The 72,089-nt window shown below is 42.4% G+C and overlaps 1 protein-coding gene across 3 annotated transcripts; it reads right to left on the minus strand.

Moving 5' to 3' along the window:
* Positions 1-11,738: 11,738 nt before the first annotated feature.
* On the minus strand, positions 11,739-59,113 carry efemp1 (EGF containing fibulin extracellular matrix protein 1). 3 transcript variants are annotated; one of them, XM_072669974.1, is made up of 10 exons: positions 58,949-59,113; positions 58,600-58,645; positions 53,437-53,793; positions 24,695-24,817; positions 23,326-23,445; positions 21,851-21,970; positions 19,506-19,625; positions 17,659-17,782; positions 17,224-17,416; positions 11,739-15,610 (listed from the first exon to the last, which is right to left on the minus strand). In XM_072669974.1, exons 1-10 carry the CDS (start codon positions 59,054-59,056, stop codon positions 15,449-15,451), a joined length of 1,473 nt encoding a protein of 490 aa, XP_072526075.1. In that variant the 5' UTR covers positions 59,057-59,113; the 3' UTR covers positions 11,739-15,448. The 3 variants fall into 3 exon arrangements, with proteins under 3 accessions (XP_072526075.1, XP_072526076.1, XP_072526078.1); XM_072669975.1 differs by lacking the exon at positions 24,695-24,817; XM_072669977.1 differs by lacking the exons at positions 23,326-23,445; positions 24,695-24,817.
* Between the last annotated feature and the right edge of the window lie 12,976 nt (positions 59,114-72,089).

Raw genomic sequence — 72,089 nt, forward strand, 5'->3', positions numbered from 1 at the left:
AGCTGTAAGAACGTCTGCTGAATGTACATGTGAGTGGAACAGTGAATTCCTTTTAGTGATATCTAGAACCATTTAAAGGTTAATTTCTTTAAAAAGAACAATCTAATAATCCAGGTTAAGGTAAAGGCAATGGGACCACGGAACCCCAGACCTTGTTGAAAAACAATAAAGAACAGCTATTTAAAGAGCTAGGGTTAGTGTAGTTCTGCAGTTTTACTGTTATCTCATTTGTCTGTGTAAAACTGTGAACCCAAAGAACCATCTGCCTGCTTAAATGGTTCTTCTCTATGATTTATTTATTTATTTTAATTATTAGTTTAGAACCTTTTTCTGTATCAAAACATTAATAAACATAAAACATGAATAGTTAAGCTATTATATAAAAAGTACTAAAGTATTAATACTCCTACTACTGCTTATAATGAAGTTTATTAAAATAAAAATGTATATTAGGTCTCCTTTTTGCACAAAAACCTTGTATCGCCAAAACAGCAGCTTTACAGGAGAAAGAAAACAGCTTCTTAACTTTTAATGGAAGTTAATGATAAAGATTTCAATATTCCAAGTCATTTCGGAGCATTTCTATTGGTCCATTCATCATCTGTACACTTTTGGTATATGACAACACTGAGCACCAGATGGCAGAGTTTGCCTTCATTTGACCAGGCAAGAACGTTCCCAGGACTACAAAAGTGGTCAATTGCAGAAGGAATTATCTGCAGGAATTAAATAACTTAAATTAAATATTTTATCATATTTAACATTATATTTCAAAATATGCAGAAAACTGTGCTAATTAACTTTTGCTGCAGTGTTAGAATGAGTTATGTTGGGTAATTTGTGGAATAGCTGAGTGGGAAGAGTGTAAAAGAGAGAGAGAGAGAGAGAGCTGTTGGATCTGTGGTATGGTTACAGTGAAGGAGACGTTAAAAGTTAAAGTATTAATATCCGTGCTCAGATCCCTTTTAGCCTTGACCGTTAGCCTTCACTGCCCAGCATGTAACAGTGTGAGAGGGAACAAAAAAAACAGTATCATGGTGAAACAGCCCTGAAGCTTGGCAAGAAGATGAGCATTGCTGGAATTCTGCATCTGATCTGTATGGATCACTCCTGGACAAGGCTCATAGCAGCCATTCTGCAGAACTGTTCCTGTACATGCCTTGACCTTTTTATTCCCCCATTTCTCCTTATTATTCATTAAGAATTTTCCAGCCTTTTTGTATGGATTATGATCACAGTGTTGTACTGAAAAACTCTTGAGTTATAAAATAACAGAATTCTGGGAGGAGGATCATGTCTACCGTGCTATTAATGCCCATGTCTATCTTCTGTGTCCGTGATGAAGTAGAAGTGTGAATGTAGACTGGATAGACTCCTTGTCACTCCAAGTAGTCATGGACTAACACAGTAATGAAATGGCTGAGAAGGTCACTCCAGCGATTCCTCCAAGTGGAACTGTGAGGGAAAGTTGACGAGGATTAAAAGCGGTATTGAAATTGAGGGGAGAACATTGGCCCTGTGAGCTTGGGCTGTGGGGAACATGGGGCCTGGCAAATAGGGCCTAGGGATTTGTGGGCCTTTGGGGACATGGGGGTCTGGCAATAGGGCCCAGGGAACGTGGGTCTTTGGGGACATAGGGGTCTGGACAATAGAGCCCAGGGAACGTAGGCCTTTGGGTACATAGGGGCCTGACAAATAGGTTCTAGGGAATGTGGGCCTTTGGGAACATCTGGGTCTGGACAATAGGGCCCAGACAACATTGGTCTTTGGGGACATGGGGGTCTGGACAATAGGGCCCAGGGATTTATGGGCCTTTGGGAACATAAGGATCTGGACAATAGAACCCAGGGAGCTTGGGCCTTTGGGGACATGGGGGCCTGGCAAATAGGGCCTAGGGATTTGTGGGCCTTTGGGAACATAGGGGTCTGGCAAATAGGGCCCAGGGAACGTGGGTCTTTGGGGACATAGGGGTCTGGACAATAGGGCCCAGGGAACGTAGGCCTTTGGGAACATAGGGGCCTGACAAATAGGTTCTAGGGAATGTGGGCCTTTTGGAACATCTGGGTCTGGACAATAGGGCCCAGACAACATTGGTCTTTGGGGACATGGGGGTCTGGACAATAGGGCCTAGGGAACGTAGGCCTTTGGGAACATAGGGGCCTGACAAATAGAGCCTAGGGAATGTGGGCCTTTGGGGACATGGAGTTCTGGACAATAGGGCTCAGGGAACGTAGGCCTTTGGGAACATAAGAACCTGGCAAATAGAGCCAAGTGAGCGTGGGCCTTTGGGGACATGGGGGTCTGGAAAATACAGCCCAGGGAATGTGGGCTTTTGAGAACATAGGAACATAATGCACTGGAAAACAGCAGCCTACATGGGAATACAGGCAGCTGGGAATATGGGACCCTGAGAAAACGGGACCCTGGAAAACAGGGCTAGCATTGAAATCTTTGGACCGTAAACACAAACACGTCTTGATTGTATAGGTACATTTGGCGTCAGTGGTGGGGTATAAAAGGTGGGGTAAAAGAGGGAGGATTCGAATTCAGTTTCATTAAATACCTGAAATGAGCTGGAGGTGAAATGGGAGGAGAACAAACCACAGACACACCAAAGTGTGTATTTAGAAGCTTGCATAAAGGTGCAATACAAGCCACAGATTACCCGCAATTATGTTTAAACGTGTATACACACACACACACACACACACACACACAAAATTTATGACTGTTGTAAATGTAATTGGATGTGAAGTCGCATCCCAAAGTGTTTTTAGAGTCACAAAGTGGCAGGAATGTGTTGTTGGCAGTGTCATTCCCAGCGTCCAGTCACTCATACGAGTGGTGGGAATCGTGGAGAGACGACCCTCTGCTGTTCCGAAGGACATCCGACCAAGAAATCTACCGACCCACCGTCTAAATGCAGCTTTCCACGAGCCCCAGTGTGCTCTAGTCTGGTGTCGGCACTGAGACCACTGCAGAAAAGGACTTCCAAGCCCGTCTCAAATAACACTAAGTATACTGGGGTGGCCCTTGCCAGCTTTGTGGTGAGGACTTCCCACGATTAGCTCACTGCGTTACGGCCGGTCTTAATCAGAAACATACAGAGCTGCCACGCTGCATAAAGCACGCTTTCCTTTCTTGTTTGAACTGGCCATTCACCATTTCAACCACTGTCCAGCCCCTGGCGAGTAGAGCGGCCTCGTACTTTCACTGGCAGTGGGTGTGGAAGGCTTGCGAATTGTAAGACTTCTTGTAAAACAGAATGGGAGGCAGGGTGATGCTGCTTAATAGGCGATGATTTTCTCATGTTTGCTCTTCGTGACAGAATTACTGCCTTGGAACGGCTCTGTGCGGTTGAACCACGCTGTAACTCACGGATGTTGGTCGGGGAACAGGCCTGGTGTTCTGCGTCTTGTCATCACACTGAGTTTAAGGACTCAATGTAAGGATTCAGCTCTGGCCTGTATACGCAGGGTTGTAAACTAGGGTAGTAATTGAGCATTATTAATCATTATTTTTTACAGATTTTACAGATTACAACATAAACCTTGAGCCTAGCGCCAACTGTTTGTAAACTACAAAGGAGTGCAAAGCAGGCTGGGTAATTGGAACAGGCAGAGGGGTTCATTTGAGATTGCCAACATCAAATAAGTTGATACATATGTCACATATATTTCAATAAGTGCCAAAAGTATGTGGACATCTCCACATTCCACCTACAGGAGCTTTTATGACCTCTCATTCTAAACCCATAGGCTGTATTAGTATGGAGCTGGTCCCTGTTTGCTCTAAGCTCTACCAGAACCTCCCGTTCTTTCACTAATGTGTGGAAGAAAGGCAGACTGCAGGGCTAGAGGCTGGAGTTTATACACCTGTGGCTGAATGGGACTGAATCAGACACCTGAATTCAATGATTAAATTAAGGTGTGTCCTAATACATTTATCCAAATAGTGTATATTTGCATATCGATATATTTCCGATTTCTGATTGGTGCACAGTGCTTTTAGATGTTCATATCATAACATTTCCACACCTGATTAGTGCACCCTTTAAGACTCACCCACTTAAATGAGATCAGATGTGATCAGACTGATTGGGTCTCATGCAAACAGCAGTCCAGGCTGAAGCACACCTTTTATGAGTGGGTGGAGCTAAACTGTGGGTTGATTGTGTTGGTTCTAGTGAAATCACTAAGCAAATCATTAGTAATAGGAGGCTTTAACACCTTATTTTCCATATATTGACTGAAGTAGAGAGTGAACTGCACTTTGAAGACTTAGTATTGTATCAGTATCGATATCGGCCAATACTCAGCTTTCAGTATTGAAAAAAAAAGTGCCATCTCCAATGAACCCCCCCACAGGTCCTGTTTAGTGCCAGTGGTTGAATAGGAGCTTCAGCGAAGCGCACTTTACAAGGCAGAGCTTGCTTCCTCTGTTTGCTCCAACAAGTCAATAAAACCCGCTGGTATGCCGAACATCTCTGGAAGGCGAGATACGCGAAGGGCGGGGGTGGAATTTAATCAGGGATAAAGTGATCCCGCTTTTACAGCGCCAGCCCTACATGCCCAAAAAACACACCCCTGACTAAAGTAAATAATCGATGACGGGGGAAGTGCTCTGGAGATGGTGTTGCCAGTCTGTCCATCACTCTCTCCAGCTCCCCTCCAGGGCTCAGGGCTTTGAGAGAGTGGAAAATGTGAAGAAGTGCTGCATCGCTCTCGAAATCCAGGCCAGATGTGGGGGGAAAAATGGGGGTTATTAGGATCATCCTTTGTGGGGAAGGGCACATTCGCGTGATGTTTGGACGTTTGGATAAAAGAAAAGCTGCCTGTCATTGGATTTCAATGAAGCGCAAACCGAATGAACATTCCCATTTTTTCAGTTTAATGCGTGTCACGTTAAGCGTTTCATAAATATGATGCATTACAGGGTTCAAACATAAATCTCTACTCAGTTGGTATTTGTTAGGGCGCCATGCAAGAGCTCCATGATCTCCAAGATCTCCAAGCTCTCACGGCTACTGCTGTTGTTTTGATGTTTTCTCACAGGGCCCCAGAAGTAGTCCGAGATTCCAGATTTTCGGTCAAAACAGACGTTCAATAAAAGCTGTTGATATTTCTGAGAAGATGATCTAGAAGACACTCCACTACATTAGACAAAAAGAAGGTTAAAGGACAAATCAGGAGTTTTCAAAACTAGATTTCAGAAAATGAGACTTTCAGAAACCTTGCAGGACCGTGCAGACCCCCAACACTGCACTGCAACAAGCTCTACTCTCACTTCAAATCTGAAAACAGCCACCGATATTTGTGTCCATCCTCCCACTGTGAGAAGACAATGCTGTGAGTCTGAAAGGATGTGGAGATGGTCAAGAAGGTCTTATTGAGAAAGTCAAGCTTCAGAAAGTGCTACTGCTCTCGGAACTACTCTCAGACTGATGGCCCCAGAATCCAGACCTCAACATCATTGAATGTGTTTGGGAGGACTTGGACAGAGAACAGTAGTAAATGCTCTGATTTCTAAGGCAGAACTTTGGAGGTGTATAAAGATCTCCTGCAGATATCTGGAAGTGAGTCTCTAGAACAAAATGGAAGCTGTAAAGGAGGTAAAGGTGGAGCTGTGAACATTCAGACAGCTGATTGTAGAGTTGGTTGTTGAGGCTTATTTAAAAAACTATTATCATTAACACTTAATTTCAACTCAAAAATCTAAAATCTAAATCAAAACCTAAACCAAATCCTTAAAACCTCAATCCAAAATCTAAACTTAACTCTTAATTTAAATCCAAAACCTAAACTTAACTAAGGTATGTTAAACCTATCCCTAATCCCAACTTCAACCCAAATTCTAAACTCAATCTTAACTCAAACCTAATTTTAACTTTGAAATAAAAACAAACTGAAGTCAAAATCTCAATTCAACTCAAACTCTCAAACTAAGATGAAGCTTGACTTCAACCCTAAATCTAAATTTAGCACTAATCTTAATTTCAATCCCAAATCAAAATGTAACCTGGAAATCATCTGAAATCCAAAATTTCAACCTAAGCCTAATATTAACTTTAAACTTCAGCTCAAAACCTAAACCTTAATCTTAGCTTAATCTTATTTCAATCTGAATCTGACCCTAAACCTAACCTTTCCTTCAACCCAAACCGTTTTGACTGAAATTGTAATGAAACATAAAGTCCGCTCACATTTGTAAATTCTTAAAGATGTAAGTTGGCCTTCCATGCACTGCATGATATTCCTTTTCTATCTACACTGTTTTATCAGACCATCTCAAATGCAAAGGACTTGCCATTAAAACCAAAAATGACTAATTGCAGTTTTGTTTCCAGTTGGTTTCCAGTGCCAGGCAGGAAGTGTTCATTATCTGGTTGATGTACAACCTCCTTATTTTACGTACAGTGGTGCCAGTCATGCTACCAACACACCATAGCGTCAGCCGACAGGGGAGTTCATGCTGGCACAACAGTAGCTTGATAAATAGGCCTTTTTCCTCAGTGTGAGTAGGTGTGTTTGTGTGTGTGCCACTTTCGAAAGCAACCTTTGCCAAAAGTAACGAGTGACCTCATCTAAATTTTTTCCGGTCTCAAATACCATCCAGTACGGCTACAGTTTCTCACCTCTTCCCCTGGTATTCTGTTTCTCTAAACAACCTCTGTCCTGGCCTCACTCGCATGTTCTATGTTCATTCATGAGCTCGGATATACTGTTGGAGTGATGTTCTTTCGGATTCCAGTTGGAAATGTCCAGTTATGTTAGGATCTTTTAGCATTAAATGTTTAGATATACACTGTCATGCATACACTGGGTCTAGCACTAATGTTAGGTAAGTGTAGTTACTGAAGAATACTTACTGTCTACTTTTAATAGACATCTGCAATTATAATCTAGATATACATCATTTTTAGCGCTGAATGGTTTCAACCCAAAGCTTTTGTTGGGTCATTTTTACAGTTCTTTTAGTTTTTGTACTGTAAACTCGAAATCCAATCTTATCTTCAACCTTAACCTCAACCCAAACCACTAATCTGAACTTCAATCCAAAATCTAAACTTAACTCTAATTTCAACTTAAACTTAAACTGAATTGTAGATTCACATCTTAACCCTAAACTCAATTTAAATCTAAAATCTAAGACTAAAACTAATGATAACCTTAACGTAAAATCTGAGCTAGGTCTAAACCTATCCCTAATCCCAACTTTAACCCAAAACCTAAACCAAATCTTCAAAACTTCAATTCAAAAACTAAATGTAACTCTGATCTTCAATCCAAAGTCTAAATCTAGGACTAATCTGAAAATCAGGAGGTAGGTGTAAACTTTACCCTAATCCATCTTTAGCCCAAAATCTAAACCCAGTTTTAACTTAAACCAAACTGAAGGATAATCTCAATTCAACCCGAACTCTAAATCTAAGATGAAGCTTGACTTCAACCCTAAATCTAAATTGATCACTAATCTTAATTTCAACCCAAAAATCTTAATCAAAACCTAAACCAAATCCTATGTGTGTATGTTTAAACCTATCCCTAATCCCAAATTCAACCCAAAATCTAAACTCAATTTTAACTCAAACCTAATTTTAACTTCTAAATAAAACCAAACTGAAGACAAAATCTCAGTTCAACCCAAACTCTAAATCTAAGATAAATCTTAACTTCAACCCTAAATCTAAATTTAGCACTAATCTTAATTTCAATCCAAGATCAAAATTCAACCTGGAAATCATCTGAAATCCAAAATTTAAACATAAGCCTAATATTAACTTTAAACTTCAGCTCAAAACCTAAACCTTAATCTTAGCTTAATCTTATTTCAAGATCTGAATCTGACCCTAAACCTAACCTTGCTTTCAACCCAAAACTTAAACCCAACCTGTCTGGTTACATAAAGCCGTAATCCGGACAGTGCATTGGTCTTACAGGGTCTTCAGGGCCTTCAGAGTCTTCTAGGTTCTAGTAATTGATGTCATGGAAATTCTTAGTGTACTTTTTCCATTATATTAAAATATGTTTTATGGTTTTGGACACTCAGCATCTTTTACACAAACAATCCTACTATCAACACCCAGATCATGTTTCCAATCTCAGCATGTGGTCTTTGGGAATGGAGATGGATGGAGGGTGGCGGAGCTGGAATGAACTAAATGCACCCCAGTTCTGTAGGTATGCCAGCTGTTGCAGGTAGAAGCTGACTCCACTGTGTATTTCCCCTGGGCATAACACTGAAGTGTGCTTCCAGTATATCATTCATTCTTTCGGTTAGCCCAGCCCTTCCCTCCTGGCCCACTATTTATGGCCTGGTGGATCTGTCATGACCTAACTCAGACAAACAGAGCTGGGCAGGGGGTGATTCAGAAGGATGAACTCTTCCCCTCTCCTACGACCCAGCGTAGAAGCATCCCAGTCTCAGGAGCACCAAATAATGCTTGGCAAGCAGAAGCAGAGAGTGGAGTTAAGAGGGTAGTGACTGATCATGTTTCACACAACGCAACAGAGAGACGGTCGACACACCCTGCATGATTGAGTGGGATCTGGCTCGGTTCCTCTGTGGGAGCTGCACCCAGCAGAGATCAGCTCCTCCCGATCTTTCTCTGTTTGCCATGAGCATGAGCTAAGTCTGAGCAGACCCAGCGGGTGTCCATGAGTAAGACACTTATGATGACATGGAATAGGGAGATATTTCTCACCCGAAATCTGGCAGGAGCCTGGGTCACATTAACAAGGCAAGTTCCTGTTGACTGGTAGGAGGCCAAGTGTCTACTCACAACAGGTGTGGCCTCACAGCTTTTAAGTAGTGGACGGTATGAGGTAGTGAGCTCTTTGAGGGACTCCAGGTAGAACATTTATGATTCTGGCATTTGGCAGACACTGTTCTCCAGAGCGACTTACAATTGAAGAAGCTAGCAAAGCCAGGGTCGGAATCCTGGTGAAGTTGTTTGAAGACTGACTGGGACCTCCTGATTAAACAGGTGTGCTTCAGCCTGTTTGCAGATAACGCTGGACACTCCTGCTCAACACTGTGAACTAAAGTGGTTTCTCAAAACCAGAGGTGAGTTGCCCTACTGTCCAAACCCTTGCTCTGTTATCCCTGCAGTGGACTGGTGGTCTGTCCTGGGAGTATTCCTGCCTTGTGTTCAGAGAGTCTTGGTCAAGCAAGGTTGAGGTTGTAATCTTGGTAGAGTTCCATGTAGGGCCTTTGCAGATAACGTTGGACACTCCTGCTCCTGCTCAACACTGTGAACTAAACTTCTCCCCAGAACCAGAGCTGAGTTACCCTACTGTCCAAACCCTTGCTCTGTTATCCCTGCGATGGACTGGTGGCCTGAGTATTTCAGTGATTCCAGGTAGGCTCTGGATCCACCATGACCCTGAGCAAGATGTTTGGAAGGATGGCTGGATGCTCTGCTACTTTCTTCTATAGCCACACCTGGGCTCTTCAGGACTCGAGCTAAGAAGTCACTTTTGCTCAACCTTCTGCACAGTGGTATACACTACCACTAGTAATGGTTGATATGAGGTAGTGAGCTCCTTGAGGGACTCCAGGTAGAACATTTATGATTCTGGCATTTGGCAGACACTGTTATCCAGAGCAACCTGCATTTGAATCTCGTTATATAAGAAGAGGACCACAACGTTGAGAGTCATGGTCAGGCAAGGTTGAGGTTGTAATCCTGGTAGAGTTTGATGTACGGCCTTTGCAGATAACGATGGACACTCCTGCTCAACACTGTGAACTAAACTTCTCCCCAGAACCAGAGCTGAGTTGCCATACTGTCCAAACCTTTGCTGTGTTATCCCTGCAGTGGACTGGTGGTCTGTCCTGGGAGTATTCCTGCCCTATTTCAGTGATTCCAGGTAGGCTCTGGACCCACCATGACCCTGAGCAAGATGGTTGGAAGGATGGCTGGATGCTCTTCTACTTTCTTCTATAGCCACACCTGGGCTCTTCAGGACTCGAGCTAAGAATGATGATATGAGGTAGTGAGCTCTTTGAGGGACTCCAGGTAGAACATTTATGATTCTGGTATTTGGCAGACACTGTTATCCAGAGCGACCTGCATTTGAATCTCGTTATATAAGAAGGTGACCACAGCGTTGAGAGTCTTGGTCAAGCAAAGACTTTCATGAAATTGTGAGGCTTCTAAAGCCATGCAATTCCCCCAAACCTTGTCCTTTGAATGCAGATGTTTTTTGCTTGTTTTCCCCCAAGATTTATCGAGGATCCAGTCATTGAAATGTGACAACCTTTGACATTATGAATTTCCCCCTATATTATAGGTTCACGTGTTACAAAGTATCCATGAAGCCACCATGAGGTCGATCTGGATCCATTAAATCATCCCCTCAGAAACCAGTTAAGCTAGACAGAGTAAAATACTGAACAACACTGCTATACAACACCTGAATCCTTAGAAGCTACAAAATAACTCACAGAAAGTTTATGAAGAAAGTCCAACTTTGACTGAACTTGATTCTACATGCAACTTTTTGACCATCCTGAAAGAAATCTGTGAAGTAGCTTTTCTGTTCCTCCCTGGAGTTTAGCTTTAATTTTGCCTGTAGATGATTATAATTTGGCTGCCCGAGCCTAAACATGTCAGAGCATGTACAGTCTTCTGCAGGCCATAAGCTGCTCGAGCATGTTGGCAACCTGGTTGTGACAGAAATCTTTGTCTGAGATTCAGTTTTAGAATTTGAAGCTCAGCTTTGAGCACAGTTCCAGCAATGAGTTGAGAAATCCAACGATACATGAATATATGCAAATAATAAAGGAATAATAATCAACCTTAACTTTCATACATGTCCATTTATACAAATCTCTGTTTTCTGCTGTACAGATTCAGAACTGTTGACAGTGGTTTTTAATGGAATTAGAGATTTGAAGTGTTTTATGACTCTGTAAGATACCTGAGGCATGGTTTTCTGATCATTTTGAGAAGATTGTGGCCTAAAATGAGTTTTTATTCAGTTATTCAAGACAGAAAGCTACATATAGGGCGCAAGACAAAGTAGTCCTAAAGGGTTTACCACTATTTAACCATTGTTAACATCACTAAAAATAACTCACAACACATGTCTAGTTCGATATTCACTTTGGAGAGTAAATAAAATGGTTACACAGTAAATTGACAAAAGTATTGGGACACCTGCTCATTCATGGTTTCTTCTAAAATCAAGGGTATTACAAAAAAGATCATCCTGCTTTTGTTTGACTGACTGTCTTTGCTGTCCAGGGAAGAAGACTTTTTACTAGATTTCATAGGAGTGTTGCTGTGAGAATTTGATTGCATTCAGCAACAAGAGCAGCGCTTGTGAGGTCAGGATGTTGGATGATTCCCACCCCACCTCATCCTAAAAGTATTGGATGGAGCACCAACCATTATCCAGAGAACACAGTTCTTCCACTGCTCCACAGCTCAATGCTGGAGGGCTTTATACCCCTCTACTAGCCCACACCTGGCATTAGGCAGCATGGTGCCACTAGGTTCATGTAGTTTATCTGCTCCAGAGAGTCCTATTCTATTGGCAGTACTTCTCTATGGGGACTGGACAAGCTGTGTGTGTGTGTACATTTGTGTACATGTGTGTACATCTGTATCAGCAATGGGTGCAACTAAAAGTAGCTGAGTTTCACTTTAAACAGCACTGTAAAGAAACCGTATGACATGTAAAATTACAATCATTTAATATAATTAGAAAAAAAAACAAAAAAAAAAAACATTTCATTGATCTTAAATATAATCTTTATTTTCTTTACAACAACCTTCTCCTGCTTCAGAGTACAAAACATTTAGGATTATGTAGGAAACAAGTTTTAAATAAGTGAGCATCTCAAGATCTTCAACTGCATAGAGCTTTTTAAACTGAATGGCACTGAGAATATACACATGTGCAGCTATTGCAGTTATTACTGTATTCATATATAAGGCACTGATTAGACTGTGGAACTACATGTAGTCTACAGTAGTTCGATTAAACAGAATGTGTCTGTTGTGTCCAGCTTAGGACTGAAGACCAGTAGCTATGATGAAGTGTGAAGTGAAAGGAGAACTTGCAGAGCTACTTGCTGTATGTTATTTCCACTTCATCAGAGCTGTACATATATAGCGAGTTGTAACACAGCTGTAAAACAATAGCGGTCTTGCTTTAGCGTGGGAGATGGCTGCACTAGGCCGAATTCATCAATAGAAATGTTGTGAGTACATGCAGTGACGCTTGGCAGTGTTTCACGTCTTGGACTGGGAACACAAGCAGTGGTTCTTCCAGGGAACCCCCACTGGAACCAATATCAAATGCTTTCCACTGCATTAGCCCATTCAGTCCATTTGTGTGAAATACTCATAAGCTCTGCCAGGCTGTGGCACTGCCATCATTTCCTGGCTGGTTTTTGTTCTTGGGCCCCGTTACCACTGAGAGTAGTTACAGAGCGGCGCTCAGATGAATAGGAAACTAATCTGGGTTTATTAAAGTGGCATCATCCAACCACATAAACAGCTCCGTCGAACCCTTTCATCACGCCATGGCGAAAGAGCACTTCTGTAGATTTGAAAATACCTCAGAAAACATGACTTCACCTTATTAATCCCGATGCCTGACAACGCCCTGGTCCGTACTGAAGCGGAAAGTCGCTGAAATAGATAGGGGGCGCTAAGGAGGTGTTTCAGGTGAATACAGTGCAGCTAATGGGTAAATCCTATAGAATATCTGCAAATCTAATTCTCCATTAATTAAGAGAGTCACTGAGAGGGACATGATTAGAAAAACAGTGCAGGTGAATAGAACCAGAATGGCTTATCGGGCCCCATCATCGCTATCTTACACCCCACTTACAGTCCATGTACTCCTTCCTGTGAATATATCTTCACTGATGGGTGTGGTGGTCTCGAAATGAGGGGTGTTCAGGTCAGTTTCTGCAGTATTGCTGTGTACTTTGGCAACGGAAAACACAGGAGGAGCTCCACTGACTGAAAACAGCCTAGTCAGACGTTCGTCAACAGTCAGAGGTTCGTTGCTATCTCGGCAGTGAATTGTCAACACAGGTGCGTGCAGCCTGACGCTCGTACACCCCCCCACGCTTTACACCAATGAAATAGCAACCCGCCAAGGTCAGACAGACCGCACCTGGCTCTTAAAGGGATGGCGAGAGACGCACTGATTGGTTTATTACTGCATGTTACGCCCAAAACAAACACACCCATGATTAATTAAGAGACTTAGTACATGACTTTTCCGCTTTTTTGGCCAGAGCAAGGCTAACTTTTCCCGTAGTTACCATAGCAAAGACACACCGACACACCCTAAATCAAGCTGCATGATTGACGGCTAGCCAAAAGATCACAGAATGGGACCGCGCACTGTCCCATTCTGGCTAATTAGGGTTATAAATAAGTTTATGGTGTCAAATATTGATTGATATTGATTCAGAAAACTAGACTTAAAACTACAGTAGTACAAATTCTTTGAAAATTAGCCTAAACCTGGATAAAACCTACCTGTAGTGGTTTTGTTAACATTTCATGGTTGTTTTATAATAGTTTAGAGAAGAATTTGGCCTAAAATGTATTTTTAGACATATACAGGACATAAAGTTACACATAAGGTGTAAAATAGTACCTAAGGAATTCCAATAGTTTCATATTTACCACTATTTTACCATCATCACCATTCCATATAACCATCAGAAGTGGTCATATCTGTGTTGTAGTCATGGCAACCGCAGTCTGGTTCCATTCACCACCACTGTTTTACCTTCACTGAACCATTTCACGGCAAACCTTTCTGAATGACTCTATTTACATCCGATTGACTGAATTATGCAGAACTTGGTGGAATCAGCCTTCAACAGGAGATGTGCATGGATTTCCTATTCATTCATTTCCTGCTTACTAATACCTCAAAGCTGGTGGTGTAACGACTAGGTGGGCAGGAGGGGCCCTAGGGGCCTGCATCTTTATTGGGACCCTTGTGTAGAGACTGCCACATTAGTACACAGAGAGACTCAATGACCTACCTCTGCACTACATGACAGCCCTGACGTCTGCTTTTCTCCCTCTTATTCATAAAGCATCTCATCCAAGGCAACAAACAGATTCTTCACAACCTGCAACATGACATATATATATATTTACCACCTTAAAGGATCTAATTAACACAAAATTTTAATAGTTTATTAAAATATGTTTTTAATCAACATATGTACGTCACACTGTGAGGGATTATTTGGTCAAATATGATGATGCACAAATATTGAATATTGTCTAATCTAATCTGGGAGATGCTAATGGGTGGAGGAGTATTCCACTGGAACAACACCTTATTTAAGACAACCGCAAATAATTAAAATATTTAAGATTGTATGGGGGTGTTTATTTTGTGCACTGAGGCCCATAAGATCCTACACCCTTAAAATATGATCTTCAAGGGTTATTCTTAACCCCTTAGACGATTCAGCTCACATCTGTTCACACTGTTGTAGTTATTAACATCAGTTTCATAGGTCCTATAATAGAACCTTGTGGGACGCCACAAAATATGCTAATATGCTCCAATAGTTTCATCTGAATAAGAAATAGGGCTAAAAAGGCTAACTAAAGGCAATGGATCTATACAAGACCATTAGAAGGATTAAGTAATCATGTATGCTTAAAATTGTTACGAGGCAAACAATGTAAAACCCTCTAAAGAACCTTCTAAAATGGTTCTAGACACACAAAAAAGGGTCCACTACTGCTTTGAGTCAAATAACCCGTTTTCAGTACTATATAGAGGTTTTTTTAAAGGAGTATAGTTACGCCACTGCTGAAAAGCATCTGAAAGCAGGAGATGTGTATGCCATGGTGCCAATATTTGAATAAGAGTCAACCAGTGCTTTGGTCTGTATGTTGTATGTCTATGACACTGTGAGTAGCCCAAATGAGTATTATGGTTATTTTCAGTTCTAAAGCCCAAAAATCATCTGTCAATGTAAAATAAGATGCTATTACCTATTAAGGACTCAACTGCAACATCAGTCCCTGTCCCCTCCCAATACTCTCATGTCCCACATTCTTGTACAGTGAGATTCATAACTGTCCTTCTTCAGATCTTACACTCTATCCTGTCCTGGACCTCTCAAACACTCAAACACACACTTCCACCATTAAGACTATGGAAGTAAACAAGTTTGTAAGACTTTTGTTTTGGTTCTACATGGTTCTACATTGGATGTGAGCCCCTTCCAGAACGTTTTAGATGTTCCAAAAGCAGCCTTTTTGGGAAGGTTCAACTATAGCTGTCTCTGGATTTCATCATGAATATACAGCAAAGACTCTCAATTCGCACCCGATCAAGCACTTAATGTGTCGCCATTGCTGCACTGGGGAGCTAGAACGTAGCGTACTGGATATGTTTAAAATGTGTAAAGCAGCTGTGATGGGGGGAGTTGGGGGGCATTAGAAGGCGTAGGGTCCTACGACGATGGTGAGCCGTAATAACGAGCTGGTGCGATAGTTTGTGGTGGTGTGCTGAGTGATCATCTCAAGGTCCACGATTATCTCCAGAGGGCCAGAGAGGGACTTGGTCATCACCAACATCGCACTGACGTTACTGGAGCGCTGCAAGAGGCAATGTGGTCAAGTTAAAGGGAGAACTGAATCAATCAGTGCTGAAGTGATTAACTATGAATGCTGTTCCCTTTGCAGTAGTTAAGTTATAGATACAGAGGGGCTCTTTATAAACATTTGTAATAATACCAACAAAAACATACAGAAACAATAAAAGCAACGAATAAAAAAAATAAATACCATTAAAATGTTAATTATCTTATTGCATCTAAATCAAAAGAATAAAAAAATACCCCCCATCTTTATATCCCCCCCCCCTAACATTAGCAATGCTCTCTACACTAGGAGGCTATGGACTCCTCCGGTAGCTCCGGTATGTTAAGCCAGCCACCACATATTTTCTAACTGCCAACAATGCTGCATCGCTGGGCAGTCGACACGTTTGCCAGGTCCCCAGCTCCACCCCACCAGCTAATAGACTCCTATGCTGGCCAGCATGGCCGGAGAGAGCACGGACGATTGTGCTCTATCCGACTCTGGCTGCTGATGGCAAAGACCATGAGCCCCCACTCACAAATTACAAGGGCAAATATCTAAAATTTGCAATGTGCTGTTGCTTGTATCTGTCACTTAAATAAAACTTTTAACGTTAATGTTATTATTTTAACGTTATTTTTAACTTAACTTAATTATTTGTTGTTCTTTATATAACTTTTAACTTATAACGACTTTTAACGTCGACTCCTTTCATTCCACTGTCTGTTGCTTACTAATGCCGCTCACAATGCATTGAGCTACAATGTTTATGACAAATCAGGAGTGCATTGTGGGAAATCCACTTGATATGATTCGAACACTCAGAGAAAAATGACTGACATGCTTAATAGTGTCCTAATTACTAGCCATTTCAGTCAGAGCCATTACGTGTAGGCCTAAAGGGTGGTTCTTGGAGCCTGTGGATCCAAATGGGCTACAGATCAGGCAAAACCAAGGAAAGCAGACAGGAAAGGAAGCTTCAGTAAACTATTACAACATAGCTGAGGACTCCATCGGAAGTATGTTATTTTTACTAAAATGCTGATATGATGAAATTCAACTCAATTTTGTGTAATGCTTTAGTAGCTTGGATTTATTAACCCCCCCCCCTCTTCACACCTAATTTACTCTAATGAAGTTCTGACTGCATAAACTATGGATTTGGGATTTTATGGACTTTTTGTATTGATTAATGTATTGATTGTTTGTTTGTTTGTATTTATGTACAATATTAGTGTCTTTTTAGGAAACCAACCTGCCGCCCAGATCGACAGCTTTACGTCACAGGAGGTTTTTCAGGAGTCTATACCTTGTACAGTAGTTTATATGTAAAAATGACCTTTCCACATTGCTGACTGCAGTAGTTTTAGACTTAAACTGTTAAAAGTAGAAGATCCTTGAGGAACTTTTAGGGGTTCTTCAGTTTGAAACTGTGGAGGGACCACTTAATATGCTTTGAGGAACCTTCAAGAAAATTATTTTAAAAGAAAAGGTTCCTTAAGAGGTTCCTCCACAGTTTCAAACTGAAGAACCCATAAAGGTTCCTCAGGTATCTTATACTTTTAACAATGTAGGTTTGTGAAGTAGACCACTATCATGAACTGCTTTGTAACAGTACTATTACCCACCCTTAGGAAGAAGTCTCCTCCCTCATTGCCGGCTTTGATCCTGAAGGTGTTGTGCGTGTTGGGGTAGATGTTGGTGGCTTGGATCTGGAAGATGTCTGCCGGTACGGTGCGATCCGAGTGAATGCTCATGTACTTGTAAACGACGGACTGTGGAATTCCACGACAGTTACTGGTGGATGGGCAGACACACCGACTGGAAGAGAGAGAGAGCGTTTTAAAGGACCTCTATGATGAAAAACTCTCATCTCATCACAAATCAAAACAATAAAAGATAGGTCAGTTCAGTCAGGGTGTACAAACTGTTCAAAGCACACTCAGAGAGGCAGCAGCAGGGCTCCTTTCCCTCTTGCCAGAGAGGGCAGGTTGTCACAGCACATGAAAAACTTGCCCTTTACAGACACATCTGGTTTTAAGGGCGCTGCCAGATGGACTCACTTTTCCGAGGTGCGCACATACGGTTCCTGGCAGGGGTTTCGGGGGTAGCACCGGTAGCCTCCATAATAGTTCCAACACATCTCCTCCTCGCTGCATTCGTGGCCTGTTTCACACTCGTTAATGTCTGCGGGAAAAAAAAAAGGAAGCAATAAGGAAATCTGTGTAAACCTTTGCTCAAAGGGAGTTCATATATTACACAAACTGTATTAACCTACCCTAACAACCTGGACTAACGTCACAGTGTCATTCTACAGAGTCAACAAAGTCTATTATTCTGGTAGAAAGTGAAAGTTCCTAATGTTCTTGGCTTGGATGTGGATGAGATATACGGTACACACTCATTAACCCCTTAAACAGCCTATGGTAAGCCGACGGGATGAGAGTGTTATTACTAAATGAAGAATATGAAAGAATAGCCCCACCGGTTTCTATAGGAGACCCTGTAGTTACTGAGTAACACACCTTAGTGATTGATAAGCCTTTAAAAAATAAACAATGCATTGATATTAACCTATCTGTCACCTTAATTTTAGGGGGAAATTATTTAAAACAGCAATATGTAAGAATTTCGATTTTTGCTCTCTGCTCCCCCCTATAAGTGGGGAGTGTAACTCCTTTTTAACAATGTAATTCACTTTGTAACAGGGAGAATAGCGCCCCCTCATTTCTCCTCCAGTCCGGAACGCTGCTACTGCACTATGGTACTTTAGTGGAGCTGCAGGAGGAGAACCTCTCTCCAGAACTGTCAGGCTGCGTAACGCTGCGAGTCATATTAGTGTAAAATCCTGTAGTATTACTCTACCGCCTCAGCCCACATGCTTCTCTACCTTCAGATGCTGCTTCTGGAGCTGGAGCAACAAATGCATGTGTACAGCTGTCCATGAGGGGGCGCTCAAAGCACGATCTGCATTTACGACAGTGGAGTAAAACTGAATTGCACTCACCACCTGTAGGGGGAGCCCAGGAGTAAAAACATACCAATTCTTGCATATTGCTGCTTTAACTCTTGGGCTTATATGGCTTTATATGGTTTACAGGCCTTATGTTAAACAAATGTCGCTTAGCTCTGGCTTCCCAGGCTTGATTTAAGCCCTACACCACTAGACACTACACTGCACTGCAATGGCAACGGTGAGCGACCACTGAAAAAATCTTTTAAGCCTAGGCTTAGGCTAAATCTGTGTCTGGCAAACCAGTCCATTGAGCATTACCATTAAAACCTTAGTAAGCCCCTGGTCCCCCTGTTACCGTAAGAGGGCTTGTAGGGAGAGTTCTGCTGCTTCACAACATGGGACATCCCTAAGCTTACAGCTCAGCCAAGCATGGAGTGTACTCAGGCGTGCAGATACACACCCACCCCCATATAAACACACACACACACCAAAGAGTTCTGCACCATCAGAGAATCCTACGTACTGAAGGGGAGCTATTTCTGACACAGCAGTGGAGATTCATCAGAAGACCCTCTCCAAGTCATTCACGTAAGCCGAGGCGAAGGGAAAAACAACCCAGGTTAAAAAAAACACACACAAACATAAATCTCCTTAAAGGGGGGCTTTGGTGGGGTTAAACACTGCTGCCTTGTTTGCGTACGCCTTGGCCCTCACATTCTTTCCATGACAGTGCGGTGGAGCATTCCCGAGCCCATGTTCCGTTATATATCTCCCTGGGCGCTGAAGCATCCAGCTCGATACGGATCCGAAGAGGCTGGGTGGGGAATCGGGGGTGGGGGTGTTTAGGGGGGTGACTGGGTGGAAAGAGGTAGGAAAAAAGGGCAAGGCAGGGCCCAGAGTCATATTTCATGCCAGAATGAAGACGAAGGAGGAGAAGGAGGAGGAGGCCAGTACCTTGACACATTCTTGTTCCTTGGAGCTGGTATCCATCGGGGCAGGTGCAGGAATATTCGCCCGGGGTGTTGATACACACATACTGGCACATGTAGGGGGAGTAGGCGCACTCGTCGATGTCTGAACAGCAAACCAGAGAAGGAGCTCATTCACAACAGGCGCAACACTGCCTGTACACTATATGGACAAAAGTATTTGGACACCTGCTCAGTCATTAAAAAGAGTTTCTCCTGCTTTTGTTGTAGAGACTGTCTCTAAGGTCCAGGGAAGAAGCTAATAGCTAGAAGCTTTCTACTAGATCTTGTGGAGCACTGCTGTGAGGATTTGCTTGCACTCAGGGCTTTATACTCTATATATCATGCCTGGCATTAGGCAGCAGCATGGTGCCAATAGGTTCATGTTGATCTGCTCCAGAGAGTCCTATTCTATTGGCAGTGTTTCTCTACAAGAACTAGACAAGCTGTGTGTGTGTATGTGTGTGCATTTGCACATCTGTGTCAGCAATGGGTGAGTTAGAAGTAGCTGAATGTGTTTATGAGAAGTGTCCACAAACATTTGGACATTATGTTACACAGAAATACAGCAAAATGATTGTTGTTTCACTCCTTTTCAGCCAGGCCGAACCTTTTTTTTGGTTGTGCTAGCATCATGAGGTATTTAGAGTTTGGCGCTGAGCAGGAATGCATAGCTGACTGTTAGCCTGTTTCTCAACCTGGTAGATGTTTTTAGCACAACTGCTAGCACTGGCAGCTGTGAGAGCGTCTCGTAACCTCTTGACGGTCCACTCTTATGCTCGAACCCAGCTCCAACACCAGTACTTAGCATAATTAGTATCCAACACCTGTACTGAGCATTAATGAGGTTGATCACCGGTGTCTGTGGTGGTTAGGATGTTGCTGGGTTGGGCTTCAAGTAGGACTTCGGTACTAAGTAGTAGGACTGTGGCAATGTGTGTGGTGAGGGAAGGAGAGGAGGAGTCAATTATCTGTAAAATCATGCAGCTGTTAATGAACATGACATCAACATTTACTCATTTACCAAAACTAGCATTAATAACCAACATTACTAAATAATCCCCTTTCAGTTCATGTATTTCAGTTTTATGTATCTTAAAATAAAATCCGAAAAAAGCAGAAAGCGTAATTTTACCACCCTCTTACATAACGTTTTTTTTTTCATAATAAAATAAAAAAATTTATTAATAAATACTTCTGTAAAACAAAAAAAATGAAAAGGTTAAAAAGCAATTTGACCAATGGTCTGCGTATATGCAGGTACATGTAGAACAACAGTGGTGGAGAGAAGGTGGGGACAAAGAGGACGTATGGTCCACCCTATATTAAAACCTGGACCTAGCACTCATAATTACAATATCTGTACCAATATCTGTATCACTCGTAGCTGTAGTACTTAAAACATGTAGCTTGCATTAATGGTATATAGCACTTAATGTTATTAGTTATGGTACTTTTAGTACACAATGTCTACACCTAGCATGAATAAGTACAATACACAATACCTATACCTATATATATCTGAATCCAGCATTAATAATTGTAGTACACAATTTCTATACTTATTATTAATAGTTATGGTCCCCAAAAATTTTATTAAGTATTAATACTTTTAGTACACAATATCTGTACCTTTGCAAAAACGGTATCTAGCATTCATAGCTGTAGCACCTAAAACATGCACTTAATATAAATAGTAATAGAACCCAAAACTCATATTAGTTAAAGTTATTAAGTAATATAAGAAGGTTAGCCTTTAGTACTTTATAGCAGAACCCGGATGATGATAATATTGTGTATTATTGTGATATTGTAAAATTATATTTTAAGCTTCATTTTAAATGGCTCTGAGTAACACAGGTTAAAAAGTTTAATGATTAGTGTAAAAATGACCCTCAATGACTAATTTAATAATATTCTGATGTATCGGGATACTTTGCACATCACACATCTTTAAACAAATAATCATCTGTGGTATAATAATTTGTAGCCGGAGAAAATAAAGTGATGACCCTGTGTCGTGGAGCCTCTGGAGATATCCACCTCAGGTATTAAATGTTAATACAGCTGAGAAGGACACTGTAGCGCAGCAGCTGCCAATGCTAGCAACTCCGCTAAACACATCTAGACCCAGGTCGAAAACATGGCTGGCGATCAGCTATGCATTCCTGCACAGTGCCAAATGCTGAATACCTCAGGATGCTAGCAAAAGCCCTGGGGTTTGGAGTTTATTCTGGCTGTGATTTGGCTCTTAAAGGAGTGACACTTCGATGCTGAGCATGTTAAGCTAATGCTGTTGTTCTGCACAGAGATTAGCACGCTCGTACTCACCTATACAGGAGACGGAGTCCGGGGCTAGCTCATACCCCCGGTTACACTGGCAGATGAATGAACCCATGAGGTTGTGGCACTGATGTTCACACGGCTGACTGGTCTGACACTCGTTTATGTCTGAAACAGACCAGGAGTCGGATCAGGAGAGATTTTAGACATTTAAACGATATGAAGGTCAATTAATCAAATCACTTAATTACCAGACCTATAGACAAACTCTACTTAACGGTGCCATTGAATGCATTGGTTGACTCTGGCTTTGTTTGACGTGGTAAATGCTCAGATGTGGTCCTACAAGCCTACTATTTACCACCCTGTTATTTTCTTTGTTACAGAGGACTCACGGAAACAAAAAAATACAAGCTCTGCTCTGATTGGTGGGTTTACGACATGGACAGCAATGGATCACGGTAACAAAGTAAGCATAACTGAAGGTAGACATTGTACGCCATTGTATTGATTAGCCATAACATTAAAACCACCTGCCTAAAATTGCATAGGTACCTGTCAAGACATGGACTCCACAAGACCTCTGAAGGTGTCCTGTGGTATCTCGTACCCCCAAGACATATTCAGCATTTTCTTTGAGCCACCAAAACAGCTATGACCTGTCCAAGACAAGACATGAAGGCGTCCTGTGCTATCTCGTACCGCCAAGGCGGTAATAGCAGATCCTTTTAGTCCTGTAAGTTGTGAGGTTGGGCCTCCATGAGCATCAGTGAGCCCAGGGCCCCCAATGACCCCCAATGACTTTTGGTAAGTACTGACCACTGCATACCGGCAACACTCCACAGCCCCGTCACAGTGTCTCAATACATCACCTTCAAGAACTGACAGTTCACTCGTTCGCTAATGTATCCCGCCCCACTGACCGGTGCCATCGGTGTCAGATATTCAGACAAATTCGCTTCACCTGGCAGCGGTTCTAATGTTATGGCTATATGGATAATAGCTCCACACTTCTAAGAGGAACAGGGTAGGGCTATCGAGCCGATATGGAGAGGAAGGTGTTAAGTAGAAGTGATTAACAGCTTGCGATGTGCCAACAGACAGGAGATGAGGACGGGCTCAAAACAATGAGCTCTGCTGTGAGGAACAATAGCGTCTACGTCGGAGCCGAGCGCAATCACGTTTTAACACCTCTGTTTTTCTTCCTCCGGTCACTCGAACGAGGCTGGAGATGGGAAAAAAACCTGGCTGTGAGTTACTAACGGATGTCCTGAAAGCGGTGTGGCAGGTTTAGCCGAGGCCGAGGACGTTCTGGCGTCCTCCAGGAGAGGAACCGGCTTCGGTCCCTGTGTCTGACGATGCTGCTCAGGGTCATTTGGGTTTCTTTGGACCAGGATACCAATCTCATGGCATTTCTTTCACTCTCAGGCTCTCCTTCTCACACACTCGTGCTCTCACAGGCTGACCCTCCACTGACACACTGTTTGTGTACAGAAGAGCATCCGCTGGGCCCGATCACTCACCCACACAGCTGTGGTTGTTGCTGGCAAGCTGGTAGCCGCTGTTACACTCGCAGTAGTACGAGCCGGGAGTGTTCACGCATCTGTGCATGCAGTAGTGTGACTGCAGACACTCGTCTCTGTCTGTGGGGAGGTTTACACACACACACACACACACACACATACACAAACAAGACCTTTCAGCCAGTTGGTTTTCTTGACAGTGTTCCCTAAAGCTGTCCAACTGAGGGTTTATCTACGACGTCTTTACGTACCTTACTGCTGACACTGCACATCCAGTGCATAGCTGACATGTTAAGTAGTTCTGCATATTCACCCAAGCTCTACAACTATTTCAGCTCATCTGTATAATTAATGGCATATCAGTGTCAATGGGCCATGATATCAGGCTGATATTAGTAGACAAAAGTATTTGGACACCTGCTCAGTCACTGTTTCTTCTAAAATCAAGGCTATTAAAGGGGGTGGATGCTGCTTCTGTTGGTGTGACTGTCTCTACTGTCCAGAGAAGAAGGCTTTCAACTAGATTTCAGGACAAGAGCAGCCTTAGTAACGGCAAGAAGTTAAACGATCAACGCATCATCTCCAACTCACCCCAAAAGTACTGCTTGGAGCGGCATCCATTCCTCCAGAGTTAACACAGTTATCCCACTGCTCCACAGCTCAAAAAGGTGCCAATAGGTCCATGTTTATCATCTCCAGAGAGTCCTATTCTATTGGCAGTGCTTCTGTCTCTACAGGGACTAGACAAGCTGTGTGTGTCAGCAATCTGTGAATAGTAGCCGAATGTGTTCATTAAAATGGAGTGTCCACAAATATTTGGACACTTCATTTGGGAAATATTCATTGGGCTTCCAAACAGGCCTTAAGACTTCAGATGGCCAAGCCTGCAGTTCAGCTCTTTTTCTGTGGTGTTACCCTCAAGTCTAAAAAGAGCTAGCATTTAACCTTGGTGTACTGACTGACTCCTACCTCAGTTTTAATCTTCCTGTTAAATCAGTTACTAAATCAGCATTTTATCATCAACAAGATTAAAGGTTTTCTAGCTGGCCTCTCCAAGCCTACCGAGCATCTCTGTGACGAGATGGACGGGGCAGTTTGCTGCAGAACTGTTTGCACAGTGTTTGAATGGTGCACCACTCCTGCAGAACACATCTAAGATCTTGTAGATCCTCGCTCTTCCAGCAACGAATGAGGTGTTAAACATGGAAAACTGCTAATCTGCTCTCCAGAACCAAAAACTTCCCAGGCCTGCCTCATACCTTCCGCCACCAGACGGACAGATGGTATAAACAGCACTGTGAAGTGGACGTTTCCTGACCCGTGCTAGCTGGATGACTACGCTGAGAGGCCGAGCTAGCAGGTAACTCACCTACACACTGGTCGCCACTCTTCTGGTAGCCTGGTTGACACTGGCAGAGGAATGAGCCTCGGGTGTTATAGCAGATTTGATCTGCACTGCATGTGTGCCTTCCTGTAGTGCACTCATCTAAATCTACAAACACACAGAGACTAGAGGTCAAAAGGGGTCAATGGCTTTATGGTGGAAAGCTTTTAAATCAGAGCATGTTGCAAAACAGGGTTAGGCAGCTGTGAAAGTGTTCAACTCGTTTTCTTGCATGTCATGCGGCACAACCGGCCACGAAGGCTACTTTTATTCAGGTGTGCTTTTAGGAACGTGTTGGGAGGTTATTGGGGTATATAGGAGACCCCAAGTAACCCTTTTGTAACAGTTTGATGCCATATAGTGGTTTGATGCTTGGTGGCTGGATTCCAGTTTTTCAAGACAGGTGGTCCCTTAGACCCCAGAACAAACATGCAAATATTGTTTTAAAAAATATATATGATTATATTAGAGATATTATGTATTCTATAATAATATTGTATATAAATGTATATATATATATATATATATATATATATATATATATGTGTTTTATAAGTAAAGGTAATATGAGTGTCCAAGTACAAGGACTAGATTTTAGTGGTAAATAACTACATTTTTACATTTTACAGTCATTGTACAACGTCTCTTTTCCCCATAAAGTTAAATAGGCTGTTTGTTGCTGAGCCTTTGTCACAGTTTGGAGCTTGGATGTGAAGGTGGACGTAAATGCAGGTACTTTAATGAACACAAAACCAAACCATGGAAAACAGGAGACAATGAGACACGAACTGGAGGACAAAGCAAACACTGGGAGACCAAGAATAAAAACAACACCACAGGAACCAACAAGCTAAAGAAACTAAAGAAACTAAACATCGACCAGGACCAGACAACTGAACACTGGATCAAAGGGTCTACTTATACACAGACCAACAAGCAACACCTGAGACTATCAAGACGGCGGGGCTACAGAGGAGGCACAGGTGGAAACACTAATTATGGGGCAGGGCTAGGGGCGGAGACAAGAAACAAACACAGGCACAGACACAGACCAGGAAGAGAAAACACAAGGGCAAGACATAGACCCCCCTGTTACAGCCTTGAAGTCCAACATGACTGGGTCAGAACTTCTCCAAAACATCAGCGGGCAGGTCTTGTGGGGGGTCAGGGATGCTCATGGAGGTCCCACTCACCTCACAACAGAACCTAAACTTCAGTTAACTTTCTAATGAAGTGAATCTGGCTCCTCAGGGCCCCCAGTGTAACTGCCCAAAGTAAGTCTGATGAGTGTGTCCTTTGAGACCTCACAAGCAAGCTGGACTGGATTGGGCTTATAGATCAAATATCAGAGACCCTGCGACGTATAACCGTACAGGCAGGCTGCAATAACAGGGCCCACGGTGATGGCAGCAGATCAGAGACCACAGGGGTGTGGTGCGAGGTTTGATAAGGCAGATCGTATCTCTCCCTGGTGATGGCATGAGTGTAGGAGAGCCAGAGCGTGTGTGTGTGTGTGTGTGTGTGTATGAGTGTGTGTGGAGGTGGGCGGGTGCTTTTGCGGTTATCTAATGTGTTGTTTGCCTCAGTGTTCCAATGAAGCTCTGATTCTTACACACATGTGAGTTCATGCACACAAAGAGGATCACACACATATACACACACACACACACACACACATACACACACACACACACACACACACGTACAAACACGCACAGTCACGAATGCGTACTTCAGCAAACCAGAGATCTCACTCTTCAGCCCATACAGCTCACAGATGGAAGCTACCAGCCTAGTCTGAACTCATCGTGGTTGTGATGTCACATCACCATCATTCCCGTTGAGGTCAGCGGGGCTGGTCAATTACATAGTGGACTGATTCTAAGTCAGGATGTTCCCACAACATTAAAACCACTGCCAGCTGAAGTGAAAAACACTGATGATCTGGTTCCAGTGGAGAACCAGTCAGATCTTGAAGGTAATGAAGGTGTTGAAGCAGGGCAAGCGTAAGAACCTGAGACACTCTGACAAGAACCCAATAGTGATGTTCTAGACAATGGCTGGGTCAGAACATCTCCATCAAAACATCACCAAGCATGTCTGCAGGGGTCAGTACCACCCAAAGGTGCTCTAAGGAGAGACAACAGGTGAACCAGCGACAGGGTCATGGGCACCCAAGGCTCACGGATAATCATGGAGGCCGCACACCGCCTCAATCTGGCTCCTCGGAGGCCCCAGTGTAAATGTGTAAAGTAAGTCTTATATATGTTGCTCGTCTCTCCGTGTGGAATGGGTGGTCCTAACAGTGGGTCAAGGTTTACATCAGCATACCGCTGACCAATCATAAGACTGACATGGTTGCTCGCCCTATTCTTAAGTACGAGCAACCTGGAACACTAAAGTTCGAGTTGCGATTAGGGGAGAGTCTGCCTCGTCGTCCCTCACATCTGGACACCTGTCACCTCTCAAATTGAGAGGAATTCAGCAGCAGTCTGTATATGGTAGCTGGTAGCTTGGTTCCAGATACCAGAACCTTGTGAAATCACGTGAAATCACAACCGTGACTCAAAGTAAAAAGCTAAACGCAACTTCTCCGTCTCAAAGGCTGTGTGTGTTTTGTTGGCCAGTGATGAAGGGCTGTCAGTCATGTATATTCATTCGAATATTAAGACCTCTGAGAGGTCTGAGGAGTGTGTCGTGGAGATGTTTGAGGAGTGTGTCGTGGAGATGTTTGAGGAGTGTGTGGTGGAGATGTTTGAGGAGTGTGTGGTGAAGATGTTTGAGGAGTGTGTCGTGGAGATGTTTGAGGAGTGTGTGATCAGATTTCTGCTTTGTGTCAAATAATGACTACAATGTGCTCTCAGAGGCTTGTAGGGACCTGCTGCTGGATTGTCTTGGTGCCAGATATGACTGGACACCTTTCGAGGTCTTGTGCAGCCTTCATGGGGACCTACACAATATTAAGCAGATGGCATTGATGGTACTTGGAGTTGAACGTTAACACTTTCAAATGTTCTGCTAGTTTCAATGAGCTATGAGTGAAAATGTCACATGAATTGACACCATAAAGGTTATAGCTCCTGTAGGACATCCAAAAATGCTCTTATAGAAGTTTCCTCTTATAAGACAATCCACAGAGCTTTTCAGATGATTGCTTATTTTTATTTAGTTTTTAAAATTTATTTCAGATTTTTTTACCCTTTTCTCCCAAATTTAAATCGCCAATTACCCAACCTGTACGGATCCACCCTCCCCCCGACACTAGTGAGGGCAAGACCAACACATGCCCCCTCCGACACATGCACAGCCAGCCACGCCTCTTTTTTAGACTGCTGCTGATGCCACGTCACCAGGCAACCAACCAACGCGCCTGGAGGGAAGCGCCATACACCACGCCAGAGATGGCCAGCACCGCACTAGAGTGATATGGGGGGAGAGAGCACCATCTACCCACCCCAGTGAGAGCTAGGCCAATTGCGCTCTCTCGAGGCCCCGGCTGCCAATGGCTAGCAGCGTGATAAGGGTACGAACCAGCGATCATCCTCTGATTACCGTGACAGGGCCTTAGTCCGCTGGACCACCAGGGGCAGGTGCTCCCTTATTTAACGGAAGTCAACACCAGCAGTCTGGAAAGGTGAAGGTCGAGAGCACCCTCAATTACCAGCCATAAAACATCACTGAGTGCTTCAACACGCTTGAAGGAGAACACTAGTCACTTGAACCCATGTGTACTTGAAACTGTGTAGAAACTGGCTGCTGTGTTAAACAACACTGACGTTCGGGCCTGACTCCATTCCACGCCAGGTTTTACACACTTCTACCACCTGTACGGCCCCTGGGTGACTCGCAGAGCTAAAGTCAGGCACCCTAATTTGTGGAAAGATAAAGAAGATACCAAGGAACCTCCTTACTATCGAAGCTAAATACCTGTGATAACCACCAGAACTAGTCTGATTGACCACACCTCCACATCTAACCGTCCAAGTCCTACCAAACTCATTTGATGATGCTGGGGTCTGAATTCTGGGGTGGTCAATCTACTGCTCCTGCAGTTTAATTTCATCAAGTGTTTCACAAACAGCTCCACCATAACAGCTTCCATTCTTCTCAGCAGCCTCACTTTCCGAGCTGCTGCAGAAATATCCGAAGTTCTGATTCTCATCAACAAAGTCATCCCAAGCTCATTTGATGATGTTGAGGCCTGGACTCTGGGGGTGGCCAGTCCATTGTTCTGAGAGGCTTGATTTGTTTTGGTCTGTTTGATCAACTCTGAGTCATCTTCTTACAGCGGAAGAATAGATGCAAACACCTGTGGAAGTTTTCAGATCTGAGGTGAGGTCTCTCATCTTTCTCTCTGAAAGATGAAAGCTTTAAGCGTGGTTTATCTGATAGGGGCAGTTTTGGTGTTCATCCAGGTCTTAGGGGGGGTTGTTAGGGGTCCGCTGTGCAGGTATCTCTGCATCTTTCAATCTTTCAACCTTAGTTTTTTTTTAACTTTCTCCTTAAGTATGAAAGTGGATTATCTTGTACCTATCTTGTATCTCCTCAGGAACGTCTCCTGAACAACGAAGGACTTACTAGGATGTAGCTGAGGCCTGTTTAACTGGAAATGTTAAAACAATGAAGAAGCATCATGTGAAATTCCAACCAATCCCTTTTGAAGCTCGACTGGTAATCTGTAAATCCAGCAATCGTGTAAGCGATTAATCGCGACTGGCCCAGTGTTTTCACAGTAAACCCCGGGAAACATGTTTTTACCTTGTAAAGCCCAGCACAATGTGTGGGAGCTGAATCACTGGCGTGTTTTTAATAAAGAGCCGTGTCGTGAAGAGTGCTCTGAAGGATTAAGAAGAGTTTTAAAACAAACATGTGCTCGTCTAATAGGCCTCCTCCCTCTCCGCCTATCTTTCTCCGCCTGACTTTTATGACGGCCGCTGCTTTGAACTGCGCTGGGGTCTCCTACACAGGGATTTTCACAGTGCTAAACATGATTGATCTCCTCGACATCAGTGCATGAGAAGTCTTGGGTGGTCTGTGGTTACCCACCCTATAGCAAATAGACAACAAATGGGTCTATTAGCAGTGTGAAATAGGCCTGTGGCACATCTTACTAAAAAACAGAGGGGCTGAACATCGAAACACTGGATGGAAACACGCAATCTGTTTTAGTGCCTTGTCAGGACATAATACACACATGTGATAAAGGCTCTATATTTACAGTATCTTCACAAAATCCACAGACCACCCATTAGCTATGACATTACCAGCCGAAATAGCTGATAAGTACACACTCGTCATTTCCAGGAGATGTTTTTGAGAAGATCAGATGATCAGAAGATAATCCAACCCCACTCTCGCTTCACATGTGAAAACATCCACAGATGTTTGTGTCCATCCCGTTCAGACTGGTTCTGAAAGTATGTGGAGCTCATTACAGCTTCAGCTTGTTGCTTTTCTCAGTAAGAACTTCTTGATTAGCTCAGCATCTTCAATGCAATCAAACTGCTGAAGCTGCTGCTGCTCACCTCGGAACGACCCACCGGCCACCCCAGAGTCCAAAGCTTCCATTCTGTTCAGGAGACTCACTTTCAGAGCTTCTGCAGATATTGGCAGGAGTGTCCTCCACATCTCCAAACTTCACCATCCAGGTTCTCCCAAACACATTCAGTGAGGAAGAGGTCTTCCTCACTGAATGTGTTTGGGAGAACCTGGATGGTGAAGTTTGGAGATGTGGAGGACACTCCTGCCAATATCTGCAGAAGCTCTGAAAGTGAGTCTCCTGAACAGAATGGAAGCTGTAAGGAAGGTAAAGATGGAGCTCTAAATACTCAGACACCTGATATTAGAGTTAACTGTTGGGGCTTCTGGGTAATTTTGGTTATATACACATATATGTGTGAAACATTGAGCATTTTGTTGTTCTGAGAATAAAACTTTTTCATATTATTGTGTTTTGATGTTCATATATATGAATGTAAGCCTAAATCTACACCTGATTGAATGTGTGCTGATTATCATCTTAAAGGCCTTTGGCCTCATTATGGAGGGGCGTTAAGGGTCTACTGTACAGGTTTCTCTGTATCTCTGAATCTTTGTTATCTTTAAAGTGGATTATCTTGTATCTAAGCTCCTCAGAAACATCTCATGAACAATGAAGAGCTTGTAGTTAAGGCCTGTTTAACTGGAAATGTAAAAAAAGGATCGGATATCATGGCTGGGGGGTTTCTGTTGGCTTCAGTAGGTTGAACTGAAAGGAGGTGATTGGGTCATTAAGGCTTTTTATTGCTTTTGCTGAATAAGTAAATACGTGTGTATTCATGTACATTATCATACTGTAGCTGCAGGGTTTAAATGGTATTTACATTTACATTTACATATATATATAAATATATATATATATATATATATATATATATATATATATATATATAGGGTTATATAAGGATATGATAAGATTGGTTTGGTATATAATTATATTATAATTATGTACAGCATACTACACACACACACACACACACACATATATATATATATATATTGCATATACTGCATATGTATTTATTGCAACTTGATTTTCCTTCTTAGTCTATACACGTCCAGAAAAAGCATGAAAACAAACACACACATACACTCAGTGTGAGTGAAGTCATGTTGGCCACTGGCCCCACCTGGAGCCTTAAGTCTGAGTAAACAAAAGTCCGGAGCCCCTGCTCGGTCCCCGTTCCGCTTCCACCTCCCCAAAACCTCCCAAACCTGGGCTGACCTCCCACTCGGCCACCACAAGAGCTAGCGTGAGCAAGCCCCGTCAGTGTTTGTGGAAAAAGTGAACAGTATCCTCTCTCCCTCATCTCGGTCCCCTTCTTTTTTTTTCGGTGACTAATGTTTCTTCTTTCATTTCATCGATCTCGCATGTTTAAACTGTGTGCAGAAATTCTGCTCTCCTTCTCTTTTCTCCAGCCACCTTCCTGTCAGGCAGAGTCTCTGTGAAAGATTACCGGCCAAAATGTGAGCTGACAGTGTCTGAACTTCAGAAGAAGCAACTCTAAGCAGGACCAGAGCCGGAGCAGGCTCTATTAGTTGAGGCAATAATAAACCCCTTAATCTGCAAGGGTCTGTAAGTGGGCCCAACTTCAGTTCCTCTCAATTATACCCCCGTAAACACCATAATTATGTAACTTAATTGTGTACAGCAGCGCTGATGCTTGGAGCAGCTGATAAATCTTGAGAATACTGTGCTTTGCAGAACCACATGAAGGACATAAGGTCCGGGAAGTAAATATTTAAATGGCAGTATTTGTTATTCCAAAAGTATGGAAGTTAGTGTGTTGCCCATGATGGACTGGTGCCCTGTCTAAGGGGTACTCCTGCCTAGCACCCAATGATTCCAGGCATGATTCCATATATGGACCCATCGAGACATGGGCTCCACAAGACCTCTGAAGGTGTCCTGTTGTGGTATCTGGCACCAAGACCAACACTGAATAGCAGCAGATCCTGTAAGTCCTGTAAGCTGTACGATGGGGCCCTGGACATCCATGACCCTGTCGCTGGTTCAACGACTGTCCATCCTTGAAGCACTTGCTTTCCTGGGAACACCCCACAACAGCTGCCTGATGTTTTGGAGATGTTCTGACTCCAGTCATCGAGAACATCCCAGCTTGGTTCTGCTTCAACACCTTCATCACCTTCAAGAACTGACCGTTCACTTGCTGCTTGGTATATCCACCCTTGACAGGAGCGGCTGGAACCAGATCATCAATGCTATCCGGTTCAGCTGTCAGTGGTGCTTATGTTATGGCTGATCTGAGACATCTAGGTCCTGTCGAGTTTAGCAGAATGTAATGTGACTGTCAGCATGTTCTCAGCTCTGAATGATCCTCCTGGTGCGGTGGGACATAATTACAGACAATCAGACTTCATACAAAAGTCAGACACACCCAGGTGTCCTGTGCCTTTCAACTGAAAGCACATGTGACCAAGCATTTCTACACCACAGACACACTAATAATGATGTCACTTAATTGTTACAGCATTGCTGATGCGTATAGCAGCTGATAAATCTCAGCTACAGGGAAGACGAGGCTCAATGAGCAACAGTACAAGTACAGCCATGGTCCTGGAGGTCCATCATCATGTGTATTTTAGTGTTTTACCTGCTCCCAGTACACTTGATCTTGCAGCTATCTGAGCCTCCAGGACCAGAGTTGGAGACCATTTTCACATTCAATGTTTTTAAAAACGTGGGTTCCCAATGTTACTGAAGAACCACTTCACGTCCCTAATGCCTGACTAACAGTACAGGATTTCTGGAATCCCCAGTCCAGTCCAAGGCCCCAGTCCAGTCCAAGGCCCCAGTCCAGTTCAGATTGGACTGCTGGAAGAGGTGAATCAGCCTCAGAATCTTCTGAATGATCCTGCAGTTCAGACCAGGCATTAAGAACCTTTCAGTGGATGGTTCTTTCGAGAAGTGGCACGTGTGAGCGAGAAGAACCTGTTAGACGTTGAAGAAACCCTCAGATAATGTCAATATTTTAGAGAACCAGCTGTGTCCAGCAGAGACTGGTGACCTCTCAGTTCAAACACACCTCAACAAACCTGGTAATTAAGAGATGACTTGATCAGGTGGGGTCGAGCGATTTCACTATTCAGTTCACTAAACCAGAGGTAAAGAAGGTTCTTCATGCCTGTAAGACCTGTTATTTGGACACAATGGTATTAAAAAGAGTTTCAAGTCATTTTGGAGTATTTCTATTGGTCTATTCATCATGAACGTCTGATACAATATAAAGAACACCTGCCAGACTCCCATTACACAATATGGACAAAAGTATTGGGACACCTACTCAAGAAATCAAGGATATAAAAAGAGTTGATGCTGTTTTTGTTGGAGTAACTGTCTCTACAGTCCAGGGCAGAGGGCTTTCTGGATTGCTGTTAGACGAGCAGTATGGTCGGTTATGTATGGTCAGAATGTTGGATGATCACCACATTTTTACATTACACGATGTGGACAAAAGTATTGGGACAGCTGCTTATTCACTGCTTCTTCAGAAATCAACGGTATTAAAAAGAGTTGATCCTGCTTTTGTTGGAGTTACTGTCTCTACGGTCCAGAGAAGAAGAAGGCTTTCAGCAAGATTTTGGAGCTACATTTGCCGTCAGGATTTTTGTTTGCGTTCAGTGACGAGAGCAGAGTTAGTGAGGTTAGGATGTTGGACAAGCACCACTACACATCATCCTCCCCAAAGTCTCCAACTAATCCCCAAAGTACTGGATGGAGCAGCATCCATCATTCCAGAGAACACAGTTCTTCCACTGCTCCACAGCTCAATGCTGGGGGGCTTTATACCCTTCCCTCTAAGGCCTGACATTAGGCAGCATGGTGCCAATCGCTTCATGTTTATTTATCTGCTCCAGAGAGAGTCCTATTCTGTTGCCAGTACTTGCATTTGCACATCTGTGTCAGCAATGGGTGCAACCTAAAGTAGCTGAATGCATTCATGAGAAGGGGTGTCCACAAACATTTGGACATATAGTGTAGGTCTTAATGGATCACTACTGTCTCCTTGAACTTTAACTAAGAGCATGCTACACTAGCTCTGGGTTAGCATGTTTAGCCAGTGCAGGTACGCCCCTGCTCAGTTTGCACTGTGCATGGTTTAATTGGGCTGGGGATGCTAATCGGGTAGCGGCAAGGTTACCTCAGCTAACGTTACTATCCGAGCCCTGGGTATTCCCTAGTCTTGAGTATGCTGCTGCTGATGAAAACAGTCCTAGAGTAACATATTCGAATTCCCAGATCTGAATATAAATGGTCTTAAAATGGCAATAAAATTGTTCAGCAATTATTTCTGACCTACTGTACGTGTCATTGATTTTTTTAAAAGCTACAGAATAACTACTAGACTTGAGGTATCAGATAATGAGCGAGCCTTCAGATGAATAACCCTGGTAGTAATTACCCTGGAGTTTAATGGGTTAATAAGAAAACCCTAGTGCACACTAGAGTTTTAAACACGTCCGCTTACTTGAAGCGTAATGGAACGACACCGCAGCTGAGAGGCCGTCCAGCTGCCCCGTGTCTTTTCTCCATGAAACCTCAAGCCTCGTGCTAATTGGTGTTTGGCTATAACTCACATGAAATGTTCTCTTTTTCCACCAGATCTGCTGCTGACATGATAGAACTTGCTGTAATCACCACACTTGGGGGCCTTTGGTTTGTGTTCCCACTCAACTATTGTAATGGAAATTGGGACGCTGTCCAAAAAACTACTTGAGTCATCTCATTGGACAGTAAAGCTGTTTGGTTCCATTTCTTGGAGAGCACAGATCCTTGGAAAAAAACATCAGCGGGGGCAAAGCATTCAAAGTCAACAATCCATTAAATTTCACAACGTCAAATTTATACGCCTGTCATGTACCGGCCTTCAGGGAATACATTCACAAGAGCCCTAAACCTTAAACCAGCGCACTGCAGATCCGGGCGCATTAGCAGGGTGTTTTACGACACAGGCTGCGGGGATCAGTGTAGGTAAGGAAGAAGAAGAAACATCTGAAACAGGTCAAGGTCCGGTCAAAGGTTCCTAAATGGTTCTTGGCTTGGAGGCAAAGTTCTAGGGCAAGAGGATAATTAAAAGATCAGAGCCCAGGTGTTTCTTGGGTTGAGGTTTTTGCTGGAGCTTCATTTTCACATCGCTGATGTTGTGATAAGGGGAGAGAGCGCCATCTACCCAAAGAGCATGACCAGTTGTGCTCTCTCAGACGTCGGCCACTGATGGCAAAGTGGCAACAGCCAGCTTGTGTAGTCCTGCCAACAGAATAGGAATCTGGAGATGATAAACATGAGCCTATTGGCACCATGCTGCCTAATTCCAGGCCTGGGTAGGAGGGGTATAAAGCCCCCCGCATTGAGCTGTGGAGCAGTGGAAGAACTGTGTTCTCTGGAATGATGGATGGTTGAGCTCCATCCAGTACTTTTGGAAAGAGTTGGGGATGATAAGGATGAGGTGTGGTGATGATCATCCAACATCCTGAATTGGTGAATGCAATCAAATCCTCACAGCAATGCTCCACCAAAAGCTAGTAGAAAGCTTCCAACAAAAGCAGGATCAACTCTTTAGTAAAAAAAAAAAAAACGATAAAAGAGCAGGCGTCCCAATACTTTTGTCCATATACTGTAGGTCAGCATCAAGCAACTGGCTTTCTTGATTGGCCGTGATTTTATTGGCAGCGTCTTCAAAGATGTTAGACCACAACCACATTTTTTCCAGACAGTTTCAGAGTTTTCCTTCAGTTTGTTAGACAACATCTAACGTTCAGAGAAATGTGACCAACAGATGCTGGCCAGGCGGAGAACGAGGTGTAAACTGGAAGCCACTGTAGAGGTCAGCATCTGCTACGCCACACCCAGGAATTCCCAGCAACCCGGGGCACACTGCAGGCTCAGGGCAACAACACAGCTCCTCCGCTAACACCGAGGAACAGGAGGAGGAATTCAGACCTGCCACCTCTGACGCAATAGATATCAGAGCCGTCGGAGCCGTGCCAGAGAAAAGGTTAGGAAGCAGTTCACGCTCCGAGGACAGGAGAAATGTTCTGTTCCTGCCGTGAAAAAAAAAAAAGATCTACTGAACTTCACGTGCTGTGAATCTGGACTGTTTTTAAAGAGAGGCCGAGCACTCTCAAAGGTATTTACAGTCCTAATTACCCCATCCTATTCCTGTATGTTTTCTATCACAGTTTAATACGCACTATATAGACAAAAAGTATTGGGACACAACTGATAATCATTGATATCAGGAGTCCCATTCCCCTAATCAATCCTCTAGTCCTGCAGTCTGTCTTTCCTCCACACATCAGTGAAAGAACGGGAGGTTCTGAAGAGCTCACTGAACTCCAGCGTGGTTCTGTATGTAATAGGAGACACCGCTGCACCAACAACAACAAGTCAGCTGGTGAACTTTAGACCTTCCCTCCTAGATCTTCCTCCATCAGCTGTGAGTGGTGTTATTATTGAACAGTGGAAGAGTTTAGGAGGAACAGCTCACAGAGAGCAGCTCAGCCACCGAGTGTCTGTCAGACCACGTAAAGTTACAGAGCGGGGTCAGGGCCGAGTGCTGAGCTCAGAGTGCAGAAAAGCCTCCAACTGACTCAGTAACTGCAGCAGAGCTCCAGACCTGCTGCTGCTGCTGGTAGAGCTTAGAGCAAAGGAGGACCAGCTCCATATTTTATTAATGCCTATAGGTTTAGAACGAGAGGTCATGAAAGCTTATATATTATATTTTTTATAATATATATATATATAATATACAAAAATTATAATATTTTTGTCCATATAGTGTATTTCCAATAGCAACAGTCTCTGCAAGGAGGAACAATATTTTAGTACAGTACAGGTATAACATATGTCCAAATGTTTGTGGACACCCCTTTTAATGAATGCATTCAGCTTCTTTAAGCTGCACCCATTGTTGACACACATTATTGGCACCATGCTGCTGCCTAATACCAGGCGTGGGCTAGTAAAGGGGTGTAAAGCCCCCCAGCATTGAGCTGTGGAGCAGTGGAACAACTGTGTTCTCTGGAATGATGGATAGTGGAGCTCCATCCAGCACTTTTGAGACAAGTTGGGGAGTTGGGGATCCTGACCTCACTGACGTTGCTTTTGTCGCTGAATGCAATCAAATCCTTACAGCAATGCTCCTCCAAAATCTAGTAGAAAGCCTTCTTCCCTGGACAGTAGAGACAGTCACTCCAACAAAGGCAGGATAGACTCTCTTATTTCAGATGAAACAGTAAATGAGCAGATGTCCCAATACTTTTGTCCATGTAGTGTATCCTGTGATACTGAATTGAAGCAGTATTTATTTGTGATCTGTGGAAAGAATTCAGAGAATGATCCTCAGCTTGATCCTTTTCATGTGATTTCGGAATAATAATGTAGTAAAGGTTTAAGGGTTTTAGTCCACAGATGTTCTAGATTCAGGTGGCCGATGTCTTTAGCTAGTGTCCACTATTGCATTGTCCTCCAGTATTTCACAACACAGCCACTATAACCATTATGGGCCCTTCAGAAAGGAGGTCCTTCCTGAACGCGGAGGGCATGCCGGGTGGTTCTTTTGACACAGTGCCAGATCTGTTGGTTTGGTTGGCCAGATGACTTCTGGCATCGTCCGGAGAACAGAAAGATCAACAATTGCTCACATACAGGGGCAGGAAGCAGCTGGAGCGCAGCAAACACAGCCCAATAATAACAACAACACCCAGAGCTTACACACAGCGCACTCAGGCCACGGTACAGCAGAGTGCTGGAGTCTAGAACATGGACAAAAGACATAAGTGCTGGAGTCTAGAACAAGGACAAAATACTGATTGCTGGAGTCTAGAACAAGGACAACATGCAAAGTGCTGGAGTCTAGAACAAGGACAAAAGACAAGAGTGCTGGAGTCTAGAACATGGACAAAAGACATAAGTGCTGAAGTCTAGAACAAGGACAACATGCAAAGTGCTGGAGTCTAGAACAAGGACAACATGCAAAGTGCTGGAGTCTAGAACAAGGACAAAAGACATAAGTGCTGAAGTCTAGAACAAGGACAACATGCAAAGTGCTGGAGTCTAGAACAAGGACAAAAGACAAGAGTGCTGGAGTCTAGAACAAGGACAAAATACTGATTGCTGGAGTCTAGAACAAGGACAACATGCAAAGTGCTGGAGTCTAGAACAAGGACAAAAGACATAAGTGCTGAAGTCTAGAACAAGGACAAAAGACAAGAGTGCTGGAGTCTAGAACAAGGACAAAAGACATAAGTGCTGAAGTCTAGAACAAAGACAACATGCAAAGTGCTGGAGTCTAGAACAAGGACAAATGACAAGAGTGCTGGAGTTAAGAACAAGAACAAAATGCTGAGTGCTGGAGTCTAGAACAAGGAGAAAAGACAGAATGGTGGAGTCTAGAACAAGAACAAAATGCAAAGTGCCGGAGTTCTAGACTAGGTTCTGGACAAGAACAAACTGCAGAGTGCTGAAGGCAAGAACAAGGAGAAAACGCAAAGTGCTAGAGTCTAGAACCAGAACAAAATGCAGAATGATGGAGTCTAGAACAGGGACAAAAGATAGAATGCTATAGTCTCGAACGAGGACAAAATGCAGCGTGCTGGAGTCTAGAAAAAGGAGAAGATCTAACTCAGTGGTTCCTTGCCTGTTTGGTTCTTCTATGTGATCAAGAACTTTTTGTTTAAATAAATTCTTAAAACGAGGTTCTTCAATGATCCATTGCCTGTTTAAATGGTTCTTCTCTATAGTGAAGAACTTACTGTATACATTCTCAATGAACTCTTTGGATGCTTAAATGGTTCTTTGAAAATCTGCTGTAGATGTTTTTTTATAGAACCTTCTAAAATGGTATTTCAGTACTAAAGAGAACCATGACTCAGAGAACCATCTGAATGCTTAAATGCTACTTTGCCTGGTGCGATGGTTCTTGAACATGGACAGCTTCGTGTGCATTTTTGAAAACAAAGGTTCTTCAAGGGTTCTTTAATAAAGGGACCCGTTCTCTATTAAACCCCGGCAGCTCAACTCTTTGGATGCTCCAATGGTTCTTCACACTGGAGGAAAACCTTCTGGAGACAGAGCCATTTTAAAATGGTTCTATATAGCACCAAAAATGGGGTTCCACTATTGTTAAACAATCAAAGAACCGCTTTTCAGTGCATGGAACCCATTTTTGCTCAAAGTGAAGCTTTTCGAATAAGAAGGGGAAGCACACTGAGTTGTCTGCCAGGCTGCAGAACTGAAAATTCCACCCTGAGCTTCCGATACTTAGCGCAATCATCTCGGCATGATAAGGAATTCCGCTACATGGAAAGTGTTAGCAGCTTTCTCCTCTCAGCTTCATCTCTCCACTCCAACAATCAACACTTTCAAAGCCAACATGGCCGAGAAATAAACACTGATGACATCTGATCTGAAGGAATTTCCTCAAACAATTAGAGCTGGTTTTTGAGACATCCCACCCATGCCCAACACCCCCCCTGCCCTTTCAACCATTCTGAACCAATCAGAGCAGCGGAAGACCTCTTCTATACTCTTCTAACCCAGCCAACACATGTTGGGCTCACATGGGTAGAATGTGGGCAAGGTGGGTTCCATGTGGGCATTGGCTCTGAGTGGGTTTGTACATGTGTTGTTACTGGGACCCAGTTGTGCTTCCCAAATGGGCCCTTATTATTAATGGGCCTGATCTCGGATGGGTTCCATCTATGAACATTGTTCAGTGTACAACCCAGATGGGCCCATGCTTAACCCCTCCTGGTGCCATCAATCACCCTATTGGGCATCTGCTTCCCAGTTGGGCTACCAGTTCCCAGTTGGGCTAGGCCCTACATGGAAATATTATCTGGGAAGGGTTCAGTGTTTCCCACACATCAGAACCATACATGAAGAAGCACCATGTGAATAGGACTCTCTGGAGCGGATCAACATGGACCTTCTGGCACCACGTCTAATGCCAGGCCAGGCGTGGGCTAGAGGGGTATAAAGCCCCCCAGGATTAAGCTGTGGAGCAGGAATGGAATGATGATGGTGATCATCCAACATCCTGACCTCACTAACGAAGCTCTTGTCGCTGAATGCAATCAAATCCTCACAGCAGTGCTCCTCCAAATTCTAGTAGAACGTCTTCTTCTCTGGACAGTAGAGACAGTTACTCCAACAAAAGCAGGATCAACTCTTTTAATACCCTTGATTTCAGAAGAAACAATAAATGAGTAGGTGTCCCAATATTTATGTCCATATAGTGTATTTACATATGCCCATCTGTAGCAGGTCAGCCCCACCCATTTACTCTGCCTATAAGAAGTGATGCAGCCCAGTGCTTGATGAATGAGGCACAATATAAAGCGACCAATCATAACATGAATCATTTACATAATTCAGTCTTAAAGCAGCATTACGCAAGAATTTTTCATTTTTGCTCCTGGGCTCCCCCTACAGTCAGGGAGTGTATTTCACTTTCGCTCCACTGCTGTAAATACAAATTACGCTTTGAGCGCCCCCTCATGGACAGCTGTACACATGCATTTAAGGACAGCAGAAGGTAGAGAAGAATGTGGACTAAGGCGGTAGAGTAATACTACAGGACTTTACACTAATATGACTCTATGGGTTAAAGCAGCGTTACGCAGCTTGACAGTTCTGGAGAGAGGTTCTCCACCTGCAGCTCCACCACCTGCAGCTCCACAGTGCAGTAGCAGCAGCGTTCCGGCCCGGAGTGGGAATGACGGAGACGCTGTTCTCCACCTGTTCCAGTCAGTGGTGCATCATCATGATCCTGAAGCTGCTGATTTAAGGTAAAATACTACATACAGCTGCTTTAAAGGCGCTGAAACATAAACAGCCTGTTCCATTCTAAAAGAGATTCTCCTAGAGGTCACAATCTGTTTCTGGTCATGACCGCAGCATTCTTAGAGATTATGAATTGATCTGATGCTTATCTTCGAGGTGAGTCATTTCTCCCATCCTAATGTGAGAACGGAAAAAAATCATCCTCAGACATTCCAGAGCCAGTTGTTCATGAGCGCTGCATGTCTGCGGAGAACAGTGTGGTCGTTTGTGTGCTAATTTGTGTTTGTCATGGCAAAAACACAACAGTGAGCTAAATGATCTTTTGAATGCTCTCGCTGAAGATGGTTTGAGGAAAGCTCCAACGACACTGAGAAATGGTTCTGCGCGGGAACAGCCAGACCCACAGCCAGAGGTGCGAGTGAAGAAACCTTAGGCTTAAACGCTGTTACGTGAGGACAAGCTGATGACAAGCCTGACAGTGACAGCAGAGCTGTCCAAATTAGAGCCGTTTGAGTCTCAGATGCAATTTTGACTTTGAACCAGTTGTGAGGAAAACATGGATGTGAGGCTTGTGTGAACTCATAGCTGAAGTGAACTAGAGGTGGTACGGGTACTAAAACACCATCTGTCCAACACCCAGAGTAGCACTCCCTTAAAATCATCCTGTACCCCTATTAGCACCCATTAAAAATTGTCTCGTGCCCCCAGTTGTACCCTCCTGAAAATCATCCTGCACTGAAATGCTGAAAATGGTCTAGAATGAAAATTGTCATTAGCACCACATGAAAATCGTCCTGCACCCTAGTAGCACCGTTGAAAGTTATCTTTCACCCCCTGAAAATTGTCCTGTACCCCTATTAGCACCCACTAAAAAATTGTCTTGTGCCCCCAGTAGCACCCCCTGAAAATCATATAGAACCCCCAGCTGCACCCTGTGAAGATCATCCTGCACCCCAATTGTACCTTCCTAAAAATCATCCTGCACTGAAATGCTGAAAATGGTCTGGAACCCACAGCAGCACAGCATGAAAATTGTCATTAGCATCACATGAAAATCGTCCTGCACCCCAGCAGGCCCCCCTGAAAATTATCTTTCACCCCCTGAAAATTGTCCTGCACTGCCAGTAGCAGCTCCTGAAAATCGTGCTGCACCCTCAGTAGCACCCCTGAAAATCATCCTGTAGTCCTAGTAGAATGTCCTGAAAATGGTCTAAGACCCACAGCAGCACACCCTGAAAATTGTCATTAGCACCACATGAAAATCATCCTGCACCCCAGTAGCACCGCTTGAAAGTTATCCTTCACCCCCTAAAAATCGTCCTGCACCCACAACAGACATTGAAAATCGTCCTGCACCACCTGTAGAATCCCCTGAAAATCGCTAAAGTCAAAGTCTTTATTGCTTTATTGTCAAATCTGCGATATGTACAGGACATACACAGGATTGAATCTGCGTTACTTTCAGACCCATGGTTAAATAACACTAAGCATAAAAAGGTATTATATAATCTGTAGAAATGTAGGAGTATAAAGTGTCCTGAACCCCCAGTAGCACCTACGTCTCCAACACATGTGAAGCCAGCCACCAGCTTTTCCTACTGCCGCTGATGCAGCACAGCTAGTTAGCCAATGCAATCAAAAGAAAAGCTCGGCTCTCCAGCTCCGATACAACAGCTAACAGAGGCCTGTGCCGCCCAACATCACAGTAGGAGTGATGTGGGGAGGAAGTGGCATCAATATCAACTCACCCCTGTGCTCTCTCTGATTCCGGCTGCTGATGGCGAGCAGCATGACCCGTAATTCCAGAGAAATGGAGTTTTGATTTTGGCCTAAACAGAATTTTACGAGGGCGTTATGAGGCAAAATAGTGGACATAGACCATGTATTAAACGCTTTTCTCAACCATTAACTACGAAGAAATTTCCAAAATCTGTGGAATTTCCCTTAAATACTAACTGATTGTGCCCAGCGTGCAAATCTCCCATTACAGTTCTGTGGCTGTAGGACGGGAGAGGTCAGGTGAGTGTGTTCCACTCGAACACAGAATGAGAGGTGTTCAGATGGCTCTATACATAAAGGACGTACAGCAGACTGAACAAATATTTGGCGCTCGTTTCCAGAGCGCCTCCTACCATAAACAGATGACATTACGTAATGTCAGTCTAGGGGCCACCTGTAAATAAATATAAAGAAAAGCTCCATCCTTCATCGGCAGCACTGACTGATTCCCATTCTGAGGAATAACGCCCACTTTTCTGGAGGAGGTCGACCTCACCCTGGAGGAAAATGGAGAATGACCTCATGTGTAAATGAAGGCCATTTATATGCATCTCTGATGGCCTTTTGCCAGAAGGTCGTGGAAAGAGCAAGCAGGAACCTTTAGGATGTCTCTCTAAAACCCTCATTTAATAAGGAGGGTCTTACTTAAACATCTCCACTACAAATATGGACTCCCGATAAATAAGACCTCTGAAAGTGTCCTGCTGCGGGATCTTGCACCTACCCGAGTCCTGTAAGTTGTGAGGTGGGGCCTCCACAGGCATCTATGAGCCCTGGGTGCTGGCTCACAAGTTGTCCTTCCTTGAGGCACTTTTGGTTGGTACTGACCACTGCAACACCCCACAAGACCTGCTTGCTGATGTTTTGGAGATGTTCTGACCCAGTCATTGTCTAGAACCTCACAGTTTGGTTTACGCTTGCCCTGCTTTAATTTTTCCTGCTTCAACACCATCATCACCTTCAAGAACCGACTGTTCTAGACTTGCTGCCTATTAGATCCACCTTTTAACAGGAGCCAGTGGAACCAGATCATGCATGCTAGTGGTTTTAATGTTATGGCTGATGTTATGGTTTATAAAGCCACTTTAAAGTGACGTAAGGGGTGTATTCCAGGTCCAGGGTGTATTTTGGAGCATTTCTATTGGTCCATTCATGAAATTCTGATACAATACAAAGAACCACTGCCAGAGAAAAGTGAAAAATGCAAAAGGCAAAAATGGAGATACAAGGTTTTGAGCTGAGAGAGAAAATATATATTTTTTACAATTCTTTTAAACCCAAGCACATTAGATTTCCCAGTAGGTGCCCAGTGACCCAGACCAGTTCTACTGACTCCAGGTTTGACCACAGTTGGGCTGGGCCTCTAGCTTTCCGCCCAAGAGTGAGGAGTAAGCATGGCATAAGCACTATTCGATATCCTGAGGTTTCTTTATTAATGAATTTATAAAGACAAACAACAGAGTGGGCGCCCGAAGCCGAGGCCCACTAAGCACAATATAAAGCCTGTTAAGCACTAATAGCAGACCAGCAGTCCCTCCAAAGGCAACACACCCGTGATTAAGACAAATTCCCTGAGAAATCAAAGACAAGGCTCACTGTTGACTCACTAAAGCACAATCCGCTTCAGCAAATACAGCTATTGTGCGTTCTACGTGTTCCAGCTTGAAAAGAGAACCAAATTAACACCAAATACTTTAATGCTTTAATTGTACACCTACGGAGATCTGTCATTACACAGCACATCTCGGGCCTGCAGTGCTCACTTACAAAGGGGGTTTTCAAGGGTTCTTTAGTGAAGGCGAAGGTTGTATCCAGGACCATCACAGCTCAAACAACCACATGGGTGCTTAAATGGTTCTCTGCCTGATTTAAAGGGTTCTTCAGATCGGTAAAATCATTTTTGAGATGGTTCTATGTAGAACCTTTTCATGAAATTGGTTCCCAAAATCCTTCAAAAACTGTTGCATAACAGTCTTCACTCACAAAATTAACACCCCCTCAAATGCACTGCTGGAGAAGAGCAGCTCGTCATCACCAGACGGGTTGCTACAGAAACCAGGCCTCGTGACCACAGGTTGTCCTGTGCCGGTGTCCATAAAAGGGGAGGTCAAGGTCGTCACATGACAAATGAATGCCAGGAGTAAACAAAGAGCTATACTAGGCTAAAAGCTAACGCTATGTGACACTAGCCTTTAAGCAGCCCTCCAAAACAAACTGGACAACTTCAGCCGAACCAAACTGGAGCTAAACTCACATCAGAAGGGAAAGTTCATTTTTTACTGGTTAGAAAAGACGGAAGACAAACCCGGGGGAATGACTAGGGGCAAGGCTAAAAGCTAACCGGCTACAATCTCTTCAGCTTGCTAACAGCAGTAGGGATGCACCGATACAGCTTTTTTAGTTCCGATACAGATACCGATACATAAACTTTGCATTTTGGTCGATACCCGATACCAGTCCGATACCATTGCTGAATTAATAAACTGTATACCTCGCCATGTGGGAGAGACTTAAGGCATCAGGATTGACATCAACAAGATAAGATAAGATATTCCTTTATTAGTCCCACAGTGGGGAAATTCTCAGTGTCACGGCAGAAAAGAGATAGCAAGACACTCAGATGCAAAAACGTAGATAAATAAATTACACTATATACACAATACACAAAGTAATAGAAGTAAAAAGCAATAACAATATTATTTACAGATTATTTACAGGTAATTGCAAATGACTCTTAATTGCTTAATTGGAGTGTGGGGGGGTAAACATCACTTTATATAATATTTATATAATTATAAATCACTTTATATAATATGACAAATTAACACAGATATAAATGTACCAAACTGTCATTTATATATTTGCACATTTAATGTCGTCTCACCAACAAATTAAAGAGAAAGGATCGGTTCCATGGATTGGCCTACTTATCCGATACCCGATCCAGCTAATTTTGTTAATATCGGGGCCGCTCTCCGATCCTAATATCGGATCGGTGCATCCCTAAACAGCACATCGCTCTGAGAGGACAGAGGCACTAATTACAGGAATAATTACAGTGTTTTTGTTACAGTGTTAAAACTGTGTTATAATATACAGGGTCCGCGAGCCATCACTGGTGCTGTGAACCAGCCAATCAGAGCAGAGATTACTCAGAGAGACCTCCAAAAAAGAAAAACCAGCCTGTTTCATTCTGAGGTGAAATAACAGGGTGGTAAACAGGCTTGTTAAACCACATCTGAGCATTTTACACCCCAACCAAAGTCCCACTATTACTACTTATACATCAAATACTAACTGAGGTCCTCAGTAAACGCATGCAGTGACGCCTTTAAAGAGCCACTGATTTTGTGTAAACACCTTAAAGTTCTGTTTTCAGTCAGTTTGACAAGCTTAAAGGACATTCTTACTCCCATGGAGGTTCAGAACTGGGTTCCAGGGTTAATTCAGTACTTCCCCAGCACTCAACCCTGCTTTTCACATTCAGCTCTATTTAAGAAAAAACGCAGAACGCAGAGCCCAGCAATCAGTTAAGACTTGTTAATGTAGAGTAGACACGTGCAGTTCAATTTTATTGAACTCTCCAGCTGCCTATGTGGTTATTGGTGTTCAGAAGTCCAAGGCGACTCACACCGCTCTCCAGACAGCACATAATCATCTATTCATCTTCTCATGCTAATTAGGTCCTACGGTCCCATTTAGTTTGTCTGCCCGAGATCAGTTCCTGCCTTAAAACCCCATAAAGTCGAATAAGCGTTTCAGGATAAACACTTGAGACTTTCGCTCATTCACACTGGAGGCTGTTTTTAATGAATGTATATCTCTCCATCCACCTCAAAAGGAGTTTAATGTTTCGGCTAATGGAAGCATGACGCTTCCTCCTGCACCAATTAAAGGACAGGACCTCAGCAGAAAGGCAATTCTCCTGGAGTTTTTTTCCACCTGGAAGAGGCCAAAGTAGAGACAGCACCAAGTTCTGTCTATTTAAAATTCCTTTAAAATGAACAGGAAAACTTTACATAATATTTTAGATTTAATAATAGTATTTATTTTCAAAATCACCCATAAAAATAACAAAATGTACATTTCTTAATTAACAGTAATTGTAACTGTGCTCGTTAGTTCAGCTCAGAGTAGATCTAATAGCACAAACGAACTGAAATTAATCAGTTGTGAACGTATAAAACCGCTGCTGTCTGATGATATACAACAACAAATAGCGTTTATTGGATAATGTGCACTATTCATACATACAGTGCCTCGCAAAAGTATTCATCAGATTAGCCTGAATCACAAAAAGCACTTTAATATTTTGTGCTGCGTCATATTTTATTGTAAAATACAAAATAATACAAAATAAATCTAAAAAATAAACAACCTGACTTTAAAAACTGACTGCTAATGATCTACTAACAAGTACATTCAGCCCTAAAGCAAGCTGACTTCCCACTCTCTCAGCATATTTGATCAAACAGGCATTTGAAGGTGGAGCTTAGTGAGGAGTGGCAGGGTAGAAAGCAGCCAATCAGAGGCTTTTCTGTTTCTGTTGGCGACCAGGGAACATGTTAACATTCGGAAGGTTGCCACCCACTGTTACAGTATAGAGGGGAAATCCTCTGATTTTCAATTTCATCTGCTGAAGCGGAGTTACAGACACAGCAGAACGGAATGGCTCCAACCACTAGGGGGCGCTCTTGCCAGGTTTGGAACAGCATAAGGGTCATTTATTGATTGTTAACTTAATTAATCTTCATTTATTGTTATTGTTGTATAAATCAACTTCATTTGTTGAGGTGAAGTTATAGATGCATCAGAACTGAATTGTCAACCACTAGGGGGCGCACTTGCCGGGTTTGGAACAATATAAGTGTAATTTATTAAGTGTTAATTGATCCTAATTCATTGTTATTGTTGGATAAATCACCGCCATCTATTGAAGCGAAGTTACAGATACAGCAGAACTGAAGTTTCAACCACTAGGGGGCGCACTTGCCAGGTTTGGAACAGAAAAGGTGTCATTTATTAACTGTTAACTTAATTAACCGTATTACCTGTTAATTAATTGTTGGACAAATCACCTTCATCTGTTGAGGCGGAGTTAAAGACATAGCGGGCCTGAATTTTCAACCACTAGGGGGCGTACTTGCTAGGATTGTAACCGAAAAGGTGTCAATTTGTTAATTGTTAACTTAATTAATTGTTGGACAAATCACCTTTATCTGTTGAGAGGGAGTTGAATTTTCAACCACTAGGGGCGCACTTGCTCACTTTTACTATTAAATACAGAGCAGTAATGACCTCCATACTGCAGGTTTGCATGGTTTGTAGTATCCTAAAGCTAAACTGGGAGTGAGTGGGGCATTATGATTATGATTATGATAACCCTTATTATCATTATCTCATTGCAGTCTGTGATCATTAGCATGGTGTGCTTCAGCAGTACTGAGTAAGAGATTGTTGTAGAGAAATTTTGTTAATACCAAAAGTCTTAATATAGGATTATTGTATTGGTTGGAGGAGCACAGGACCCCTATTCTAATGTTAAAAGAGGCATGTACCCCATATCCTCCAGTTCTCATACCCTTGAGCACTACCTTGACAGCCCTACCTCTAAAATAAACCCTGCAGTAGACCCTGTAGCATTCCCTGACTAACATTTAGACCTTGTTAATGTTTTGGTGGTTTCCCATCATAACACTGAGTAATGAAGTGGGAGATGGAGGCTAAGTTTACCCTGGCTCTTTAGTGAGGGCTTAATAAAGTCAGCAGCCTGAGGAGAGCTTGTGGACTCCTTCAGTCACGACATGAAGGCCAGTTCAGACTTCCTGAGCGCCCGTTTGAGTGCCAACTGCAACGGCAGACCTTTCTTCAGGAAGACACAAAACACACACGGTTTCCGCGCTCTACGGTGAACATCTCCGCCGAGCCATTACGCTGGAAAGCTTCTTCATCTGTATGTAATTAGAGAGAGCCCGGATGCCCGGCGAGGTGCTGACTTATGACTAAAATAAACCGTTGAAGCACAAATGGGCGACCACAGACCACGGCAGCTGAGGAACATGCCAGCTACATCATCCATCATCACTCTCGTTGGAGCTGTGCTGACATCTACTTTGTAATTTGCTCTGGTCGCAGCGTAATTGTTCAGGACAAATCATGTGTTGCATGATTCAGCATCCACAAGATGTTTGATGCCTTCAGATTTTCCAAGGACTCATGGTGGGCGTTGAGCATGGACCATGAAGCTCAACCTCAGTGGAGCTCCCAACACTTTCATACAGTCGAACATACAGACGGGACAGGTTATTAGGTACACGGTACTTTGTAGCTACACTTATTTGTTAGGTACCATAAAGGCCCTTAAGAAAGAAAAAGGGGAAAGCTTTTAGTGGATTCTCAACTGGTGGGGACCAAGGGGCCTAGGACTAGGCTAGATTTTAGCACTGCTATCATATTTTAAAATATCCAGTAGGGCTATATATTGGCATGAACCTGGTGATACAATACGTATCAAGATACAGGGTTTACAATTCAGGAAGGTGATGTTTTAAATCAAATTGTGGATCAAGGAAAGTTGTCATAGTATAAAAACAGACCACCATTTGCATTAAAATAAAAGAGCATTACTTTGTATTAGGCATGTTCCAATTCAATCCAGGGATTTTTAATGGATCGGGTACTGGCTTTTTTAATCCCAGTCCAGTTCCAAGTCTTTGTTTTAACCACGGTCTTCAGAGCGCCATCTGGTGTCCTCAAAGCTCCACTAACGGACATTATTCCCAGCCGGCAGCCGGAGTGCGGACGTTCTCAGAAGGTAAATAAAGGAGTTGAGGTTCTGCAGTGTGGAGCTATTTTACAGAGGAACCTGAAAACAGACCATAATATCTGACCCTTTATAAAACTCTCACTGAAATGCACTGTTTTACCAGCGGGAGAACCGCAGAACCGCTCACTCGTCTTTCTCTGTTTATAAACCAGCACTGAAGAACCCGTTCAGAACCGAGTGGAGGCTAATGCTAATGCTAACACACACAAGCTATAGAAACCCCAAATCACGCACAGACTATAAACCAGCTATTACACACCAGTAGACTCACAACAACCACAGATATCAGTCCAGAGTGTGTACCACTACACACACACACACACACACACACACACACAGGAAGTGATCAGACTGCAGTGTTGTGAAGGAGCTGGGAGCTGATTGGTCAGGGAGGAGATCAGACTGGATTATAAGATTTTACTGAACCCGTTAATCAGCAGCTCGTCTGATCTAAACTGTGAAGCTGGATTATTTATATTATTTATACAAACACAAAGATCAGATCGGATCGGTATCGGCTAATACTCAGCATTAAGAGACTCGGATTGGTGGCAAAATAACCTGAACGGGTTAAACTAACCTGTCCCTGCTTTTTAAGCAATCTGAACAGTGGGATTTGAAGACAGAGTGCAACGCTGCTCTTTAGTGGTCAGGGTTTAAATGCAACACAAACGGAACCACTGTCCACCAACAAAACTTACATGTAAAAGATTAATTAAAAACCAATATTGTGTTTTTCAGAACCAATACAGTACTGCAAAACATAACATCATGATACTTTATCAATATTTTCTTACACCCCTAAAATCTATCTACAATTTCAGGAACTGAGAGTGAGAAAACTGCCAAACCACCACTGCCATCAAATCACTAAGTTTGAGAATCTATGTTTACTACTGATTTGACTGTTTCTCAATACTGAAGAGATGTGTTACAGGCAAACTGTATAAGGAGCTGTCACTAAACCTTTACACTGTCGCTATGTCTCTGCGGACTCCAAAAAACCCAGCAACAGCACCTCCCGCAGGTTCTAGCACCCTGCTGTCAACATATACTTTGAATTGAGAGGCAGATGGCACTGCAGAGTACTGAAAACCTGCATGTAAAACAATGTACACTTATTTAAAGGAGCTGGAGAACATTTGGGGGACCTAAAGTAGGCCTAGCCACACCCCTAAAGCCAGCTCAGAGTACACAGAGTATAGAGAGTTCAATTCTGAAGAGAAATACAGTCGTAAAACTGTCTGGACCCCTCTGTTATGTTTCCTGAACATCCAACACGAAACGTCATGTGCATGTTTTCAAAGGATACTGAACCCAAGCCAAAAACATCGGAGCAGAGGCGGCCGGTGGCAATGAAACAGAAGATAAGTAGGTTCTGATTGCTGCCCGCGGATAAGCCTGGCAGAGTCACGTCTCAGTACTTAACAGGCTGATAGACAAACAGCTCTCCGCTGGGCAGGGTCACGGAGGGGAATGTGGCTGCTTCCTTTGTTATTCACTTGTCTCTTTAGTTGCTATCTTCTCTTTCAAACCACTGAATGAAGGCTTTGAGCTCCTGTGGTCTTCTCAGGTTATGTGAGAGTCACGTGGGACTGAATGGGATTCTTTTGGCCATGCTGCTCAGTAAGACTCTAGATATCAGGTTAAAGCACTGTGGGCCACCTTAATAAGCAAATTTCCACCTTAATCAGCTACCTATTAATTAAGAAGAAGCCGGAGAGCATTTAAAAGAACACTCAGTACCAGAGTATACAGTACTGACAAGGTCACTGTTACACTACTGAATGCAGGTTACAACACTGATGGCAGGACAGAGTACTGACGATAAGATTGCACATTACAGTACTGACTATAGCTATAGCACTGGGTTGGTGGTCACAGTACTGACTACAACTGTAACCTATTGTCAGTACTGTCAGTAAATATTCTGAGTACTGACAATAAATCCCATTGTTCTGATACTGACTGTGTGTTAATGTGATAGTACTGAATCTGTGGTTATAGTACTAACTGCAACCTATAGTCAGCAGCGTAACTTTGACTTACATATAAGGCTCTGAATACTCACAATAAGCTCCATTGTACTGGTACTGGTATCAGGTACTGGTAACTATCAGTACTTACTATAGCTGTAACCTATAATCAGCAGTGTAACTATAATGTATACTTAATGTTGAGAACACTAAATATAAGCTCTATTGTTCTAGTACTGACTGTGAGTTACACTTGTAGTACTGAATAGGTGGTAACTATCAGTACTTAAGAAAGCTGTAACCCATAGTCAGTAGTGTAACTATAACTTACAGTCAATGTTGAGAATACTGAATATAAGCGTCATTGAGTTAGTTACAGTACTGAATTACAGTGATTACAGTATGGACTGAACATGTGACCTAATCAGTAGTGTAACTGTGATTTTCATAAGATTCTGTATAGATTCTGAATACTAACAATAAACTCCACTGTTCTAAAATAAGTTACAGTTATAGTACTGAAGAGGTGGTTACTATCAATATAATCAGTGGTGTAACTGTAACTTGTTGAGAAAACTGGTTATAAGCTCCATTAAGATACGGTTATAGCACAAATAGGTGGTTACAGTACTGACTGTAACCGTAAAGTCAGTACTGTCAGCAAATATTCTTAATATTGACAATAAATCCCATTTTTCTAATGCTGACCTTGTGTTAATGTAATATTACTAACTAACTGTAACCCATAATCAGTAGCGGAACTATGATTTTGAGATTGTGAGATTCTGAATACTGACAATAAATTCTATTGATCTAATACTACAACTAAGTTGTAGTACTGAATAGGTGGTAACTATCAGTACTTACTATAGCTGTAACCTATACACAGTAGTGTAACTGTAACTGTCAATGTTGAGAATACTGACTATAAGCTCTATGTCATGTTCTAATACTGACTGTGAGTTACAGTTGTAGTACTGAATTCAGTAGTACTGAACTGTAGTCAGTAGCCAAAAAAAATAACTGTGTAAAATTAAATGTAGTGGAATGATGTGTTAATGTGTTTTTATTTACATTCTTTCTTTTTCTTTTATTTATATTTTGATTTTATGTTATTATCTCATTATATATTTAGTTTCAAATGTATTATTTATTTATTATCTTGTTTTAATATCAAGCACATTTAAATAGCTGGTATATAAAATACATTTATGACAGTTTTACAGAATATGATTAAAATCATACACAATTAATAGGAGAAACTGGCATCTTACCTTCTCTTTGCCTCATTGTAGCAGCTGGTAGCCAATACAGCATGATTAAACAAATTAAAGGTGTTTATAAAACAATCTCCAAAACCCCAAAACTGTTGCATGACAGTTTTGACTTGTTATATTTACACCCCACAAAAATGTACATAAACCCCGCCCACTAGAGAAAGCCCTAGTGAAACGAAATGGTAACCATCGCATTGAGAGAGCCCGAGAGGACACAGCGAGAGGACAGCAGGACTATCCAGTAAGTCCTGGGAATAATTAGTGTTTTTGATACAGTGTTAAAACTACAACTGCTATAATATGTGGGTTGAGTGAGTCATCACCAGTGCTGTAAACCAGCCAATCAGAGCAGTGATTATTATTTAGTCCTCTATACAATAAAAAATATACTTGTAAAACCACATGTGAGCATTGTCAGTCACACACCTACTATTTACACATCACACATCAACTTAAACTCTCAGTAAATGCATTCTATGACCCAAGGACTTGCCCAAGGACTCTTTTGGTGAGGAGGGCCCTACCTCTGCAGTAGTTCTGCTCATCTAGGGTGAAACCAGGTGAGCAGCGGACGGTCCTGGAAGAAGGCAGCAAACGGCGGATGGACTGGCCCCTTCCAGCCTGACCTTGGCCTTGGCCCAGCACTTGGCCCTGCCCTTGGCCCTGCCCTTGGCTCTGCCCTTGGCCCTGTCCCTGGCCCTGCGTGGGAGGGTTGGGGGGCACATTGTGGGGAACGCTTGGCTCGGCAGGCTGGGAGGGCTCATCCCCACTGCTCACAATGATCTGTGCATTCTGGGGCAGGCACAGGTAACCGCCAAAGTGGTTCACGCACTTCATGCCCCCTTTGCAGGCGTCGGCCACAATGGCACACTCATCAATGTCTGTGGAAAGAGGGCAGAGAGTGCCATAGTGCTGAACTTTTACAGAGCCAATAGTGTTACATTACTGAATACAGGTACAGTTCTGAATATGAGTTACAGTAAATATTACAGATTACAGTCCTGAATAAGGGTTACACTAAATATTAAAGATTCCAGTGTTGAATACAGGTTACACTACTGACTTTCAGGTTAGGGTACTGAAAATAGATCGCAGCAGGAATACTAGCTGTTATATACAGTGCTGATTATAAGATACAGTACTGAATATGGGATACGCTTCTGGCTACAGTATTGAAAATAATGTATCATGCATATTACAGATTTCGGTATTGAATATAGGTTACACTACTGAATACAGGTTACAATACTGAATATACTATAGGTATCAGTACAGATCTTATTATACGCTACAGAACTGATTACAGGTTACAGATTAATGATTATATAATATAGCACCATCTACATGTTACAGTGCTGACTGTAGGTTACAGTACTGAATATACTCTACAGCACTGACAGTATGTATGTTATTGGGTTGACTTAAGGTTATAATACAAAATATAGATTACAGTACTGACTACAGTTTAGTTACATGTCTAACTACAGTTTAGTTACACGTCTACAGTAGTATAACCTGCATTCTGTAATTTAACCTGTATTCAGTACTGTAACCTACATTCAGTATTGTGACCTAAAGTCTGTAGAATAACCTACATTCAATACTGTAACCTGTAATGTAACGTACATTCAGTACTGCAACATGTAACCTGTAGTGTAGTCAGTACTGTAACCAATATTCAGTACTGTAACCTATATTTAGTACTGTAACCTGTAGTCAGCAGTGCAACCTTTAGGCAGTACTTTGACCTGTAATCAACCCAGTAACATACATACTATCAGTGCTGTAACATACAGTATATTCAGTACTGTAACCTGTAGTCAGCACTGTAACATGTAGATGGTGCTGTATTATATAATCAGTACTGTAACCTGAAATTAGTACTATAGCCTATAATAACCTCTGGTTACACTGCAGACAACAGTTTACAGTACTGAATATAGGTTACACTACATGTTACAGTACTAAATGTAGGTTACACTACAGTCTACAGGTTACAGCACTGAATGTAGGTTACACTACAGTCTACATGTTACAGTACTAAATGTAGGTTACACTACAGTCTACAGGTTACAGCACTGAATGTAGGTTACACTACAGTCTACATGTTACAGTACTGAATGTAGGTTACACTACAGTCTACATGTTACAGTACTGAATGTAGGTTACACTACAGTCTACAGGTTACAGCACTGAATGTAGGTTACACTACAGTCTACATGTTACAGTACTGAATGTAGGTTACACTACAGTCTACAGGTTACAATACTGAATGTAGGTTATACCACAGACTTCAGGTAACAGTACTGATTGTTACACTACAGACTACAGGTTACACTGCTGAATGTATGTTACATTACAGGTCACATTTTACAGTACTGAATGTAGGTTACACTACAGACTTCAGGTTACAGTACTGAATGTAGGTTACACTACAGTCTACAGGTTACAATACTGAATGTAGGTTACACTACAGACTTCAGGTTACAGTACTGAATGTAGGTTACACTTGTTACGGGAAACCTTATTATTTTGTGTGTGATTCTTAATCTAGTAGTATGCAAGTGTAATTCAATGTATTGTAATCAAGTTATGCTGTTTCTCTCCTATGCAGTATGCAATACCATGGCACATGTATAGAACACATGTACTCTGTGAGTCATCATTAAGCTTAAGTTAGGAGTAGTTACACTCTGATTTGTAGGTTGCTCAAGTTTATGCCCTTATATGGTAGAATAAGTCTGAGTGTTCCTAATATGTGTATGTACACTTGCAGGGGTCATAAGTGCAGAATTTAAATATGAAGTCTGTTGCACAACAATGTGGGAGTTGATATTTTGGTGTACCAGACACTGTCGACAGGAACTGAAATTGTCTGTGACCGTTTCAACTTTCTCATTTCCATGTATATAAGAAAGCCATGCTTACTTGTTAGGGAGCGACTATATTCTGTTGCTCGAATAAAGTTATTACTCACTGCAACACAAGACAGGGTTGTGTTGTTTCTCAACTTCCACCACACACTACAGTCTACAGGTTACAATACTGAATGTAGGTTACACTACAGTCTACAGGTTACAGTATTGAATGTAGGTTACACTACAGACTTCAGGTTACAGTACTGAATGTAGGTTACATTACAGACTACAGGTTACAGTACTGAATGTAGGTTACACTACAGTCTACAGGTTACAGTATTGAATGTAGGTTACACTACAGACTTCAGGTTACAGTACTGAATGTAGGTTACATTACAGACTACAGGTTACAGTACTGAATGTAGGTTACACTAGAGTCTACATGTTACAGTACTTAATATAGGTCACACTACAGGTTCCAGGTTCCAGTACTGAATGTAGGTTACACTACAGACTTCAGATTACAGTGCTAAATGTAGGTTATACTACAGTCTACAGGTTACAATACTGAATGTAGGTTACACTACAGTCTACAGGTTACAGTATTGAATGTAGTTTACACTACAGACTTCAGGTTACAGTACTGAATATAGGTTACACTACAGTCTACATGTTACAGTATTGAATGTAGGTTACATTACAGACTACAGGTTACAATACTGAATGTAGGTTACATTACAGACTACAGGTAACAGTTCTAAATGTAGGTTACACTACAGACTACAGGTTACAGTACTGAATGTAGGTTACACTACAGTCTTCAGGTTACAGTACTGAATGTAGGTTACACTACAGACTTCAGATTACAGTGCTAAATGTAGGTTATACTACAGTCTACAGGTTACAATACTGAATGTAGGTTACATTACAGACTACAGGTAACAGTACTGAATGTAGGTTATACTACAGTCTACAGGTTACAGTACTGAATGTAGGTTACATTACAGACTACAGGTTACAGTACTGAATGTAGGTTACACTACAGTCTTCAGGTTACAGTACTGAATGTAGGTTACACTACAGACTTCAGATTACAGTGCTAAATGTAGGTTATACTACAGTCTACAGGTTACAATACTGAATGTAGGTTACATTACAGACTACAGGTAACAGTACTGAATGTAGGTTATACTACAGTCTACAGGTTACAGTACTGAATGTAGGTTATACTACAGTCTACAGGTTACAGTACTGAATGTAGGTTACATTACAGACTACAGGTAACAGCACTGAATGTAGGTTACACTATAGACTACAGGTAACAGTACTGAATGTAGGTTACATTACAGACTTCGGGTTACAGTACTGAATGTAGGTTACACTACAGTCTACATGTTACAGTACTGAATGTAGGTTACATTACAGACTTCAGATTACAGTGCTAAATGTAGGTTACACTACAGTCTACAGGTTACAATACTGAATGTAGGTTACACTACAGTCTACAGGTTACAGTACTGAATGTAGGTTACATTACAGACTACAGATCACAGTGCTAAATGTAGGTTACACTACAGACTACATGTTACAGTACTGAATGTAGGTTACATTACAGACTACAGGTTACAGTACTGAATGTAGGTTACATTACAGACTACATGTTACAGTACTGAATGTAGGTTACACTACAGTCTACAGGTTACAGTACTGAATGTAGGTTACACTACTGGTTACAGTATTGAATGTAGGTTATACTACAGACTTCAGGTAACAGTACTGATTGTAGGTTACACTACAAACTACATGTTACACTGCCAAATGTATGTTACATTACAGGTCACATGTTACAGTACTGAATGTAGGTTACAGTGCAGTCTACAGGTTACAGTACTGAATTTAGGTTACACTACAGACTTCAGGTAACAGTACTGAATGTAGGTTACACTACAGACTTCAGATCACAGTACTGAATGTAGGTTACACTACAGTCTTCAGATCACAGTGCTAAATGTAGGTTACACTACAGTCTTCAGATCACAGTGCTAAATGTAGGTTACACTACAGACTACATGTTACAATACTGATTGTAGGTTACACTACAGACTACAGTTCACAGTACTGAATGTAGGTTATACTACAGACTACATGTTACAGTACAGAATGTAGGTTACATTACAGACTACATGTTACAGTACTGAATGTAGGTTACACTACAGTCTACATGTTACAGTACTGAATGTAGGTTACACTACAGACTACAGTTCACAGTACTGAATGTAGGTTATACTACAGACTACATGTTACAGTACAGAATGTAGGTTACACTACAGACTACATGTTACAATACTGATTGTAGGTTACACTACAGTCTACAGGTTCCAGTACTGAATTTAGGTTATACTACAGACTACATGTTACAGTACTGAATGTAGGTTACACTACAGACTACATGTTACAATACTGATTGTAGGTTACACTACAGTCTACATGTTACAGTACTGAATGTAGGTTACACTACAGACTACAGTTCACAGTACTGAATGTAGGTTACAGTGCAGTCTACATGTTACAGTACTGAATGTAGGTTACATTACAGACAAAAGGAACAGTACTGAATTTAGGTTACACTACAGACTTCAGGTTACAGTACTGAATGTAGGTTACACTACAGACTACATGTTACAGTACTGAATGTAGGTTACAGTGCAGTCTACATGTTACAGTACTGAATGTAAGTTACACTAACAATACTCTACAAACACACACAGACACAGAAACGGTGGGAAAGTATCACAGACAGCAGAAGTGAGGATGCTGACTGAGTCATACCTTTACACACTTGTCTGACTGGGTCATACTCATATCCATCTGTGCACTGTGGATAGGAAAACACACTGGTTATTAACACGGTTAACGAGCTGCCAACAGGTTTACAGGGCTTTTCCAACCTCTGACAACAAATAAAGGTGAATTATGTGTCAAGTAACACCTTACACACACATACTCACACACTCACACACACACTCACACACACACACACACACACACACACACACACACACTGTTTCTGCATTATTATGGCACTCAGAAAGCAGACAGTGGTCACTTGTTTAAGGGGAAAACACCAGCATGCTCAGTCACAGCGTTCCTGGAAGGAGGTCTTATCAGCAGCACTTGCCGTGTAGGAGACAGGTTCCTCGGGCTCCTGGGCGACGGCTCTGGAGAACAGCGCACTTAGCAGGTAGAGTCCCAGCAGCATCGTAGCTCTGCAGCACACAGGAGGCATGGAGGCAAAAACAGGGGTCACGTTTTTATCGCGACTGTCTACGACGTTTAATACCCGTTATTAACATCGCAGTGAGACTTTTCATGAGGTTGTTTTACCACCCGTATTCCGCCAGACTCCGCCTCCCGTGCTAGGACTGGCTGAGAGTGCCCAGCGAGATAGCACCAGCCAATCACAGCGCAGCTGACACGTTAGGACTGCTGAACCGAAGAATTGTGGATATATTTTTTTTATTTAAATGTATATTAATTTTAAAAATAAAAAGATTTGTATTTTTTATTATTTTGCCCTTTTGTTTTTATTTATTTTATTTTTTTTTTCCATTTTTCACAACTTCTGTGTTGTTGTAATGTGTAAATTTCCCTCTGTGTATTATTAATTAATTAATAATTAAAGTATAGAAGTAATTTTAGTAGGCAGTCTGAATAAAGGTCACTGCACATAACCTTAATAATAACACATTAGCCTATTAATGTTCATATCTGAGGAGAAAACTGAGGGATTGTTATTATTATTATTATTATTAATATTTCACTCTGATTAAATCACATGACAAAAAATAATCTTGAATTTTTTTTTATTAAAAACACACGAATTTAATTGCGACCAATATTTTAACTTTTTTTTTTTAACAATCACATGTAATTAAAATAAATAAAATGGTAAGTGTTAGGTGTATAACAGGGGTATAACTATAGAAAATGTAATCAATTTAGACCAATCAGAGCGCGTTCTGTGCCATCATGCTAAATATAAATATAAATATAATTTAATATAATAGAATATCTGTGTTCACAGTTACGTATTTAATGAAAATGAAAATAATTAATGAAATAATTTTTAATTTAAGGCGGTATAAACTTTTTTTGTGCTGTAGCCAATCGCAGCGCAGTGGGCGGGGCTTTCCGGAATACGGGTGGGACAAACAACCACGCTGTTTGATCCGCTGAGCGAGTGCGAACACGTCCCCGGGATGGAGCGCTGTTTTCACGGGCAGCTCTCCAACCTGCTCTCCCCGCTGTCTCAGCGGCTCTTGTTTTCCCCTCTCCGCCTCCTCTCTCAGCCCAGAGCTGCTGAGTTCAGAGAGAGGCAGGTATGGGTAGCAGCTCAGATGTGGCCTCCTCTGTACCTCTGCTTCAGCTGCTGCAGAGTCAGAGTTCAGAGCTGGTGACCCCTGCAGTGAAACCAGTGCTGAAGGTTAATGTAAGGTGACCTCAGTGCTGGAAGATGCTGGATGAACTAAGACTGTTCAACCAGGAGCTCAGCAGACAGAGGGGATGCCAGGGGTCCCCTATTGTAATGATGCCTGTGTTGACATGCAGTGTACCAGTATACCGATGCACCCCCCCCCCCCCCCCCCTTACTGTTTTACAGTTTGATCACTGGAACTGACACTTTTAACTACTACTCAGTAGTAGGGTTTTTGGATGCATGGATGGATAGACAGCTAGACAGGAAGACAGACAGGCAGATAGATAGATAGATAGATAGATAGATAGATAGATAGATAGATAGATATATGGTTAGACAGACAGACAGACAGACAGATAGATAGACAGACAGACAGACAGACAAATAGATAGATAGATAGATAGATAGATAGACAGACAGACAGACAGATAGACAGAGAGATAGACAGACAGACAGACAGATAGATAGACAGAGAGATAGACAGACAGACAGACAGATAGATAGATAGATAGATAGATAGATAGATAGATAGATAGATAGACAGATAAAGACAGACAGGTAGATAGATAGATAGACACACAGAGAGATATATAGACAGATAGATAGACAGACAGACAGATAGATAGATAGACAGATAGGTAGATGGATGGGTAGATAGATAGACAGACAGATAGACAGACAGACAGATAGACAGATAGGTAGATGGATGGGTAGATAGATAGACAGACAGATAGACAGACAGATAGATAGATAGATAGACAGACAGATAGACAGACAGATAGACAGACAGATAGACAGACAGATAGATAGATAGATAGATAGATAGATAGATATATAGACAGATAGACAGACAGATAGACAGACAGACAGACAGACAGACAGATAGATAGATAGATAGATAGATAGATAGATAGACAGACAGGTAGATAGATAGACAGACAGATAGATAGATATATAGACAGACAGGTAGATAGACAGACAGGTAGATGGATAGACAGATAGATAGAACACTTATGAAATGCAGGCTACTGGAGCCCAGGTTGTATAATCATTAGCCCACCATGTTGATACCCTCTATTAACTCCAGCTGAGGCCTTTAGTTAACAGTGTTTAACTGTGTTTCTGGACAGTCCTACACCAGCACCCCTACACCAGCAACCCCCCCCCCACCCCCATCACCTGCAGCAACCTGAGCTGAAATGTAGGCTTAGCTGGAATTACCCTAGTGCCATTTCCTAAGCTGGCATTACCTTACCTGGCACTACCCGGCTGCCTTACGCTTTCTGTGAGCAGCTTCACACTGCGAGGTGCTCAACGCTGCTCAGGAGATCGGTGTGGAGGTGTGTGTGTGTGTGTGTGTTTGAGCGTTTGGTGTTACTGTGCAGTTATTGGGATTCCAGGCAGTGCAGGGGGAGGTGCTGTGGACAGGTTGGACTGTAGGCTATCAACCCATTCTGATCCCAGCTGTGTGAGTGTGAGTGTGTGTGCAGGGGGTGTTGTAAGTTAGAGTGTGGCTCCCTCTACAGGTTATTAAGATCATGACTCAAGTGGAAGCAAGTCCTGTAGACTGGTTGGCCCCAATCAGCCAAGGTGCCTATGGAGGAAACAAATCATGAAAAGAACACCTTGCCAACTGTGAAGCATGGGGGTTGTGCAGTTGCCAGTGGCATTGGCAGTATTGCATGAGTGGAGGGAATAGTGGATTTTTAAAATAATGGCATAATCCTGGATGCAAATGTCACCTGTTTAAAATACCAAAGGTGGACAGAGGACAGCTTCTACTACAGAAAACATGTGTAGTATGGTGGGTGTGCACAGCCAGTGAATCGAACCCCGGTCTGCCACAAGGAAGGCAGTGTTGTTACTCTACACCAACCACGGTAATACATGCCCTGATCATCTCTGAAGGCTTATCCCAGACACACAGGATTTACACCTGCTCTTAGTGCTGCCCCAGTATGATTATATGTTAATGCCAGCTGTGCATGAGGCCCAAGACACTCAATAGGTAATGTTGGTAATATGCCAGCATAGAAAGCTGGGATACAGCTCCCCCTGGAGCCAGGTCTGGGAACTGAACCCATATTTTGTACACATTTACTCAAGTTGCGTTTGGAAAGCACTTTTTAAGGTTGATGTTTTTTCTTTTTCTGGATTCATCCAATGGCTTCATCTGCTTCCTCTGAGATGTGAGAAGGGCCCACGTTGGCTAGCTTTGGCCTGATTGAAGGGGGAGAGGGAGGGCTGTCATCCTCACCCAGAAAGAGCAGAACCAGTTATGCTGTCTTGGACTTCCACCCACAGATAACTGAGGCAATCACCATGGCTCGACTGAGCTCCTGATGACAGGGCCCATTCTTGCTGAGTTTTAGATCATCAATATTTTTCATCATCAGTTAATTGAAATTAGAGTAATTGTTATATTGCCATGAAGGGTATTTTTTATCTTCTTGTCATTGGTGAAATTAGAAACCCTTTTTTAATGAGCATTATAACAGATTAACACTATATATAACCTACTGATTTACATAGAAATCAAAAAACTAACCTGTGCACATTTGGACTAGATCATTCCCCAGTGCCATAATCGTCCACTAATGAAAAACATATCAGTCTTCAAATTCTACAGAAATATGGACAGAAGAAATGGGACACCTGCTCATTTATTGCTTCGCCTGAAATCAGGGGTCTCTCTACTGTCCAGGGAAGACAGTAGAGACATGTAGATAATCACGCCCAACTGCATCACCCCCAAACCATCTACTGGTAGAGCACCTCCATAATTCCAGAGAACAGCCCTCTAGCCCATGCCTGGTATTAGGCAGCATGGTGCAATATGTTCTTCTCTACAGGGACAATGGGTGCAACTTAAAGTAGCTGAATGCATTCATTAGAAGGAGTGTCCACAAACATTTGGACATATAGTGTATGATCATTTATCTAATGCTCATTAGTACAACTGCCTATGGCTTCATCCCCTTTCTACAGCCAAATGAAGGTAGCTGATACCACCTCATCCACTGAGGAGGCCTGGTGGCACATTAGGTCCTAATAAACTTCATAGTGTTTACAAGATGGTTTTGGTTTATGAACATCTGCTGCACTTGGCAATGAAGCTCTGCGGTAGCGTGTGCCAGCAGCTTGCAGTCATATGTGGGTAAAAGCATGCTTGGCACGTTGGTCTACTGACTTCTCCCACTTTTGCTCTTCGCAGCAGATGGAGGTGAAGATATATGGTGTGAATAGCAGTACTCAAAGATGAAGGCTCAGAACAACATATGTGGAAGTCTGGGATCTCTGTTAGACGGCAACTGAGCAGTCGGTTCTCGTAGTAGACCTGTAAATGTGGGAGAAATGAGTGGTGTGAAGATCTGAGCCACTCTCTGAGCCTCTCCATGGTGATCCGATGAGAATAAACCACCAACTGGTGCTCAAGGCTCAACGATGTGCAAGGAAACCAAAGACAATCCCATCTGGGTCCTACAGAACCTACAGAAAGGCTCCTGTGTCACCAGTTTGAGAAATGTTTTACGAGAGCGCCCCCTGCTGCTTACAGGGCTGAATAGCCACAGACCAGTCAGTCTGCCCGAGCTGATCCTTGTCCCTGTCGAAAGGTCTGATGATGGACAGTGCTATAATGAGTGCTGGAGCTGGACCTGGAAGAAGATAGCCTAACCCCATCATGTGGAGGCTGTTCTTTAGCCTGGCTCGCTCTCACTGTGAGCAGTTTACATGCTTCCTAAGGTTTCTCCAAGAATTGTGTCCAATGTCCAAATGTTTGTAGACACTCCTTCTAATGAATGCAGTCAGAGAGCTGCAGACCTTGGATCTATCCTTAATCCACCCCACCTTTGGGTTGGAGTTGAAACCTGCAGGAAGGTGGCTCTCCAGGAGGAGGTGTGGAGAACACAGAAGCACAACTACTCAAAGAATTTATGCCTTTGAATGCACAAAAGGCACCAACTACATGTCCAAATGTTTGTGGACACCCTTTCTAACGAATGCATTCAGCTACTTTAAGTTGCACCCATTTGTGACACAGATGTGCAACTGCACACACACAGCTTGTCTAGTAGCTGTAAGTGAAGTGAAGAAGTACTGCCAATAGAATAGGACTCTCTGGAGCAGATAAACATAAACCTATTGGCACCATGTTGCCTAATACCAGGTGTGGGCTAGAGGGGTATAAAGCCCCCTAGTATTGAGAGTATTGAGAATCTAGTAGAAAGTCTTCTTCTCTGGACAGTAGAGACAGTTACTCCAACAAAAGCAGGATCAGCTCTTTTTAATACCCTTGATTTCTGAAGAAAGCTAGTGTCCCAATACTTTTGTCCATATAGTGTACCAATAGACAAATGTGGTCATAGGTAATATGGCCTAAAGAATGCTCTACCTGAACTACATAACGGTGCCTCGCTCTAACCTTCTGTAAAACACATTTAAGGCTCTAGCTTGTATAGACAGGTCAACGCCCCATCACTCAACTCTCCATTTATCACCAACACTGTCCTCACACAGAAAAGACAGCCAAGCTGACTGCAGAGAAATGGATTATGAGCCCACAGCATGGGATATAACCCATTTGTTAACATTACACTGGTACACCAACAGTGTGGTATATGTGTTTTAGTCCCATGGGCCCCATTCAAGTAAGTGAGATGTAGAAGTCTCCACACTGTGCACGCAAGCACATGTACCCATTCAAATGTCACAGTGATAGATTCAAGCTCCCCTGACGGCGGCAATGTTTGGCCTGTCGTGACTGCTCCAGGATCAGTGGTCGAGCCCATAAAGTATGAGCTGGTATGAGCCTCTCTGACTGAGCTGGGGCCTTCCACACCTTCTCCATCACCACCAAGTCGCAAGGCCACAAACTGTTGACTGCTGCTGTAAATCAAACACAGTTTGGGCGCTAACCTTCTCAACGATGACTAGAAGCTAATCAGGATGGTATTACTTGTACTGTGAGGTGGTGGTTCATGCAGAGGTTCTCAGAAGACAATGAAGAAGCCACACGGTTTTCACTTCGCTGTTTTATTCACTGCATTGGGAGAGATGAATCCATCCAACCAGCTGGCGACCAGTCACAGAAGGACGTGTGCATATGGGAGGACGTGGGCTAAACGTGCCTTTAACCTGTGCATGGCGTCTCATTCGATGCTGAAGGCAATGCATCAAGAACTGATGGCCCCTCAGCATCATCCAATCAGTTCCTGATGCAGTATCATCGACATCTGAAAGGTCTGGAGAGATTCCCTAGCAGTCGGGCCCAGAGTCTCCACTCGCCACTTCAAACAGTGAAAGCAGCCACAGAATGGAGAACGGGCTGGAAGAAAAGGGCTCAATACAGGGAGACTCTTGTAACGACATGCTTTTGTAATCGCAGCGACATCTTCATTCAGCAGCCCGAGCAGCGAGCTCTGATGCGCGAGGAAGCCGAGTCGGTCGATTCTGCATCGCTCACAAATCGCCGTGCTTAGCATAATCCCAGCGGCCATTGTGAGAAGAGCTGAAAGAAGGACTCACAGTTGCCAGCTGAGATTTGACTAGAGCACAGCAATGCTTTTCCAAACCTAAACTAAGGAGCACAGCCAGAGCAGGTGTAGAGAGAAACAGAGGTAAACGCGGCGTCTCAACCCGCCATGTCTTCAAAATCTTTAAGAGAACTGCAAACACTTCAGGAATGAGAACAACAGAAAGACTGCATCAGAAACCGACACTTCTTGGAAGAAGGGCTCCAGCGAGACTTCCACTGTAAACGCTGCTGTATCAGGGATTACACGTTTCAGCCGTTAATTTTTCCAACAGTGACTCGGGTCAGCAAATTAGCATGGCATTATTTAGACTGTGAGGCGGTGGTTCATGTGGAGGTTCTGAAAAGACACTGAAGCTACCTGATCTAGGCACATCAGCTGTTCCCTTCATTTCCAGTCATTACAAAATCCAGGACTGGGAACTGCATTCAAGGTCCAGATTTGATGACCTGGGTACTTGAGGATACTGTATCTGTAGCCTTGGTCCTGGAGAGCTGCAGACTTTGGATCCAACCCTAATCCACCCCACCTGATCCAACTCATCACTGCCTTCAGAAGTTCTTGATTGGCTGAATGGGGTGTGTTAGATCTGGGCTGGAGTTGAAAACCAGGAGGAAAGTCAGAGACCACTGGTGTAGAACCGTAACCATTCAAAGAACCCATAAACTGAACGAATGAATGGTTCTTTTCTTGGTTAAACAATTCTTTTCATACTATTATAATATAATAATATAATGTTATACACTCTTAAAAATATTAAAGTGCTACAAATGGTTCTCTGAGTGATGCCGTATAAGAACCGTTTTTCCTTCATGTTTGTCATAGAGATCGTGTGTGAGTGTGAAGAACCTTTAAAAGATCCAAATCTTTTCTTTTTCAATATAAAGGTCACATCTCTATTACATAAGAGGTTCTTCTATGGCATCGCTCAAAGGACCTTTTGTAGAACCTTTATTTTTTATACTATCATTATGAGCCAAACTCTCCAAAATTATAGAACCATTTCTGATTAGAGTCTATATAAAACTATTGTAAAAGATTAGATAAACCACATAATACCTTGCAAAGAACCTGCCAAAAGTGTAGGCCTGTAGGCCAAAGCTGACTTGGCCTGTCAGAAAGTTACACCAAATAAGAGAATCTTTAACTACTATAAATAAAAGACTTAAATTCTATTTTGTTTGTTGTAACTGTTTTGTAATTTTGTTTTAGTATTTCAGTAACAAAATACATTTTAATGTTTTTAATATAAAATGCATTTCTGTGATCTCAATTCATCAACATTAAATTATCAAAATATCTACACTCTAAAGTAATTATAAACATATGGATTCACTTTTTTTCTATAAAACCACAAAAAACCCTCACATTTACACATATGAGGATATGTGTTATTGACCTACAGCAGACTAGCACCACCCATTTAGGTTGAAGTTATAAGAAGAGTGATTTTGAATTAATACTGTATGGTATGGCTGTACAGTATGGCTTTTTCGAAATGTACAGCATAAGACAGAGCAAAGCTAAAGTGGATTAGAAGTCTTAATTCAGTACATATTTAAATCCAGCATCCAGAGTCTATGAGCTCCAATTTGCACTACTGTTTATATTTGCATTGACCATTTTAATCTGCTGCGTATGTCACTTTACTTTTGATGTCATTTCAGGGAGCTCTGTGTATACTTTATTCATAGACTTTATAAAGTACACTGCTGCATAAGACACTATACATCTGATGTCAATGTCAGGGATCTCTATCTTTTTATTTATACAAACACTTTGCTTTTTAATGTTTATTTAATGTTCATTCCTGAAGCTATAAGACTCTTAAACTCAGCCTAGCCAAACACACAGCACTGACACTTCTGAGGACACTAAGACACTTTACCCACACTTGGACACTTTTTTTTTTATTATGCTACTGCTTCATCTCATACTGTGATTAGATTGCTGTTACACCTGTTTTGTATCATTTCTCTGCATTTTTATGTCTACCCCTCTTATATACTATATATGTTTTTCATTATTATTACTTAATTTATGTAATAATTGCTCTTTGGGTGTAACTGGGACCTTGAGATCTCAATGTCGTTCCACCCCATGTACCACATGTGATGTGAATGACAATAAAGTCTCCTTGAATCCTTGAATTAAAATGATAAATTTGATATTTATTGTTGCACTATGGGTCTGAGAGTAACGTCACTTGAATCCTGTGTATGTCTGTACATATTGCAGTTTTGACAATCAAGCTGACTTGCTATTTTTATTATATCTGTATATATTTTTTATACTTTACTTTTGACTATGTTTAGGTTGTTATTTGACAATTCTACCTTATATTCTATCCTCTAAATGACGTTGTATCTGGTTCGTTGGGTCACAAGCTACTTAAAATTCAACAGGGCTGTTCAGCGGTTGGCCCACCGTCCCTCCCTCTATATGAATAATTAAGAGAGTGACAGAGTGTTCCATCAGAGAGGGTGGCTGCAGAAGGCCGGGCCTTTCGCCACCCGATGGCCGGAGTTGGCCTGTCATGATAAATCTGTTATTGATTATCATACAATATATGTTGCCCATTGTGTTTACTTGCGTGTTTGCTTACGTATCGTGACAGGCCAAGGCCAGCGTGGTTTCGGAAAGGGAGAAACAGCCCAGGCTGTGATGGAAGACCGCGAAGACCGACTGCACAATCTCTGCAGGTGAATGTGAGATATGACATCACTATCACAGTTGCCTGCAGAGATTAGCCAGTCTGTCTCTGACCTCACTATTGGCATTCTAATGATGCTTTGCAGATTCTCAAATTACCTTTAAATTCACTATGTAAAGGCCACCAGACATGCTGCACCACATTACGGCTAGGCCAGTGGTTCCCACGTTCTACTCAGGAAGAGCTTGTTCATGATGCAATTAGGTGGATTAGGTGTGTTGGGAGCAGACTAAGCACTGAAATGTTCAGGACCCGGGTTGAGGACCACTGCTTTAGCAGATGCCCCAAGTGATAATGTGGCTATGCTCGTAACGTTAGCTGTGCTTCTAATAGCTTTTACTATTGACTGCCTTTCTTCACACGCCACATTATCCCCTATTGTGGTTTTAGTGGTTGTGCTCACCTCCAGATACTTAGGTATCCTTTCACCTCCCATCTCCATAGACATGTAGTGAGTGAGCTGGCAACGCCCCTTGGTGTGAGCATGTGAGTGAATGGGTGTGTGTGGTCCCAGCGTTGGACTGGTGCCTTGTTTAAGGGGTATTCCTGCCTCATGCTCAATGATTCCAGGTTTCCTGACCAGGCAGAAGCAGAAAAGAAGAGGAATGAATAATCAAGTGCATTATAAGTGGCTACTGAGCTCAGACAGGGATGTAGTCTTAGGCCCCTAGTCCCATTATTCTAAATCCCATCAGAACAGATGCAGGTGAACATAAATCCAGAAAAAAGGAGAAACAAGAGCTTCTCATTCTGAAGAAAGAAAGAGATCCTGTGAGCTAGTCTGAAGAACAGAGCTCGGCTCCAGGTTTCTCCTGGACGCCCCCCAGTCCAGCAAGCTGGGTCATCTACTCCCACTAAGAGGATCCTAAACCACATCACCCATGCAAACGATATGCCGATGGGGCCTTCAGGTTACCATGGATATATTGAGCCGTGGGCACGTGCCTCATTGTTGAAGTGTGTCCTTTAATGCTGACCACAAGCTGAATGAGGAGCGAAAAGGTCATCCTGTCCTGTCCCAGGGGGTTCTGACCTTCTGACCTGGTCAATCCATCTGCAACGGGAATTAAAAAGGAAGGTTAAAAGGGGTGAGAATAAGCGTTTGCTTCAGCCAACAGCATGATCTCGTATTTACACCGAACTGCTTTAATAACGGCCTCAAAGAGCTGCAGAACAGAGGCAGAGTTCAACGTCTTACTATAAAGTCCCAGACAACGGCGCCCTCCTGTGGCTGCTGCTGGAACTACTGAGAGAAATTTAGCCTATAAATTAGAACTAACTGTGATTAAAATTTCTCCAGCATGCCGCACTAGAGGGCAATGATCGTTCAGCTCCCCGAAGAACCATCTCTGAAATGAGATGTGAGTGAAAAAGGACCTATTAAAGGGCCATAGCATGAAAAACCAACATTACTATACCTTTCCATTATCAGTTTTCATTCACTGTCTCTGTGATGTCACATTATTCCACATTTACATACAGTCTTATGCAAAGGTGTGAGAATTCCTGGTCAAATTACTTTCTTTAAGTGTAAATAAGTCACATTCTTGATAGACACACAGCTCTGCACGCTATAAAGCATAATTACTGTTCATTTCTTGACTATGGCAAGAAAAAATACTATAAAAAACATGGCTTGTGCAAAAGTTATAGAACGCATATTTCTTCACCAAAATGTAATAATTCAGAAAATGTGCTTCTGAACTGTGCATTTGTTGTAGAATTAAGGATGTACTCACTTACTTACACCTAGAAAACAACAACAACAACAACATGTAGCATTCGACCAGGGGTACCCAAACTTTTGAATAAGACTCAGCCCTGCTCAGTCACACAGATTTAGGTAAAAGGAGAGTCACAAATCTCAGATAAGGACACAGATAAACATACAGAGTGGCCAATCAGAACAGCTCATTTACAATATCAGCCTTAAAGGTGCAGCACAACTGTTTAAGGCCAAGATAAGTTGGAATTGGGTCACAAAAAAAAATCATGTATTGGTTACAAAACATAAGTAAAACACAAAAGTAGGAACAAATACAAGAAATGTATAGAATATGGGTCCTATACATTTAAAATGATCTCTACCACATACATGTTTTTCCCCAGAAAAGTCCCTGTGTGTAAATCCACCACCAGAGCTAACAGTCGTCTACAGTTTTTCCAGATTTACGCATAATTAAATAGTTAAGAGGTAAAAAATAAAGTTTTTTTTTTACACTTTTTACAGAAACCTGGAGTCAGAACTGCTGATAGTGGTGGTGAACTTAACCAGATGTCTGGAGCCCTAAAAGCTCCCTCAGAGAAAGTTATCACACCAAATGGTTATTAATACACTGCTTGAAGGCCTAAAGCTGTCATGGTGGAGGGATATGTGCAATTAATGTGTAAACCAAAATAGTCCCCAAAGACTATTTCACCATCATCATCCATTCCATATAAAGCTCAGAAGACACGTGTAGCCTCACTGTGGGTTTGGATGGGAAATAAGATGCCTATTAGTCACAATTTCACACCAACCCTCCTACCCTGCATGACTTTATTTCTATCTTAACCATAGAATTATAGATGCAGAAATTTTGACTCCCCAATTTGTTCCCTAATTGTTATGCTGATAATTTGATTTATAATAAATAAATATTACAATTAGAAAGTAGCCGTTTATACTCTCACTGTATCTAAATTAATAAAGAACCAATCACATGAAGTTTTAGGGGTCCATGTGGCTTTGAAAGCTTGAGTAAAGCAAACGGCTACTGGGTCGACAAAAGGATGGGTGGGTTGGTGAATGAGTGTGTGAGTGTGTGTGTTGGGGGGGGTGGAATAAGTTTATGAAATGGAACAGCCTGGCAGTCCGCACTTTGTTACTCACTCGATGCACAGAGTCTTTTTGACAGCTCTAACCTCTTAAGCTTCAGGCCCTGCTGAGCCCAGCATGGCTCGAAAGCTAAATGCCATCTGTCGGAACATCAGATTCCACTTGGGCTGCTGGTCAATACAATCACACAAGTCGGAATTCTTTTTTATTTTTTTACTTCTAATGTTCTACTAATGTCCAACATGGAGAACCGGTCCTCAGTGAGCCAGAGACAGGTTCTGTTTATTTATAGAGACGGCAAAACCAGGATCAAGACTAAAGGAGGGTTTTAGTTTGCCAGCAACACGCCTCATACCAGTTGGTCAAACTGTCCAGGAAATTTCTTGGAAAAGTAGGGGGCTTCTCGGACCACTGTGTCTACCCCTGTATATCTTCCACCTACAGTCGGGAAAAAACTCTATTTGAAGTCTGAATCTATTTTGATTGAAAGTGAATTAACACTGTTGTTTTGCTCTACATTCAATTTACATTAGATAAGCTTTGGCAATTTAAGTAACCATAATTATATAATTATAAACAATAATAATGAATAATAATTTAAAAGTTTCTCACTTTATCAATCTTTAGTTGAATAATCAAGTTTAATAAGATTAATCGTGACCATTCTTAACCCCTTAACTCAAAAAGCTTATCACACACTAGGTTGTATTACTTAGTAACTACAGGTACTTCTGTACAGACTGGTGGGACTATTAGGCTGCCATGGGCTGTTAAACC

The sequence above is a fragment of the Salminus brasiliensis genome, chromosome 24 (genome assembly GCF_030463535.1).
Source record: "Salminus brasiliensis chromosome 24, fSalBra1.hap2, whole genome shotgun sequence".
Taxonomy (NCBI): domain Eukaryota; kingdom Metazoa; phylum Chordata; class Actinopteri; order Characiformes; family Bryconidae; genus Salminus; species Salminus brasiliensis.

Coding starts and splice junctions, on each gene's coding strand:
- efemp1 (XM_072669974.1), bottom strand. CDS start 59,056: ATGCCTCCTGTGTGCTGCAGAGCTACGATGCTGCTGGGACTCTACCTG. Junction 23,446..24,694: donor GAGTGGCGACCAGTGTGTAG/GTGAGTTACCTG, acceptor ACCTCCCCACAG/ACAGAGACGAGTGTCTGCAG. Junction 17,417..17,658: donor TATGTGCGCACCTCGGAAAA/GTGAGTCCATCT, acceptor TCTCTCTTCCAG/TCGGTGTGTCTGCCCATCCA.